Source organism: Candoia aspera, chromosome 7 (assembly GCF_035149785.1).
Source record: "Candoia aspera isolate rCanAsp1 chromosome 7, rCanAsp1.hap2, whole genome shotgun sequence".
Classification (NCBI taxonomy): domain Eukaryota; kingdom Metazoa; phylum Chordata; class Lepidosauria; order Squamata; family Boidae; genus Candoia; species Candoia aspera.
In genome coordinates, this window is record NC_086159.1 from 31,606,598 (window position 1) to 31,667,545 (window position 60,948).

Below are 60,948 nucleotides of genomic sequence, written 5' to 3' on the forward strand. Positions count from 1 at the left end.
CAAAAGAAGCTGTTTTCTGTTGAATCTGACCAATGCCCCATCTAGCTCTGTACTGTTTGTGTTGTTTGGCAGTGGCTTCCCAGGTTCTGAAGCAGGTATTCTTCCCATCCAATTCTGGAGCTCTTTATATGAAGCGTGTCTGCTCTGTTACGGAGTCATGGCCTTTCCCTATCACAGAGGGCATCACAGAAATTCTAAAAATGGAATAAAATTTGTAGCCAGTGCTATATAATCTACTATTTATTTCCCACAATTCTAAGTCAGCAAACATTAAATTAAAAATCAAAGTTCAGTCAGTAAAACTGAAGTTCCACACACTGAGAGTCTCCTTAGGGAGGATGTTTCATTGAACTGGAGCCACAATAGCAGAAGTCTACCAAAAACTCTTCTTGAGTTTACAAATGGTTAAAATCTGACCACAAATGGAGCACTACAGAAAAATTGTCCCTAAATTCATCCATAAAAAATTGTTTTCAGTCCTTTCAAATAGATTTTTGGCTATAGCAACCTGGATAAATTAACTGCCATATTCCAAGTTCTACAAAACATGGATGGGAGTATGTATATTTTGCAAACATATTTTGCAAAAAAACATTTTGCAGTATGTATAACTATTTTGTATATAACATAACTACTTAAATTAAGATACTTAATCAAAGAAGAAGTGTTTTGATCTTTTGTTCCTAGCTTAGGTAAATGTCAAGTCTCCTCTGAGTTGAGTACAATGTTGTTTTCTTAGCAATAGTATAGAAATGGTTTGCCAATGCTTTCTTTTGAGATATTTTTTGATTTCTTAGACTGGCTTAATCCAATGGTATTTAATCCTCTTCCATTAATTCAAAAAACAAAACAAAAAAGAACTGTATTTGGAGTCCCTCAAGACAGCCACAGAAGTAGTTGTATGAACTCCCCATAAAACATAATGAGACCAAACTAGTAGTTAATCAGAAAATGTTCGCTATGATTTTGGATTTACTTCCACAGACCTTAATATAGAGTTTGGGTTCACACATATACTACTGTAAGTTATAATGTGATTTATTTGATTTTTGACTTACTATATGATGTGAACTTAGCCATTCTGGACTGTAAAACACAGTTTATGATGTTTCATTATGTGTGATCCTAATCTATTATAGCTTATTCATTAAAGCATGGTTAATCAAACTGTGGCATAATATGAATAATATGAAGTATTAACCTAGACAATATTTGATTGATTGACCAAGACAGCCACTCAAACATAATAATGAGAGGGACAATTACTTTTTCTGTCCTTAAAATAGATGACAACCATAAAGTAAGATGACATCAGTAGTAATGATATGGGACTTACTATATCAATAAATACAACAAAATGATCATTTGGATTCTCTCTAGTTGTTTGGTAAGTTTTTTGGGTGCTGTTTTATACCACAATGCATTATATATAGCCAACTTGGCTAGTCCCAAAAAGCTAAGCAGAGTCAGACCCAATTAATATTTAATATATAATTAATTTTTGTTGTTTATTCATTTAGTCACTTCCGACTCTTTGTGACTTCATGGACCAGCCCATGCCAGATCTTCCTGTCGGTCGTCAACACCCCCAGCTCCCCCAGGGACGAGTCCATCACCTCTAGAATATCATCTATCCATCTTGCCCTTGGTCGGCCCCTCTTCCTTTTGCCTTCCACTCTCCCTAGCATCAGCATCTGTCCTAACAGCCAGGAACCACGCTGAGACAAGGAACAGGTCTCTAGTGTTTTATTGTTGCTACATAACAGGGAAATCCTAACAAACTGAAGAAGCGTGGGAAAAACCCAGACATATAAACCCCAAAGGTTAAGGCGGGCCCAATCAGTGTCTCTTGGAATGGCTACCTAATTCCTCAGTGCTACGCATGCGCTTTACAGCCTGGATGGGAGCCCCCTGCTCGCCATCCTTACTCATGACAGCATCTTCTCCAAGGTGTCCTGTCTTCTCATTATGTGGCCAAAGTATTTCAGTTTTGCCTTTAATACCATTCCCTCAAGTGAGCAGTCTGGCTTTATTTCCTGGAGTATGGACTGGTTTGATCTTCTTGCAGTCCAAGGCACTCTCAGAATTTTCCTCCAACACCACAGTTCAAAAGCATCGATCTTCCTTCTCTCAGCCTTCCTTATGGTCCAGCTCTCGCAGCCATATTCCCCTACGGGGAACACCATTGCTTTAACTATGCAGACCTTTGTTGTCAGTGTGATGTCTCTGCTCTTAACTATTTTATCGAGATTGGTCATTGCTCTTCTCCCAAGGATTAAGTGTCTTCTGATTTCCTGACTGCAGTCAGCATCTGCAGTAATCTTTGCACCTAGAAATACAAAGTCTTTCACTGCTTCTACATTTTCTCCCTCTATTTGCCAGTTATCAATCAAGCTGGTTGCCATAATCTTGGTTTTTTTGAGGTTTAGCTGCAAGCCAGCTTTTGCACTTTCTTCTTTCACCTTCATCATAAGGCTCCTCAGTTCCTCTTCGCTTTCAGCCATCAAAGTGGTATCATCTGCATATCTGAGATTGTTAATGTTTCTTCCAGTGATTTTAACTCCAGCCTTGGATTCCTCAAGCCCAGCTTGTCGCATGATGTGTTCTGCGTACAAGTTGAATAGGTAGGGTGAGAGTATACAGCCCTGCCGTACATCTTTCCCAATCTTAAACCAGTCCGTTGTTCCGTGGTCTGTTCTTACTGTTGCTACTTGGTCGTTATACAGATTCTTCAGGAGGCAGACAAGATGACTTGGTATCCCCATACCACTAAGAACTTGCCACAATTTGTTATGGTCCACACAGTCAAAGGCTTTAGAATAGTCAATCAAACAGAAATAGATGTTTTTCTGAAACTCCCTGGCTTTTTCCATTATCCAGCGGATATTGGCAATTTGGTCCCTAGTTCCTCTGCCTTTTCTAAACCCAGCTTGTACATCTGGCATTTCTCGCTCCATGAATTGCTGAAGTCTACCTTGCAGGATCTTGAGCATTGCCTTACTGGCATGTGAAATGAGTGCCACTGTTCAATAGTTTGAACATTCTTTAGTGTTTCCCTTTTTTGGTATGGGGATATAAGTTGATCTTTTTCCAATCTGATGGCCATTCTTGTGTTTTCCAAATTTGCTGGCATATAGCATGCATTACCTTGACAGCATCATCTTGCAAGATTTTGAACAGTTCAGCTGGGATGCCGTCATCTCCTGCTGCCTTGTTATTAGCAATGCTTCTTAAGGCCCATTCAACCTCACTCTTCAGGATGTCTGGCTCTAGCTCACTGACCACACCTTCAAAGCTATCCCCGATATTGTTATCCTTCCTATACAGGTCTTCTGTATATTCTTGCCAACTTTTCTTGATCTCTTCTTCTTCTGTTAGGTCCTTGCCATCTTTGTTTTTGATCATACCCATTTTTGCCTGGAATTTACCTCCAATGTTTCTAATTTTCTGGAAGAGGTCTCTTGTCCTTCCTATTCTATTGTCTTCTTCCACTTCCGCTCATTGCTTGTTTAAAAATAATTCCTTATCTCTTCTGGCTAACCTCTGGAATTTTGCATTTAATTGGGCATATCTCCCCCTATCACTGTTGCCTTTTGCTTTCCTTCTTTCTTGGGCTACTTCTAGTGTCTCAGCAGACAGCCATTTTGCCTTCTTGGTTTTCTCTTTCTTTGGGATGTATTTTGTTGCCGCCTCCTGAACAATGCTGCCAACTTCTGTCCAGAGTTCTTCCGGGACTCTATCTACTAAGTCCAGTCCCTTAAATCAATTCTTCACCTCCACTGCATATTCCTTAGGAATATTAGTGAGCTCATATCTAGCTGATCTGTGGGTCTTCCCTAATCTCTTTAGTCTGATCCTAAATTGTGCAAGAAGAAGTTCGTGATCTGAACTACAGTCAGCTCCAGGTCTTGTTTTTACTGACTGTATAGATGTCCGCCACCTTTGGCTGCAAAGGATGTAGTCAATCTGGTTTCGGTGTTGTCCATCTGGTGAAGTCCATGTATAAAGCCGTCTCTTAGGTTGTTGGAAGAGAGGGTTTGTTATGCAGAGTGAGTTGTCTTGGCAAAATTCTATTTGTCCTGCTTCATTTTGTTCTCCCAGGCCATGCTTACCTGTAATTCCAGGTGTCATTTGATATAATATATAATATAATTAATTAGTATTAGTTAATATTTGGATGGGAAACATCCAGAAATTGCCATGGTTAGCATCTAGATGATGAAAGCAGAAAACCATCCTGGAAGAAGGCAATGGCAAACTACTTCTGTATTGCTGCCTAGAAAACAACCTGGATATGCCCCTTTAATCACCAGGAGTTGAGATTGATTTATTGATATTTTTATTATATACTAGGATGACTCATAACTCCCACTCCTAGCTCTGACAAATAGCAAAAGTAGACAATTTCTCTATTTCACAACATTGCTACAAAACTGTACGTGTTTGCATAAATGGTACTCAATTCTTAAGATTTGTTTTTAACAGAGGCCTAGTCAGTGAAACACATTTGCATGATAAGGAGGCAGGCCTTTCATTTATTTCTGTTCAGAATTTCTTCCTTCTTTAGCTTAGCTTAACCACTGAGATGCTAGTGAGCCAGTAGGTTATGAATATCCTGAATCAAATGTAGCTTAAGTCTTAGCTGAAATGAATATGATGGTCTGGTCCTGAGCAGATTTTTGTGAAAGGGTGATTTTCAGCCTTTCCATAATATTGCAAGATATAATTGCATGATGTTTCTGAAAACTATGGTCAAAGCCATGACAAACTGATGATTGCAACAGAAGCAATGTTTCACTATAGTTATTCAGAAAAGAACTTTATGAGGACATTCTTAGTATAGCAGCAGTATCCTTTGTCAAATATAAAAAAGATGATAGTGCAATTGCATACATGTTTATTCTGAAGTAAGTCCCACTTTAGTTCAATATATTTAAGTGTGAACACTAATATATTCTAATATAATTGTAGAAATATAAAGTTACGTTATTGGAATGATACAGACTCAGAAACCTGATGTTCAATGGAAGAGGTTATCAGAGAATTCTTCAGTATTATGCTGATTCTCCCAGATATAAAATCAGAATGACCAGACACAGCATAACATCCCTAAGCATATTGCTTCTATATCTGCTCTTTTTAGAATTCCTGGGCATAAGAAACCTAATTGAAGAAGTTCTACAGCTCTTTAACATGCATCAGCATTATCTTGCCTACAATGGGAGAATAAATCTCAGCAATGGTGCTTTAATTCATGCATACTGGCTATTTTTCTATTGACGCAAAAGCTGGTAGTCTCACCAGGAAGTACAAGCAGTCACTGCTCATTAGACACAACAAATGTGTTAGGCTGTTTGGGCTGAGGAACAGTGACAAGCATAAAGTTGCACAGTGACTGTCATAAGAGATGTCTTGAATTCTGGGCTTTTCAAATCCCAGTCCCACTCTCTAACCACTGCACTGCACTGCACTGCAGATTATAATAATAAACACAATTCTTCACAGTGTAGTCCCTGGCAATAAACACAGCAAACTATACAAAGATCTGATGTTACTGTCCTATGTAGGCATGGTATATTCCAGAGGAGTTGTACAAACAGGAAAGCTTTGATTTTCACTCTATCTTAAGCTATTTCAACTTTTTTCTTCTTAGACTGTATATAGGAGCAATGACTTTGAGATACGAAGCTATTTGCCTTGATAACCTCTCTTGGGGATCTCAGACTGGACTTTTGACAAGGTCTATTTTTGCAGACTAATTCTGGCTTCCTATACCACCAAGAATAGTAGAATATTCCTGCTTATCAGTTTTACTTCTAGCATAGTAAAATTAGCTTTAAAATTCCATTTTGACACTGAATAGGCCCATTTATTTTTATAGAATTTATCATCTACATCATAACTACTGTAGTCTAAATTTGCTGAGAAAAGCCAAAGATCTGCCTACTTCCAATGCAGATCTTTGCATTTTTGAGCCAGTTGTGGGAGCATCAGGTATTCATGGCCATCTGCTATAGCCAATGTATGCACTATTATAAAATTGCCTTTTTCTCAATTTCTTTTCCCCAATTCAAATAAAGATATCAAAACTACAGAATTAGCTCTCACTTGATTACCACCATACTATTGTCACTATGTTAGGAAAGAAAATGCCTCATAGCAATATCGTGGTTTCCCTTATAATATTTTTTTCTTTGATGTTATACATGGGTCTGTATTGTAAATCAAGCCATAAAGGAAATACAGGTATAGAGAAAGGAAATATCCTATTATAGTCTCTGAAAACCTTCCATTGTCATTGTGGATATCAAAATCTAATTAAAACATTTTGATAATCTAGATTGTCTTGGAAACTAATTCATGGACAATTAGTAGATTATAATACAACTGGTTTTTTTGTATTAAAAAAAAACCTAATACAGGCATGAACAATGCCTAGAGTCTTTTGATATATCTAACACATTAAAGTATCACAATGATGTTTTCTTGTTATTGATCCAACCTTATTGGGAAAATTACATGCCACAGTGATGTAAATGTTGCTAGACTTAACTTTTGTGTTCCATTGTCTGATTAAAAATATGTAATCGGAGTGATTTATTAGTTGCTTGTTCGACTGGTTTGAAGTCCACCCCCTAGCATCAGTCAGTAACAGTTCCATCTTGTCTCAGTTTCAGCTTATTATCCCACATCCTGTCCTTTATAAGCTGAGACACGCAGAAGCCCTGGAGGCATCCAATGCTAACCTTGCAGAAAAGGGAATTATCACTTGGTATTGTCAGCATATCATTGGCATCTAGTACTAAATCTGCCAATGATCCCTCCAAGTGGCTTCATATAAATATTGAATAATGCATGAACACTCTTATGTTTAATTATACATGTCACTAATACACCAATACCTACATTCACATTATACAGTTTTTCAAGAACAATTTGAAGTGCTGGTTTTATTGAATAAAGCCCTATATAGTTTAACCTCTAGATACCTTCAGGACCACATCCTTCCAACTGAATTTGCCCACCCTGTATATTCAACGCAGGAGGCAATGCTTTGGATTACCCCACCAGAGGTGTGTGACCTGGAGATGTCTGGGCGGCCACTCCATCCCTATGGAATGGCTTCCCCACAAAAGTGCAGTCTCTGAATTTTGCTATCATTGAGAAAAGCAGAGAAAACTGTTTTATTTTGTAGGAATTGGAGTGTAAGGGCTGTTTCTATTACCCTTATTTTGATGGGGGAGAGGGGATAGGAGAGTGTATAAATGATGTATAAATAAATATTAATACATTAACTGGGGAGACAAATTAATCTTAATTAATATTATATAGAGAACCTATGTTTAGATAAACTGGTGATTTCATATTAATTCCTAATAGAAATAGCAGACTATGTTAGGCTTTTGCAGAAATACAAGGAAAATAGGGAAGACAGTTGTTTTAAATAGCCTGTACTTCTATTATACACTGTTTTGGAGAGACCAATGGCACAGAAGTATGTAGGACAGGAAACCTATAATCATTCAATCTAGGAACAGTACAAAATGTAGAACAAAAGTAGGCATTTCTCAAAAGACAGGCAAGTTCTATTAGAAACGGGCTGATGTTAAAATCTGTACAGGCTCAAAGTGTGAGTGAAAGGTCCCCTGTGCAAGCACCGAGTCATGTCTGACCCTTTGGGGGGACGCCGCTTTCGCAATGTTTTCTTGGCAGACTATAGTGGGGTGGTTTGCCATTGTCTTCCCCAGTTGTCACAGCTCAAAGCTCTTGAAAAAATATTGATGTGGGTCAATAAATAGCAACATGATAGCAAGCCAATTACAATTTGACACAGAGAGAGCATCACACAAAATATAAAAGATAGTAAATGTCCTGTTGAAGGAGACAATAGGGGTAGGGGTTGGAAGACAAGATTTCTTCAGTTAGGGGATAGTTCTTTGTTTTTAGGAAGGGTGCTTTGTTTGGAATTACCTTTTGGGGAAGGAGTTTGGTATTCTGGAGGAACCCAGACTGTGTGCTCTGTTAGCTTGAGGAAAAACTAAGCATAACTGAAGTATGTGATATTTGAAACTTTGAATATCATTAAGTGTATATGCTTTTTAAATAACATATGTGTAAAAATAAAAAAGCAAACACAAAGGAAATTTTAATTGTCCCTCAGTATTTAATGCAGAGGGCAGGTGCATTACACAATTCCAAATTCTATAAATTGCAATCTGAGACAGAATTTGATGGAATCACCTTTCTCTAAATTCTTCTATCACATAAGATCAGATTATGACCCAGTAATGAATCAAAGTCACCCATCTTGCTTGTGGCCCTCTTCTTCTCTTTCCTTCCACCTTTCCCAGCCTGATTTCTCATGGGGCTGGGTCTTTGCATAATATATCCAAAATATGATAATTCGAGCCTGATTATTTGGGCCTCAACTGAAAACTCTGGATTGATTTGGACTATGATCCATTTGTTTGTTTTCTGGCTATCCATGCTATGGTGAAGAGTCTTCTTCAACAGTAAAGTTGAAAAACATTGATATTCTTTCTATCCTGCTTCTTCAAAGACCACTTTCACTTCCATAGAGTGTCACAGGTAAAACTGCCGCCTGCAGAGTTTTGATCTTTGCAGGTTTAGGCACATTACTGCATCCAAATATATTTTTCAAGGCCTTCACTGCTACCCTATCAAGTACTAATCTTCAGCACATTTCTCAACTGCCATTACTGTTAATAGTTGATCCTAAAAGGGATAGGCTATCCACCACTTCAGTATCTTCACTGTCAAACTAAGACTTAGTTTGACCTTTTTAATATTTAATCTTAGTTCCATTTTTTCACTTTTTTGACTTTCATTACTAAAGCCTGCAGATCATTCACATTTTCAGCTATCAGAGTAGTATCATCAGCATAGTGAAGGCTACTGATGCTTCCTCCTCCAGTTTTAAAACTGCACTTATCTTCTTCCAATCCAGCTTCCCTCAATATATATTCGCCATATAATGAGGGTATACAGCCTTGTCTCACTCCTTTGCCAGCCTGGAGCCTGTCTGGTTCCCCATATTCTGCCTGGACTGAGGCTTCCCACAGTGGCCAGCCAGGTATAGCCATGAGCCTACAAGGATCAAGTTCAGAGAAAAACACAACCAAAGTTATCTCTGCTTCAGCTTTTAATACATGCGCTAAAGGGGCAGGATAGGAAGCAAGATGTTTTGTGACTGGAGAGTAGCCTTCACTCTAAATACATTTTTCAGCCACTACAGGTGTAGAAATGGACAGCTGATTTCAAGCAGCCTTCAATTATACAGTATTTGGGCCAGTTGTTGTCTTCCAGTCAAACTACTTCCCAGGTTGGTTGGAGGGGAGGCGGGGAACAAGTGTTGTATTGCATTTAGATAGCAAATAAAAATATGACTACTATTTAAGTTAGTCCCAAGAAAGGTACTACCCAGCTATGGATCTCTTTCATAGACCAACACTAACTGGGTTGCTTATCTGCTCAGAGATCTTCCTTCTCCTCCTTATAGAATCAACTTAGCCGATTACAAACTAGAACCGCAGCAGCACTACCGCGCGTCTTGCTGTTTCCCCAAGTAACCACGAGGCTTCCCCGGGACAGGCTCCCGCACAGCTGACCGGCCGCCACGCCTCCACTCCACCGGGGGCGGGCCTGCGCGCCAGGAGGTCACGGCCGCTACGGGGCGGCTCCGCCGTATTTGGCAAGGGACGAAAGAGAAGGACCGCCTCGGTCGGTGCCATTGGCCGGTAACATGGCGTTGAACAGGAACCACTCGGTCGGCGGCGGGGTTATCCCGCCCCACGGGGAAAGGTAACCGGAGGCGAGGCTGGATTTGGCGAGTAAGGGCCGGCGGCAAGAGTCGGGGGGTTGTGTATTCTCGGGGACCACGAGATACGTGTGGGGCGCTTATACCTGAGCAGCGAGACGGACGCCTGTAATGCGCAGCAGAGCGACCCTTCCCAGGGAAGCCGCCTGGTTCCCGCGGCCCCAAACGCTGCTCCGGAGCTCGAGAGCAGCTCGCATTTTTCCTTCGCCCGGAGAGGGAGTGTGACGTTTGCCCAATTGTTAAGAGGCTTCGGAGTGTTACCTGCGTCGCCCCATCCCCCACTAGTCTTGCTCCCCCCGGGATTTGAACTCCTGGTCGGGAGGCGCGGTGATAGTAAAGCGGCCCTTCACGGCTTGTTTTGTTCTGTTTTGTTTCTCTCTAACCCTAAACAGCCTACGCGGCGTTTAGTTCTACTTCCCCTCCGTGGAATAATCTGCGTACAGTAGTAGTGTTGTTGTTTTATGACGTGGGCCGCAATTATGACATACATACATTTTCCTCCCCTTGTTAGGCTTTGTTAGATACGAATTTAATCCAGTCTTCCCCAGTCTAGGCTGGTTGGGAATAATGGGTGTATTTGGAGGGCAAAGAGTTGAGGCTGCATCACTGAATACATGTTCTCTTTCCATCATTTTTTTTACATTTATATTTATATTTATATTTTATATATATATATATGTAAATAAATAAATGGTACAGCAGAGCTGTGATACTGACATAAGCCTGGAAGTAAATCCAATAAGAGTTAAATCAGGATCACATGATTTCTACATGATTTCTGCATGATTTCTACATGATCAGTGAAGTGCTACATTAAAAAGTTTGGTCTTGTTGTCAACATTCTTGAGCAGTAATAGGGCACCATTTTTTTTAAAAAAAAATCCTGAACAAGAAATGCTTGCTTTTTGAAGAAAGTGTTTAGAATTTTGTGCAATTTTTCTCCCATCGATTTTATTTATAGTACTACAATCAGATCAAATCTTTATTACAGTCAAAGACCAGCATAAGGAGGAAGGGGTACAGTCAGTTTAAAAAAGTTCTATAATTTCTGAGGATTTTCAGAGGCAGCTTTATGGACAGCTCATTGCAGTAGTCTAGTGGACATAAGTGCATGAGTTACTATTACAGGGGCCTCCACTCCTGATCAACATACTGATGATACCTGTCCCTGAACAGATAGAAGGCCCCTTTCAGCAGTTTCATGTAGGGGAGAGAAGACCAAACCCTGAAGTATGCCACAAGGGAGCACCCACTGGGCCAACCTGACCCATCACCAACAACTGGATTACCTACTCCAGAAGGAGCAGAACCACTGTAAAACAATGCCTACAACTCCCAAACCTGGCAGATGGTCCAGAAGAATACCGTGATTAATTGTATTGAATGCTGCTGAGCAGTCCAGGAGGGGTCCATTCTCTCTATCCAGGTCCCAGCCATAGGTCATCCACCAGAGAGATGAAATTGTTTCCATCTTGGCTTCTTCTAGATTTCTGACTGAAAGGGGGCCAGATAATCCATTTTTGCTAGGTGCTCTGTGACTGACACATACTTTCTTCCCCAAATCTTCATCGGGAGGGGGAGCTTGGAGACAGCAATAGTTATTCAATATGGCTGGGACCAGGAGGGCCTCCTGAGGAGGGAGCATCACCCATTCCCCAAAAGAGGCACTGACTGCCAGCTTGGACTCAGCTATCCACATAGCCATCCAAAGAAGCCAGAAGGAACATGGTTCTAAGCCAGAAGTGGCAGAGTTGCCAAATTCTTTCAGCTTCTTTAGAGTCCACAGACTGAAAGGAGTCCCAAATAATATTAAAAGACACTGACCCAATTACCACTTTAGACCCTACCTACAAAGAATCAAAAGTTACATGACTGAATGGCTCTATTGGCAGAATTTTGTGCAGAAAGGTCACGGCCTGATGGCAAGTCTTCCTGCCCATCTCTGTTCAACAGAGAGCAGGCCATCTAAACAATGCTATAATTTGTCAACAAGGGCAAAGACATTTTGATACTATGCCACTTTTCTTGTCATGGAGTAGGCCTGAACAAGGGCCCTTACCTATTTTCAGTCAGATTCACTGTTCATCTTCCTCCAGTGATGCTCCAGACATTACTTCTGATGCCTATATCTGGAGGTCCTCAGTAAACCAAAGAGTCTCCTGGTTTGGCTGATACAGGCTGCTGTGGGCACTCATATCAAATAATTCATCATGAACCGCTGTAGCTCTAAAGAATTCTAGTTTGTTTTTGGAGAATAAAAAAGAAAAACTATTCACATGGTCATCTTTAATATTCATAAGTATTTGACACATTTGGTAGGGTGCTGGGGGAGTATGGATATCTGCCTTATTAGCTATTGAAATAAGGATAGATAGTTGTGTTTCATTATAATCTGATTGTATGCAAGTCTGCCTGGTGTTCAGCAAGGATTGCTCTGAAATAAGTGCACAACTTTAAAGGTATAGATTTTCAAGCTAATCCAGGACTTGTTGAAACATGGCCTAATAAATAAGTCACAATTGGCTGAATTCATTGTACATTTTGGCCTACTTTGGTGGGCAGATCCAGTCATCATAGAAGTAAACATTTTGTATGCAGTGAAGGAAATCTCCTTGTCACAATCAAAATAGTTTGGCTCTGTATTTAACTATCAGTTCAGTCCACTCCCAATAAAGATGATTTGTGACAAAAGCTATTTTCCAAGCAGTGCTGTTGAGTGATCTGGAATACTTTTATGGAGATTTCATTTTCATACATATAGGTATAACTAAAGAATACAAAAGAGGCAGATCTTAAGGACTTAATACTAACAGCAGATAATAATAATAGATATTGCTAGGCTGGGAATAGAATAGTCACTAGTGTTGCTAACTGTAGTGTTTAAGTGAGAAACCTGTACTGCAGTTTGTACAAAGATGTTCTCCTGAACTACATTTTCTGGACTGAGCTTAGTAAACAGTCCTTAATACATTTTGCAAGTTGATTCTTCATCTGTATTGTCATTTTTAATAAACCTTATTATATGCTAATGCATCTATTGTATCTCCTTCCTTGAAGTATTCTCAAGCACTGTAAAGATGTGGAACTGACTTTCTCTGAGGTAACTGGCAATCCAGAAATTTTCAAAGGCACTAAGAAAGGGATGGTTTTTCTCACTCCTTTCCGGGTAAGTCCTGAGTGAAATTCAACCTTCCTAAGTGAAAAAACAAGGGGGAAAATTTCCCCAGTTAAGCTTCCAAAACAATGTGTTCAGTTTCTGAAAACACATTTTTAGGAATACATACAGTAATACGGGTTTTCTGCAAAAATCCTTCTCAATTTAGTGCTGTTACTTGACTCAGTTACCTGCAGCATCTTAAGTGAAGTTAGTGGTTAGGAGTCATTCCCCCCCCACCGCCCAATTTAAGTGTTTCGCAGTCTAGGGTCCTATCTAAAACAAGTCATGCTTTAATCGTTTACATGTTCTGATTGAAATCCAAATTGAACTACTAAATGCCTTCCATGTGGAAGTCTTTAAAATTACCTCTCAGTTGAAGCCACTGGAATAATTGTAGTGGTCTTTTGGAACCAGTAACACTGGTATAGTACCAACTGCATTCATTTTTAGAGAGTTTAATGTGGAGTCCTTGGTGCTCTCTGAGCCTTGTTTTCTTACAGACGTTTCATTGCCAGACTAGGCAACATCTTCAGTGCAAAGAGGGAGTGGGCCTTGCTCTCAGTTTATATACTATGGCTTGCCCTGCTTGTGTTGGTGGGGGTGTCGTTCTCTCCTTGGGAGTTCTTTGATTGGGCTGTTGTTTGCTGCTTGGTTGATTGCCTGAGTTAATAGGTCCTTGATTATGGTTGAGTCTGTCCATGTGTTGTGAGACCATAGTTTCAACTGGGAAACGGTGAGCATCCTAAACCAAACCAAGCTAAATCCAAAAACACCAGAGAATTCCTGGAAGCCTGGTACTCAGACAGAGCAGCCATCAACAGACACGTAGAGGTAAACAACATTTACATACCATTCAAAAGAGACAATAGAAAAGCCAAAAGACCAGTACACTCCCTTGCCAGCAATCAACACCCAGATATGCAAAAATCAACGCTAGGATTAACACCAGATGAATCATCAAACAGCACAATACACCCTAATCAAGGACCTATTAACTCAGGCAATCAACCAAGCAGCAAACAACAGCCCAATCAAAGAACTCCCAAGGAGAGAACAACACCCCCACCAACACAAGCAGGGCAAGCCACAGTATATAAACTGAGAGCAAGGCCCACTCCCTCTTTGCACTGAAGATGTTGCCTAGTCTGGCAATGAAACATCTGCAAGAAAACAACAAGGCTCAGAGAGCACCAAGGACTCCACAGTTCAACCCTGAGCTACAAATATTTGCTTTGGGAGTTTAATGGTTTCAGAGTAGACTATTCAAAGGACTGACTGCACTCATCTTGTGTGGATTTTAAGATGGCCTATGATATTTTGCTTGCAGGCCTGCTGTCAGGATCCATCAGGTTGACCGATACTAGAAATGAGTCCTTCTGGAAATGTCTACAGCTCAAAAAGAAAAATGAACACAGCTTCATCACTGTTTTTAAACTGATCTTTAAAATGTTTACTTTTTTGTGTGGATTAAAAGGATTATGAGTTGGGCTTTAAATCTTTTGTATATTATCTCAGAACCTGGCATACCATTTTCTTTTAGTTGGTCCGTGTATGAGATCTTCACTGAAGGCCTGCTCAAGCCAAGAAACAAAAGTTGTAAGAAGTATAGCTAGACCATGCTGAACAGCCTTCTAAAAGATACCTGTCTCAATTCATTATTTTACCCATTTAGGAAAAGGGTTTTAAGATGTGTTAGCTTTGGGGTAAAAAATTTTATGATTTCAGATTTAAATCTTAAGCTGATGATTTGATATGGATGTAGATTGTAATTATTATGTGTTTTCTGTGTTAGGTTTCTTGTGCTTTTCTTTAAAGACATAAATTTATTTTGCAGGTGATTTTTGTGTCAAAAAACAAAGATCCAATGATGTCCTTCATGATGCCATTCCACTTGGTGAAGAGATGCTCCATTGAACAGCCAGTATTTTCTGCCAATTACATCAAAGGAGTAATACAAGCAGAACCAGGAGGTGTGTATCATCAATTATCTAGGCAACTTATTATTTTTTACTTTCTTGAAGTAATCATATGTAAAATCAAACTTAAAGTATTCAGTTTGGATTTCTGTTGTAACTGAGGACTATACAACCACTGAAAATCTGTGACTATGTCTCTTTGTAGGGATATACCAATAATGGAGGTTTTTGGTACCTGAGTGTTATGTCCACTATCCTTCATTCAATACTCTATGAGAAATTTCACAATTCACTCTAACTTGATTTGGGGAAAAAAGTAAAACTGAATTTTATTTTGAAAACTTATTTTTAAAGACAATTATTTCAAATCAGATTTTTATTTATTTGCAAATTTTCTTATTTCCATATGGAAATAGAAAATTGCTCTTGTAGGAATTCCTGATTTACATTCTGGTTAAATTTTACATTCCCTAATTAAATCAGTGAAAATATTTGATAGAGTTTGGAGGAAGCTATCCACTTCTTATCTTGCCAGAAGAAATGCACTTTTCACATATTAGTGTTTTTAGGGGAAAATAATGAATAAGCATCTTTAGGTGGTTGTGAAAAGGTAAAAAGCAATGTATGTACTGTTCATACATTGAAATCTGTTCCCTTTTTGAAATCTGTGTGAGAAAGATGGGATATAAAGTGAAGTTAGGGTTATTGGGCCATCTTCCCCCCACCCCAAAGCTTTGGTAAAGACAGGATGAGGTTTTGGCCCTTTTTACTTGAGTTTAAAGAATTCTTTAATAACATAGTTAGGCTAATCCTACCAGAGGCTTAATACGCCTATTGAAAGTTGGTAGTGTATCTCTAGATTCAGTAATATGATGTTGAGGAACCTGGGGCTGCCCAAAATGAGCTAGTTTCCCAAAACTGGCATAGGGATACTCTATTATGGTACTATTTGTTGAAATTATTTCTGAACTTACCTTGTAAACGGTTCGTTGAATCAAATCATTTTCAATTTATCCCTGTTTGTGCCTTGACAACCTTTTGGGAAGCTGTCATAATTAAGACTTAACATAACTTTATTTTCTTAGGTGGCTGGGAAGGTCAGGCTTCATTTAAAATGAGCTTCTTCAGTGGAGGTGCTATAGAGTTTGGACAAATGATGTTCAAGCTTGCAAGTGATGGTAAGACTTTCTTCTTACTTCCCCCATCCCAGGCAGATAATTCCGTAGCTGATTTCTGCTTTTGATGGTAATAGTTGACAGATAATACCTGCTGATAGTTCTTCAGTCATGCTTAAACCCTAATGTATGGTCAGCCCTAAATACTGCTATTCCCACCTCTATTACATGTTTTTCATTCTTTCCAACCCAAAAGAATATTGGAGAAAAATTATGGAAAGAGACTTGGACTTTGTCTGTCTGTCTGTCTGTCTGTCTGTCAGCAGGATAACTTTCTGAATAGAATGGCTCCAGATTTGATATGGTGGAAGAAACAGGCAAAAAAAGACTTGAGTTCAAAAACAGGTTGGATTAGGTTGGCAGCTGTGGAGAAAAACATTATGGAAAAATATCACCCATTGTATCCCTTTGGCAGAGGCAAATGGGCACTGGGCAGTAACTTGGAATGCTGCCTGTTCCACTCTGAGCCCCCTCTCTCCTTCCAGTCACATGAACCCGAGGGGAGCATACACAGCCTGCCCTGTGCTTCCATGCATGTATTCAAACACATTTTGTTACCTCAAAGAAAATACAGACACTTCCACTGACCACTGCAGGTAAACAGCACAGAAGCTGTACTCTGCATGATTTCTGTAGTTTGCTTAATTTCATAATCAATCTTGCTTGTAGTGCATTTCCTGCAAAAACAGAATGAGCATCATGGGTGAACTCATCAGCTAATTTGCTTAAATTTCCTGTAATTTTAACTGATTTAAGACATAATTATTTAAACTCCAAGTTTCATATGCTGAATTTGGCTTATTAAATATACTATGTTTAGCCTCTAGGGGAGTACCAGCTCAGAATTTTGGCTATGGGTATGCACCACCACCTTTTCCTGGTGCTTATGTGCCTCCTCCGGGGACCTACGTGGTGTCACAGCCAGCTTCTGGAGCATATATTTATATTCCTGCACAAATGAATGGATATGGAGTTGCTCCACAGCCTATGGGATATCCATATGCACCTCCTCCAGGTGAATTTTTAACCATCTTTATTAAATACTGTTATTCAAAACTGAGATGTCTCCTTTTGTTATCTAAGATAAATGTTGTGGATTTTTATAATTCTTGTTCCTTTTTTTCCTCTTCACTTAGCCTATAACATATTTTAAAAAATCAAATGTCAGACCTATATAATATTTGTCTATAAAATGTATTATAGAACTATAAAATACATGACTATTTCATGTTGATGAAATGACTGAAGAAATTAGCCAGATCTGGAAAATATGAATAGCAACATTATAGTCACTGTGGAAAGGATCATGTTTAGAATGATTGAATATATTCATTGTGAATGGGATTACCTGTAATAAAGACAGAATTAAGGCTTGTCTCTGTGGCTCATAGCTTCAGGTGCTGGGTATGCTGTTCAGCACATCCATTCCCCACAAATGATTCTGCTGCTGTCCTATGTATTATATTATACTGCCAAGAGGAACAGTTGCAGGATCAGCACAAGCATACAGATTGCACAGTAGTCATCTCTCATTGAATGTGTAAATAGTTTGGAAAAGACTTCCTGGTTGATTTTTAAAGAAGGTGAATTGTAAGAAAAAATAGCCCATGTGAACTTGCACCAGCATAAATATATCTGTGATATGTTTGTACAAACATACATTTTCTTTCCATTTTCTTTCTTTAGGTGTATATCCACCACCTCCTGGGATGAACTCCATGTACATGGCCCCTCCTCCCCCATATCCTGGCCCTTCTGCTGCTGGCCCTTCAGCTCCCACTGAACCAGGACCTGCAGCTCCTAGGACCTGGACAGAGCCTGGAATGCCAGGTAAGAAGACAGGATTGCTTTCACTTAGAACTGGGTCAATTGCATTGTGCTCTTAGTTTTTATTTTCTGGTTTTTAAGTAAGTTATTTGAAGAGCAATTGTTTTAACCAAGTCATTTATTTTAATTAAGCAAATACCCTGTTCTTTGAAAAACCCCTGTCTTAAACATAAACTCTCAAGAGGAGTTGCAAAAGCCCCCAGTTCCATCTTTGTACTCAAAGACTCTGCAGGACTGTGCTACTGAAATTTGGTGTTAAGCCTCTGGTAGGCTTACTCATTCTTATTTGGGGTACTCCCCCCCACCCCCCAAAAGTTCCCCAGGTAGGAAATTCTGTCTCTATCCCTGTGTCATCAGTGCCATTCCATCTATGGTCATTAGCTGCCTAAAGAATATTGAGGAAAGAGTGTGGCCCCTGCTTGCAGAAATATGACCAGATTCTGTTTTAGAGATTACATATTCTATTTGATATGCTAATTGTTGAGGTACAGTTAGATGACAGTTCTTTATCTCAGTCTCTGATGGAACTGGGGGCTTTTGCAATTGTGGAATCTTCTCTCTTGCGTTCCCAAAATATAAGTAGTTAATGCATCTAAAAAACAATGAGTACCTAGCCTTGTCCAGATTCTTCCTTACTGAGGCTACAAATCTGCACTTTCATTTTATCTAGAAAATTATGGGAAGGCACTAGACAGCGTTTGTGAATGTGAATAGTGTTTGCATTTGTTTTAAAAGTTCTACCTGCCTTTTTTTTTTAATAATGTAGGTGGCAATAAATCAGCAGAGGCAACTTCCAGTGCATATTATAACCCAGCCAATCCTCATAATGTTTACATGCCTATGGTAAGAAATTGCTCTAGAATTTTATGTGGCAGAAGGTGGGGCCAAGGGAGTAGTAATTGTCCACCTTTTTTTAGGTGGACCATCTTTCCTGGGAAAAATAGAGGAATTTCTGAGAAATGAGTTCTGTTATGGACTAATCCTCTGTTGTGTTAATTCAGTTGTGACTAAACTACCCAATTGTCAGTTGTAATATTTGGTTCAACCACTGAATGAGAATAGATGTTCTGTAGCACAATGGAGGAGCAGGTTTGGCTTGTGGTTCTAAAAATTTTTGCCGTTCTGGCATTTAGCTAAATAAAATCTGCAGCTAATTGCACTGAATATAATTTTTTTACATTATAGTAAGAACACCTGGCATTTTTGCTTTCTACTGTACAAGCATAACACTTGGAAGCTTTGAATTCTAGAGAAAATGAGGACATACATATACATACACATACAGATACACACATACGTGTATTATTTATTCACTTTAGGATGTTCCTCTGCTTTTTTTTTTATGAAGCAGCTGTATCCATGTTTAACTGTTTCTATCCCATCCCTGTGATTATAGATAACATTGACTGATTATGTGCCATCAAGTAGTCGTTGACTCTTAACAGCCACATAGATAGATTTTCACCATGACAATCTGTCCCTAACCTGGTCTTCCAGGTCTTCCAATGGCACACCCATCACCACTGTAGCTGAGTCCATCCGCCTTGCTGCTGGCCGTCCTCTTCTCTTTCTTTCTACCTCTCCCAGCATTAGAGCCTTCTCCAGAGAGCTGGGTCTTCGCTTAACATTGGCTTACCGCATATTACTGAGTAGCACTGAACTTCTCTTATAAAGGTGTGAAGAACAAGAACCCTTGCGGCTGGAGGTCACTCATAGTTGTCCATCTTGATATAAGATAGATCACATAAGAAACTGCATTGAATGTCTTAATTTAATGTTGACTTAAATGTTAAGAACTCTGAGATATTTTAAAAGTGGGCAGAAATTATGAAAACAAATAAAACTCAAATGTTAAGTAGGAATATGCCAATTTAATACAATTTTTATTTTAGGATCAACCACCTCCTTATGCACCACCTGATGAAAAGAAGAACAACTAACAGGAGCCTAAGCACCACCTTCTCGTGTTTCTTGACTTTGAAGACTTTGCCATTGCTGCTGCCTCTTGCTTTTTTATATCTCTAGGCCATCCTGTGTCAGTAGCATGCATAGTATTGGATGATGTTACACCTGCTGTTAATCTTTCAGCATGGCAATACAAATGAGTGGTGACAGCAGTACCTTCCTAACTACGTGCTTTCTGTCCTGAGGCTAGGATAGGACTGCCATGACTGTTTTAGCCCTTAATTTGGAGGGAAAGGTGAGCTCTAAAATACATATAAAGCAGCTTCACTTACGCAGGGATGAAATATTCAAGCTTTACGTATAAACAAAACACTTTAATAATGTGACACAGATATTCATGAAGGAACATTCTGTTTTTCTGCATCTTGGTATGTTTAATACCATCAATAACTGCATGGTATTTCCATGCAGGTTATCATAACAGGGAATTTTCAGACACCTCAATACCTTTCCTGCAAAGTAGAAGGGAAGAAAGCTTTCCACTGATTTCAGAAATTGATAGCTTAAGAGGAAGGGAGGAAAGGGAGGAAATCAAAAGGTTAATCAATTCCTACCCTTTCTTCTCAGTATTTGTTGCTGCCTTCTGTTTTTTAGGTATCATGCCACATACAGCTGTGCTGTAAAGATATCTCTCCACTTTCTGCAGTATCACTTCTTTATCCTTTCTGAAGGGTGCCAGGTAGAGAGAGTCTTGCTATATTTACATCTGAAGGAATGCACAGCAGGTTTCTCTGCTTTTAATTTGGCTGTAGGTTCTGTGTCTCTAAAACGTCTCTGTCTGGTGTAAGAGTAGGGCCGTGAGTCTTATTCAAATTAGGCCAGGTTATCTGTCTACCCTGACCATATAGCGAAAAAAGGAATCTAAGGTTGAAACCATTCATACGAACTGGAACCAAAGATACGGCTTAATAACTAGCTGGATTTAAGAGGACTAAAATAAAATAAAATTAAGCAAAATATCTGGTCCAGAAATAAGAGCAATAAATAGGTGTTGATTATTCTAGGAACAGGACTCAAAACAGGACTTTGATCTCCTGGAAATAAGTTCATTTCTAACTAATAGCAACTAATATAGCACAGAATATTATATCTAAAAGGAAAATACTTTTTTCTGCCACAGAAAATGGGAATTAATAATTACGTTGGTAAAGTCCTGACGTGGATATTGACGCAATTTCTTTGTTAGGCTTCTATACAGATTTAGCTGAGCTACACCATTAAGAGAGAGCATCAGCCAGGGATAGTGAGGTGGCAAAATATTAAAATTCCATGCAAGAATAAGAAACCATGTTTGATTTACACAATTAAATGGTATTGGAAGAGGTGGCCTGAATTTGCATAAAGAAAAGTAAAAAAAATTTTGTCCACAAGTTACAAAGAAGCAACCAATATTCTGGGTTTTAAGCTGTTATTTAATGACTTTTCATATGTATATTCCTCTTGTATTTGTTCTTAAAAGAACTATTGTTCCACTAATGTAGTGGAGAATATAATTTGCATTTAGGAAATCTGTTCTTCCCTCCTTGATGCTAAGGCTATAATTCACAAAGGAAAACTCAAGACATACTGGTATGTGTCACGGATACTTGTCTATTTTCCCTTTAATAATTGAGCTTATTACTCTGTACAAAGTATGAAATAAACTTTTTTCTAATAAATGCTTTCATTCTGAACCCAAAGGCATGACTGTTTTCCATAACTAAATAGTTAACTCTGTTTATATTATTTTGGAATTGCACTTTAATACAGAAATATTGAAACCTTTGTATTTGTGTTTGTATTGTTGTGCTGATAACATGTAATTTGCGTCTGTCATTTGGTGTGGGCTGGGAGGGGATGTAGTTCCTTTCTTTAAAGAATGGTATGGAAAACTCTCTTAAACAATATCTATTTGAACGTTGTGTCCGGTAAGTTCTCCCTCAAGCTTGACTCCTGATGACTTGATGACTAGTTTAGTTGGTAACTTTGGTCTTACCTTCTTCAAAGACTTTTTTTTCTTTACATTTCAATCTGTCTACCATCCTAGTAGACTCCCATCCAAGAACTAGTCAGTTCTGACCCAGTTCAAATCAAATTCTTTATTACAGGTCAATGACCTCGGCTAAATAAAACTTACTAATAAAACCTACAAAGTAGGGCTACAAGATAGAGCATAAAAAATAAAGTGTACATGATAAAAAATGTACAATCATGTTTACACTGATTGTACAGCATTATACAAGTTTTACAAGCTGCAAAAATAAAATTTGCAAGTCCCAGTTAACTTTTTTAGACCAAGTAGACCTAGCTTCTTGTCCGGACTAATGTGCAACATTAAACTATCTCACTGAGGCAAGAAACAGAAACACCTGAGGTCATGCCATTCTGGATCCAAAAAAAAAAAAATCTTTAATTTTGAGAAGACATGGCATGCCAATCTTTTTACTTTTCTATTTCCTGTTTTGAATTAAAAATTAAGTGGCATGCTGTCCATGTTTTCTGCAGTAAAATAACCTAAATAATAGTTTCTATATAAACACTGTCATAGTACCAGAAGTGGATTATTGAGCAGTGGGGTGGATAAAACTGGGAAAACCTATTTTGGAAATATCCAGATGTGATAGACTATATTTTGGCTGGGAAATCTGGGATTTCTAATTCAGTTATATCAAAGGCATGTGATCTAGGAAGGCTGTACTAAATAAATCACAGAATTAGATGCTTTGGAACTTTATTCATATTCATTTTTTTAATGTCTTTTTAATCAAATCACTTCTGAAACAATATTCTTTATTCAAAAACTGATTTAAATATGTAAACATCTGCTGAAAAAAAAAAGCCCTAAGTGTGACTTAGAACAAAAAAATAAAAATTACAAAAATGCTGGAAAATTTAGTCACCAGTCAGACAAGCTACTATAGAAGAAATCCTAGAGCCCTAACAGGGCGTTTGCAATTATTTCAACTATTGAAATAGATGATACCATTACAAGCAAACACCTGTAGTGCAGGAGAAAGGAGGCCTAATTTGAAATTCAGTACATTAAAGACAATTACAGTTCAGTTTTGGAATCCAGGAAAGTTACATTTCAGTGAACTGTAGGAATTTCCTTATGCAAAATACGAGCTTATGCTTACGCTCATATATGAGCAACTGGCTTCTTGATTATCTCAATGCATCTGGCCATCATTAGCAGTCTAATCTACATAAACAAGAATACATGTATATTCTTATTTATGTAGATTGTGTTCTTCATATTCTTATTTATGTCTACTTAGAAGTACTGGACTGTAAACTAATGAACTAATAGCTTCTCAACTGTGTGTACAGTACTTGTGTAAAACTGCCAACCTACACAAGCCATTTTTTTCTTTGTTGAGGCACCACAAGTGTACCAATAGGGAGCGGTGGATCCTTAGTAGCTCACCAAGAAGTCATTCAACTACTGGCTGTCACAGATTAAAGGGGCGGAACTTCTTTGCTTTTGACTGCTGCTTTATGAAGGTGAAAGGCTGCCCTAGGTACACTGTTGGGTAGAGGTACCACATGACTACTCCTGAGGGATTAATCACCACTGTGAAGTTGGTAGTAATCTTCAGGTCGCTGATTATTTGACTGGTGTACACGTCCTGTGCCTAGCAAAAACAAAAGCAGATAAATGGATAAGTGATCATATGTGGATGTGAGGGCAATCTGGCTGTGACATCTGTCACCCCATTAATCGCCAGGGTTGATTTGGATGATGTGGGTGGCTAGGCGGGTGTCCCCTTCCTCCCTCACTGCTCCATGTGCATCCCTCCCAAAGCTGCCCGCTCTGTGGAAGAGGACGACCATCCCAGACAGGAGTGTACCGATCTCTGGTCAAGCGTATACGATAGCTGCGCTCCCCTGCTAGAACCTCCAAACAAGCTCAAGATAAACGAACATATGCGCATCCACTGTGGAACTATTGATATATTCTAGTAACTATTTCACAGCAATGTTTATCCCAGTGAAAAATACTAAAGCTTAAATGCAGTACAATTTGGATTCTAAAATACTAAATGATCCTGTTGCTCCTTTGCCACAAATGAATGGTAGTGGTATGGTGTGTGCATGTTTGTGTATGTTTATTTTGCTGTGTACAGTTTTATCACACCAGGAACTAACCTGATTATTAAGGAATTTTTTAAAAGCCAGGATATGGCCATATTAAATTCAATAACATGGGGGCAAATATAGGTAAGCAATACTGTGTAGAATTTGAGGTTTTCAGCTTGCCACCCCCTCCCCCCAAACGTTTTCAGAGAGGAAGACCATAAACTGGTGCTGCTTTACTTACTTCATAGACAGTGTTCTTTGTAAAATTGAGCTGTGCGAGGGAGGTTGTGTAGCGATATGGCATGTCTGTCCTCCGACTAAAGAAAACCAGAGCACTGGCTGAGTGGGAAAGGGGCCGCAGGAATACTTCAATTTGAGATTTGTCCTACAAAAGGAGATTGAAGAGCACATTCTTCTAAAAGAAATCTTCCCCAGGACGTAGATGGTAAACTGTGATGTCATCATACAGGAAAAGACACTTCTTCAACTGAGATTTCACAGTTCTGAAGCTCATACCCAGTCCAACCCAATTAATAGTGCTGTGGTTTGGACAAAAAAACAGCATGGGGAGCACCATGTACACAGGCTTCCCTACCCTTCTGCCTTCCAGATAAATTCTGGGAACAACAGTCACAATGGATCTGAAGTATGCCAGACTGCTGAAAGCTGATGTATCCTCTCCTAAGCTCCTTAGAAGAGAGGAGCATTATAAATGTAATGAATATCTTTGGCTTAAATTACTGATACTCCCACATAAAAGGATCAAAAGGCAGGAGTATATACTCTGAGTTCCAGGGATTCACATTATATGCTTCTCCAGACCTTGGCCTTCCTTACCTGAAGGATTCTGCGCCCTTGGATTCCCAGAGGATCTTGGTTAATTTTGATCATCAATTTGTTTTGTAGAATCTCCTTGGCACTTTCAGAAATAACACGGAGGTCTGTGGACATGAAAAGAGGAGCCGCCATAATTGTCCATAAGGCCATCTGGGACTTGGACTCTTCAAGGCTCAGACCAAAGTTTCCAATGATTAGCTGCAGGACAAAGGAGAGGTTAACACAGAGGTGGGTAATAACTCAAGGATGAAAGCAAAACGAAACACGAGCTGCGTATGGAAGGAAGAAAAAAAAACTCGTTAACAAAGATAACTGGGTAAGTTTGTTCAATGCCCTCTGACTGGGCTAATATTCTTCTAGAAAATAGTTTAGGAAATAATATCAGGGCTGAAAGAATTCCAATATCCCACTGGGCAAATACCAAAAGGACTATTAAGTCCAGCATCCTAGGAATGTCAGTTTTTGAACTTATAAAATTAGGTGCAAAAATGACTGAATTAATGTGGGTGGGAGGGGATAATGGTGTTGATTAAACTTTGGAAACTAAAAGAATCTGTACATTAGCAAAACAAGCTATATTTCCAATGGACTGCAGGGAAACTGAATCAGTACTATATATAGCCCTTTATCCTTTCAATGTAACATGTTTTTGCCAAAGTTAGCACTATATGCCTATTTGTATGAATTATTCTGGTAATGGAATTCAGGTTTTCTGTGATTTTTCTATTGTAGGTTATATGTCACTGAGATTAAAATAATTAAGAATGTAACACAAATGGCTTGTCTACTTATTTAAGTTATATACAAGAACTGAAGGCATAAGATGCAGAGAACAGATGAATTCCTGCCAACAGTCACCTTCATTAGCTTTTTCTAGCTTTAGAATTCCAAACAGACCTCTCTCATCCACTTAGCTTTCATATCATCCTCTTCTGTTCAGCATTACCATGTCAGGATCATTCCAATGGCCAGGGCCAGCTGCTGGCTGAAGTACATCCTGATTCTTTGAGAACCATTCCACAATAGAGAGGACACTCTCCCAAGAGTCTTGTATGTCATCGAAGTTTCTCCAAAGGTTACATATGTTTGCTAAAAGAGTGTAGTTCACCTAAAACAAAACAAAGACATGAAACAGAATAATTACAGTCAGATTGGCATGATTTATCTTTTGGAGATGAGCATCAATTTAGATCATTTTGACTACTCTGGATGTATTTAATATCTGGGGAAAATCTGTATGGGAAAGGGGAAAACTCAAGTTAAATAATTAGCTAAAATTATTTGGCTATCCAACTGAAGTTAACACAGTTGTGTCATCATAGCAAAGAGAGAAATGGATAGAACAGCTCAAGGGCTGTGTTAAGAGAATAACTGTACCAGTCGTGCTGATGAAGATTTTCAGTCATCCAGGTGGAATTGTCTGTAGGTTGAGTCATGGCAACTGGATTTCTTTCTTTTTGGTAGAAACGTTTCACTGCTTGACCAAGCCGCTTCTTCAATCTGGGCAAAGATTGGTGTGGGGACCCCATATGTGTCTTCCAGGGTGGCTGCATTGTCCCTACACCTGAATGGCTGTTAATTGTGCCATGGAGGTGTGGATTGCCTTTGGGATGTCTTACTCCTAGATCCTTTGTTTATCCCCAAGTGGATCATTAAGAGTCGCCTTCCTGGTGGTCTTAATCTTCCTGGGAACTGATGAAATAGCAGCAGAAATAGTGAAAAATGGGGGACAAGTTGTGTCTGAGGCCTCTGCCTCTACTGAGGGAAGGATTTTCCACTTTGGCATGAGTGGATTCTGCATGAGTGGATTCCTTAACCCTGAGGGAAGGATTTTCCACTAGTGGAAAATCCTTCCCTCAGTAGAGGCAGAGGCCACAGACACAACTTGTCCCCCATTTTTCACACTGCTATTTCATCAGTCCCCAGGAAGATTAAGACCACCAGGAAGGCAACTCATAATGATCCACTTGGGGATGAACAAAGGATCTAGGAGTAAGACATCCCAAAGGCAATCCACACCTCCATGGCACAATTAACAGCCATTCAGGTGTAGGGACAATGCAGCCACCCTGGAAGACATATATGGGGTCCCCACACCAATCTTTGCCCAGACTGAAGAAGCTGCTTGGACAAGCAGTGAAACGTTTCTACCAAAAAGAAAGAAATCCAGTTGCCATGACTCAACCTACAGACAACTGTACCATTCATAATTACAGCACTGTGATTGACAAAATATGTAACATCCAGTACCACTGTATCATTAAGTAACACTGTATGTAGTAGTAAGCTTGTTAATCAAAAATTACTGTTTCAGCCAACTAAAACATTATGGTTTTAGACCTCAATGGAAGATTCTAAACTTCAATGCAAGATTAAAGAAGCCCGCCTCCTGCAAATTAAATGGGTGTATTTGTGGTTCCCATGTCACACCAAATTGTTAAAATGCGATGCAGAACTTTAATTCAAAATTCTGAAGATGTTCTAGGGACAGAAGCTTTAAGATCAGCCCCACCCTTCCTCAAATACAATTCACCTCAGGTGGGAGTCCCCCTCGATAGGCTGGCCAGCTGCAGGAATAGGCAATGGGATGGCCTGTTGCATTCAGAGCCTTGGACATTTTAGGATAACCTTTTGAAAACAAGAATAGTTATCCATTTGAGTTAAATTCAGAATTTATTTAAACCAAATTATTGTTAGGTGGTTGATGCTTAATATAATTAATATCCTAAGTGTATATTTGACATCTTGTACAAATCCAATTAAAATGTCTTATTTTAGTAACTTTTGGTGCACTGACAGGTGAAGCAAAACAGAGGTTCTTGGCTTACCTTGGGCCTGTTCATGTGCTGATGAGTAGCAACCATCTAGTTTCAGCATATCCACTCCCCATTGTGCAAACGTTAAAGCATCTTGTTCAATCTGATTCAATGTAGTTCCTGGGTAACCTGCACAAGTGTGGGTGCCTAGATCACCATAAATGCCAAGTTTCAGGCCTCGTGAATGCACCTGCCAAAATATGTCATGACTTGTGAGATCAAAACAGAAGACCCATGAAGAATCTGTACAATGGAGGAAGCAGTGGACACACTTGTTATTGTTGGTGTTAGCAAGCATTTTTAAAAATCTTTTTTTAAATCACTTACTCAAAAGCTAATCCATCATCTCCTCCTCCTCATTTGCAGATTATTTTTTACAATTTATGGAACCCAATGTCTCAACAGTGTTGGTTTTAATTGAAATTGGATACTGTAAGGGTAGATATCCTAACAAGTACGGTATTAAATCTCATGAACAAACTTCCCAAGGACTGAACTCTTATTTTGCAGTATATAAATTTGTAAATGTTTCCACAAATGAAAGGATACAAATGTGAATTAGGTGGTGCACTGATATAGCAATATTTAGTATGTGGCAGCGTTTTTCCCCATTTTACATGAATACAGACATTTCTGCTCAGTGGCCTGTTCAAATTATGCTTCTGCCCATCAGTACATAAGTTGATGAGAGCCAGACAAAAAATTAAAATGTATGTCTCATTATTGCTTTTCACCCAATGGCCAACCCTTTTTTTTCCAATCTAGTGATCTCCAGATATGTTGGATTTAAATCCTATCATCCTTATTCAGCACAGCCATTCACTATGCTGGAAATGAGTTAGGAGTACTGAAGGCCAGAATATCTGGAGGGTACCAAGCTGGAAAAAGTTGGGTGACACAATACAGAACTTGATGAGCTTTTCAAAAATATCCATTGCCAAGGTCTATGTCTGAAAATATAGACTTTGAATTCAGCAGAATAATCTGGTGATCTAGATGCAGAGGTTCTTGCCCAGCAATATGACCCTCTGGATGTTGCTCACTGGATAACTTTGAGCAAAGATGCTTTCTCTCAGCCAAACCTACTCCACAAGTACAAGTCTGTGGCTACAAATTGGCCAGCTTTGAAGAAATAACCTATATCTTTTGCAGCAATTAAGAAGCAGGCCCTTGATCCTTTGGGAAACTCACAAAGTTTCTCTGGAGTGTCTCTACTGTTGACTAGGCAGTTGACCTTTTTTAAAATCACAGATGGATCATTTGATATCACTCTCACATCAGAAATATTCACTTACATAGTCTGCCAAAGCTTTGATCCCTCTGGGGAACCTCTCAGGATCTGGAATCAAATGTCCCATCATATCCCGCTTTTTTGCCATCCAGCAGTCATCAATATTCACATACTCATAGCCCAATTCCCTCCAGCCATCCATTGCCAGATGGTCCGCCATCTCCATGAAGAGAGTCTCACTGTTCCACAAATGAAAAAGCAAGAACAAAAAGCAAACTGACCAACTTGGAGCTATTTAGAGCCACTGGGAACTATCAAGCATAGAACGTACTGTACTGACAGTGTCAGGCTGCACCCTGCACTGATGTGTTCTGCCACATTTGTGCAACAGTTTACCTTCCACAATAGATAAAAGGGTTAATTTCTCTATCAGGTCCCCACTATCACTTTTTCATACTTACTATTTTTCTGCAATAACTTGGAAGTAAAATTAAAATAGAGTTTCCTACAGTATTATTATTCAGCAATGTCCTTCCTTATAGTCAGGATCCTTCTATTTTTTCTAAGAAATATGCCTTATTCAGCAAATGTCATTATGAGAATAAACTAAAAGCTTATAGGCTGGTATAGGTTGAACAGGAACCTTTTTATTGGTTCCTGTTCAACCCAACTACATGTTTGTATATTGGGGGACAAAGGTTGTTAATTAGCGATATCCTCTAATGTTTTCATTTTTATTTTTATGAATAATTTAGCAAAATTATTCAGTACTCCTCTCCCAGCCATGCTCAACAGGAAAATTAAATTATAGTTTGGCAACAACATTCAGAAGAGCATGAGGGGGAACATGCCCAAGCTTTCAGGGGAGGCAGATGCAGCCTTGGAGCTTCAGATTTTCCGTGTTTGATGCCATCCCTCATCTTGAATCTTGGGGTCCTGAAACTCAGGAACATATCTGGAAAAAGGTTGCATTTTGTGGTTTCCAAGGTTCTTCCACTTACCTGATACAATTATGGGGATCTTTCTTGCAATCAATATTACAACGAAAGCGTTCCCATGCAAGCCACCCCATTGGGGGTGTTCTCATCAGTCCATTCTCCAGAGCCAGGGAGAAGGCATAGGGCAGTAGAAAGAAGACAACACATTTCATGACCATGGATTGAGGGATGACTGCTGCAAAAGAAGCAGGGGGAAGGGGGAGAAAACATAATTAAATATTGCTTTCTACTATTTCCATCCTGTTCCAATGGCTCCTTCAGCCATATCTAATGAGATTAGATACTTACAAGCTTTTACCTCTCCCTGCTGCCTTTTCTCTTTCTTTCATAATGTGCAGCAGTGAAATGTGGAAGTCTTTTAGACAATTAGACAGTTACCTTTTTTGCCTGAACCTGGAAACTATGGTTATCATCTTCAGAACAACCCAGCATCTTAAATAACTAATACATGCATATCACCAAGATAAAATTGTGTGACAGTGTGTCATTAAGCTCTTGCTTTTTTTTCTCCTTGCCTTTGAGTGACTTTTGATTCCTGGTGACTTCCTGGACTAGTCCCTGCAGTTTTCTTGGCAAGATTTTTGGAAATGGCTTGCTATTACCTGCTTCCTCGGGTTGAGAGAGAGAGACTGGCTCAAGGTCCCCCACTGGCTTTTGCCTAAGGCAGGACTAGAACTCATGGTCTCCCAGTTTCTAGTCTGGTGCCTTAACCAATACACCAAATTGGCCCTTCCTTGCATATTATTTGTAGACAATTCACTGATTTTAACAGCACTATTGATATACCCCAAATTTATGTATTAAACAAATTTATAAAGCCACCCATTTACCAAAAGGGACTCTGGGCAGCAAACAAAATACAAACACAATAAAACAACCATTTAAGACAATAAACTAGACTGAGGCCCTGATAGATGCTTACATCCACCCACCAACCACCCCATGGCTGCTTTGTCTATATTTACTTTCTAAAAGCAGTGCCTCAGCCTGTACTGTTCCATTTCATACGACAATGCCACTGCTTGCCATCAGCACAATGCTCTCTCTTCTTTGGAGATCTTAACTATAATCCATATTCTCTTTATCACTCTTATTTATGATTTAAATATCTGAGAATGACCCACCCAAGTTGCAGAAGGAATTAGGCAAACTAGTATGACACCAATTGAAAAAGAAAGTGACTCTGGGATGAACATGGTATCACCTACCCTTCCCTGTTTAATGCCACACACACAAGTTCCCAGTGTTGCATTCTGGGACTCATGCTGCTGTCAGAGCAGGATCCTGAAGTACACAGTCACAGAAGCAAAATTACAGACACAGAGCTCCTAACCAGTATCTAGTACACCACACTTTCATAAAGAACATGCTGACTCGGCAGATTCAGTTGTCTTAAAACTAAGTACGCCTCTGTGGATTTCATGGAATGACACAGCCCAGCATTTTGAAGGGCATCAAGTAAGGAAGACTGGCTTGTGGCAGAGTAATTAGCATGTAGCAAACACCAGATTCAATATCTGACATCTGAAGTGAAAGAATCTCAGATAACAAGGCAGAGGAAATCTTTTGCCAGGTCTCTGGAGAGCTACTTTCAATCATGTATTTAGTTTTCTCTCAGATTAATCTTATGTACTCGGCATAAGGTAGCTTCATGTGAATAATTTAAACCTTTCTGTGATAAGCAGGTGCAGAATCCCAGGTGCACAGTGAGGCACAGGATCAATGCCTGGTTCTACTTCCAACCTGGCAAGAAGCAATTATATTGCAATTTTCTTGTCTGGGACCAGATAGAGTTGCAGCACCTAGCCAACATGGACCTGGTTAGTATCTGAATGGGAAACCATCACGAAATATTAAGGCAGTGGACTAATCTGGAAAGTCAAAAAAACAAAAGAATCCTGGAAGAAGGCAGTAGAAAACTACTTCCAAATTGTTGCCAAGAAATCTATCACCGTGGCCATGAAGTTACCAGGAGTCAAACTTGATAGAAGCTTTACCATTTTTGTTGTTTGGATATTACAGGAAACCAGTTTAATAAGGCACCAGATCAAAGTACCATGTAGCTTGTTAGTGCTAGATGTTGTAAACTAGCACTTTTAGTTTAATGTTTAAAAGTCCGTAAGATATTAAAAGCACGAATACTTTTCGAATGTGAAGCTGCAGTTGTTAATCAATTATTATTTCAAATTATTTCAGGAAACATCTATTGCAGACATACTAATAAAACCATACTTGTACTCCATTAGTTATCAGATCTAGACATGCTTCAAATATTAGGAAAGAACTGCACGTGAGCCTGAAAAAAGATGCACCTGCTTTAAAAAGCCAACCAATTGAAGTTATTGTAACTCATAAAGCAGCCACATTTTTTCAGGTTCATGAAGAAGCCTAGAGAAAGATAGACTGAATAGCAGAGAGGCACTATGTTTCTGCAAGCTTCAAAGCACTTCTTTAAATCATTGTTGAAAAATGCACATCCCTATTATCTATATGTATAAACAATTGCCTGCCAAGTCATTTAATAAACAATTCTTAATCAGATGTCATAGCAAATTGCTCTGTAAGTACAAGTGGTGCAGTCAAAAAACTGGAACTGCTATAATACAAATCCTCCCTTTGGGGGGAGATGGGCGGTGGAAAAATTTGTTAAGTAAATGAATAAAATAAATGTTCTCTATATACTGCGTATGCATTTTTCTGCATTACTAACCAGCATATTCTTAATACATCCTTTTTCTCTGCTTTCCCCTTTTAAATGTATTATTCAGAGCTTCACTCACCTTACCTTAAAAACCAAAAAACTTACATTCTTAGTCAACCTGGTGTATTTTCTATCCAAAGCAACTACACTACAGAATTAGATGTAGTCCAAAATTCTCTGCAGGTGGACTTTAAATAATACCTGTGTATCCCTGAATCTTGGAAACATACAGATAACAATCTATTTTAAAATGAATCAATACTGAAGACTTGGGTTATATGTTATATTTTATTCCGTGGCTGGTGCAAGCCAACTTCCGTATTTATAAAGAAACAGATTAGTCTTCCGGGTGCATCAAGGCAATGGGGAAATAATTGTGTAAATTAGATATTTCAATCATTTAATGAAATCCTACTTCATCTATGACACAGACTACCAAAATTAACTCAAATCTATAACTGTAATTGCAATCAATAGGTACTCTTGAACCAACTATTCGTTTTTCTGTGCATTTTCATATAGCGCAATTTTTGTTCAAAGGACAAAAAAAACTGTTCCCGCTCCCGACCATTACCAATGTTCACGTCAATCACCCATCCAAACTTCAACTCACATCAGAACACACTAACAGACATTAAGCCACAACCGGTACCAGCGACCACCGAAAGCCTGCGACGTCGATCGCTTTCTTGCACGGAGCAGCTAATCACGTGCTCGCTTCCTTCCACCGATCAGCTGACCCCTTGGATTGCATTCAAGAGTCGAGGAGCTGCTGATCGCAGCGCTCTGCCAACTCCACCACCGCCCTCGCTTGTTCCCAAAAGGAAACGAGGAAGCAGCCGCTGTGTTACAGATGTGCGCGAGCGTCGATTTTGCTCAGCCCTTTTCACCCGGTGCTAGAAGTAACTTGGAGAGTTCACGCACCTTTCCTCTCCAAGAGAGGTTTTCGACAGCCCAAGGATCAGAGTCCTGCCCTCTCTTTCAGGTCCCTTAGCAGAGATGCCAGTCCTGTTGTCATTCTAATGGGTGAAGGGACATTAGGAGAGTGCCTTGCCTCAAAGCAAAGTTTTAGGTGGAACCATTTGCTTGGATGTCTCAGCACAATATGGGACATTCTTCTGATGGCAGATTTGTAAGCTGAAGTGGTCCAAAGCTTATGAAGCAGTAAAAGTGGTTTCAGGCTGCTTCTATATGTCTCTGCTGAATAACCCAGCTTGGAACCAGATACAGCTTCCATCTGGAGTTGTGAATATTCACTGGTGACAGGTTATTTATTTATTTTATTTCCTACCCTGCCTTTATTATTTTTATAAATAGCTACAGAGCCTATGGGAGCCACTCTTCAGATCTACTCCACCACCCTCTCTCCCTTTCTCTTTCTAGTAATATCAGAAATGACAGGTGAGAACATAGAATGAAAAGATGCATAATTATCCTAGACTGGCCTAGGTGGTAACTAGGCACCATGAGATGTCTGCCTCAGGCAAGTGCAGGCTTCCTTCCACCTATTGTCTCTAAGATCACCAATTGTTCCCATCATTCCCAATTGGTATTCCAGCTCCAGCAGTGCTGGCTTTTTCTTTTTTCCAATATGGCAAAGTCAACAGTGGTGTGAAAGGCTTCAACTTAAACAAAGTGGCTGACAGCTTAATTGGGCCCTGCTTGTGTCCATGCATGGCTGGTCTACTCTGATAGTAATGCTGCTCAACTGCAGAATGTGTTTGAGTGAGCAGCAATCAGATGCTAGGCAAAGCCATGAGAGAATCAAAAGATTTCTTAAGACAGAGCTGAACACATCACATAGCTTATGTGGTACCCACAAAACTAGTCTGCTGCCTTCCGATGTTGTAGTGGACACTTTCTTCTTGCAAATCCTGTTTTAAGGCACTGGAAATTCAGTTGAATCAACTTCTCTATGGAATATGGGGAGGGGGCTGGGAGGGATCTCATCCTTTGCAGTGGAATTTCTTGGCCTAGCACAGATTGTCTTCTCTGTTTATAATGAAGAATTTATTTCAGATATTGGAGGGGAGGCCAGGAAGAAACAAAAAGAACAGTGCCTAATTTCAGTCCAGTTTGTTTCATCTCCACTTGCAAATCCCCTTGCTGCAGCAGTGTGTACGAAGGAATCTGTGCTTCTCTGCTTCTGAACAGGTACCCGATGCCTTTCTCTCATGAACCATCATTCTCGGACCCTAGAAGGTCGAGTTCATTAACATGTCTAACGTGTACCTTCCAGTGCCAGCCCATACTGGGATCGTTCTTCAAAGGTGCCACGGTCTCATGAGGCAGCTAAACCAGTCCGCCTCTGAGCAATTCTCTGCGAATCCCTGTTCGTTTGGGGACTTCCGTCTGGTTTGGATGTACACTTTGCCCCGCGATGCCCTCTCGTGGCCGAAAATGAAACTAACGTATTTAAAAGAACCCGGGGGATCTGTACGCGTAATACTGTAGGATGTAAGTACAGTTACAACGGAGAGTTACAGTAACTCCTCGCCTCTTTCAGGAGATACGTTGTGGTGGACAGAGAGTTACACTAGGGGGAGGTTAGACGGGGACTAGGGAAGCCTAAACTCAAATGCCCATTCAGTGACCAACCTCGCAGGGAGACTTGGAATCGCCACTGTCTCCCAACCGATCTCTCCGTGTTGTCGGGAAAATAAAATGGGAGAGGGAGGAACTGCATCCATGACCATATGCTCCTGGAGGAAAAGTGGAAGTACATAGAAAAATAAATATTAAAATACCATTTATGCATCAAATACAGGTCCTCCAAATAAAAACAACATTCTTCGGGTCGGGAGGAGAAAACTTCGGCCGACTTGGACGTCACCCACCCAACTTGTGCTAAATGAAAGGCGATACCGCCGCGCAGGGCAGAAAGACGATGGAGCAGCCTCTGCTTGCTGATATACGGCCTGCTTCTTTCCTACGTGGCTTTCAGGACCCCCAGAGAAGGGGGGGCTAAAAGGAGGGAAACCTGCCCTCGGGAAGCTGTTGGAAAATCTGGATTGCGAAAAAGCTCCCCCTGGATAGTCCCAGGATTTGCTTCTGCAATAATGATCCTACGCTCCGGGTTTTGCCCGAGGACACGGACACCATAACAAGGGAGTCCAGGCCAGAAAGGAAGAAGACACGCGGCTGCTGAAGAGAAGCGGGGAAGTTGACAAAGCCGAGGCTAACGTCGTTCGGGTAGCGGGGTGAACAAGGTACGATTATGGATAAATGTCGCTTCAGCTTTTTAGGATAGGCCTGTTCCTGAATTTAAAAATGTTTCCTCCTCACTCCACTTCCACGCATTCGGGAACTAGATAGCCTGCCTGTCCTTTGCGGCATTAAAAGTTTTCGAAAACGTTTTTCATGCTGAGAGAGAAAAGGAAAAAGGGAGGAAATTCAGAGGGTAACTTTTAGTCCCTGCCTGCTCCAGGTCCCCCTGAGATGGGAAGTGCTATTTTCTTTCCTTGACTTTGCTGGAGAAGCCATCTACTTGGCCTTCTCCAGGCACTTCGGAAATGTACTTCCCTGAAATGCAGGCTCCAAGTAATGGAGCAATGCTGGCTGGGGAATTTTGGGAGTTGAAGTCCATACAGCTTTAAGTCCCCAAGGTTGAGAAACACTGATTTGGACAGTACAAGTTGGAGAGGGTTGCTCTAGAGCCACTGGCTGAGTTCTCCCTCCTATCTTTATCTGGAGATGCCAGGAATTAAACCTGCAGCCTTTTGCTTGCAACAGAGTGGTACTTCCACTTGGAGCTGTCCCTCATTTGCATATAACTGTGGCACAAGCATGCCCCCAATTTATGCTGTGCCCTCACAAAGGTGCTTTCATCTGATTCCCAGTCCATATCTGAGGTGCCTTAGGAGGTCCTTACCTGGTCCATCATTAGTATCTTTTCCTGACACAGGTGGATATAATCCAACATGCTTCACCGATTGGTCCGTTGGTGGTGCAGTCAGGTGAGGTCAGCCTGGCATTTACTGGTCACTTTAGGCTGGTGCAGGCATCCCTCTCCCCTCTGATCCTTGGGCGTTGTCTTTCATGGCCATTCTGGTTTGGGCAGTAGGTGAGTCCAGTTCTTTCAGACTGGTTCTCCCAGGGTTCCAGAATCTGATCCATTTCAGAGAGCCAGTTTGGTCTAGTGGTTAAGGTACCAGGCTAGAATGCAAGAGACCGTGAGTTCTAGTCCTGCCTTAGGCATGAAAGCCAGCTGGGTGACTTTGGGCCAGTCACTCTCTCTCAGCCCAACTCACCTCACAGGGTTGTTGTTGTAGGGAAAATAGGAGGAGGAAGGAGTATTAGGTATGTTCCCCACCTTGAGTTATTTGTAAAAATAATAAAGGTGGGATAGAAAATAAATAAATAAATTTCCTAGCTGAGAGATTTGGATCAGTCTGAATAGCTGCTTAGCTTCTGATGAGGTTTTAGATAGTGGAATAATCTGAAAGTATATAGGGAAACCAGAAAGTCAACTTAATCAGGATCAACAATATCTTAACTTAGTATACCGGAATACCATATTTATGTAATAGCCTAAGAATGTTGCCTTTTTGTTAGCACATCTCTTCAGAGTGGGAAGCCATCCAGTGTTAAGGTGGCCTTGGGTATGTGTATGTGTGCTCATGCACATTTTAAGACTGAATTGTTAATTATCTATTTTGGCAAGAATGTTGGAATTCCATCTTCCATGCTTTTGAATAACTGAGATCAGTATCAAACAAAAATGAAGCTTAGCAAACCTGAGACTGAGAAATGATCAGAGAATTGAAGTCCAATCAACACTTTTGTTATATTCTCTTTCACAATCAATTTATATATTTCACAGATATTGCAGAGCTTTTTTTTTTAATGAATAAGTGTGGATCAGATGTTAGAACCCTTTCACTAAATAGGCATATAAGAGGCTAGAGTTTGGTGTTTCTACAGTCTTATGACTTTATAGATCCAATTCTTGTGGGAAGACATTACAGATATGGTTTTAATTTAAAAAAAGTCTGGGTTATACTAGTAATGCTTAATGAAATTAATAACAAGAATACAAATTGTTTTATGAAGTGGAAGCCCTTATTTCAAGAGCAATCTTTCAATAGAGCAAAAAATTTATTAAAAAAAAGACCACCCATTTCCTTTCCTTTTCTTTTTTTTACTTGATTATTTTGTTAACTTCCCAGCTATTTTTTCCATGATGGAACTGTAGTTCAGCCTGAGATACTCTGTAAGCCAGGCATTGTCACAGTGATTTTGTGTCCTGTGAATGTATATTACTTCCAATAGTGTGGGGTTTTTTTAGCTTTTTAATAAGCCTTTATTTTTATAAATAACTCAAGGCAGTGAACATACCTAATACTCCTTCTTCCTCCTATTTTCCCCACAACAGCAACCCTGTGAGGTGAGTTGGGCTGAGAGAGGGTGACCAGCCCAAAGTCACCCTGCTGGCTTTCATGCCTAAGGTGGGACTACAACTCATAGTGTCCTGGTTTCTAGCCTGGTACCTTAACCACTAGTGGATAGACATTTTAATTTTAAGAAATAGATAGGGAACTGAAGGACTTCCAGATGTTGCTGAATACATTTCCTAGTACCCAGGTATGCTGGCTAGAGCTGATGTGGGATGTAGTTCAAAGTAATTTGGAGAGTCAGTGATTCCACACTTCTCATTCAGAAATATGATTCAGAGAATGTAATATTTTCCAAATGTATTTGGGAGCAGGATTCAGGGCTTGAGTGTCAACATAGCTGACCAATCCTGTACATATCATTTTCATATGGAAATATCCTAGGTGGCTTTTTAAATTAATTAATTAACTAGATTTATAAGGTCACCCAACTCAAACAATGTAACTCTGGGCAGTGTACAACAGAAAAAAAACCAGGAAAAAAAACCAAATAACATAAAGCAAACATTATATAGATATTAAATACAAGATATAAAATGGCGACCAAGCCCAATAATAAAAACAACCAAAAGGGGACCCTGCTGAACTGGACCCAAATGCCTGGGGAAAAAGCCAGGTCTTAACAGCTTTCCTAAAAGGGAAACTGGGAGGGAGACGGTTGCAGAGCGCAGGGGGAAACCACCAAAAAGGCATGCTTCCTAGGTTCTATAAGATGGCGAAGTTTAAAAGAGGGAACTTGGAGTAAGTCTTCCCAATGGGAACTGGGGGGGACAGGCAGATGTTTGTGGGAGAAGCCAGTCCCACAAATAACCTGGTTCTGTGCCATGTAGGACTTTAAAAGTTATAACCAGCACCTTGAATCACATCCAGAAGCTTATTGGGAGCCAGTGCAGCTCACAAAATAGCAGTTTTACATGGGTGTAATGGGCTGTGCACATAACTTACCGCGCTGCTGCATTCTCAACTGAGCTTCCAGATTATCTTCAAGGCAGCCCCATACAGAGTGTGTTACAGTAGTCCTATCAGGAGGTGACTAAGGCATGAATGACCATGAGAAGGGCTTCCTGGTCCAGGAATAGGCACAACCCACATTTGCAGGAGCTGAATCCAGAAGAACTCCCAGATTGCGTACCAAATCTGAACGTGCCCATGCCACCCCATCCAGAACCAAAGATGGAAACACTCCAATTCCTGGATCTGTGGGACCCAAAACTCATAACGAAAATCATTTTACAGTGCAGGTAGCAATCTGTTTGCAAATGAATGAAATCTGTAACCAACCTACAGAGATCAGTAAGAACTTTTCATTTTATTAAACAATGACGCAATGAGAGAATGCCTTCTTTTGATTATTTTAGCACCAGAGACTTATATGGTTTAGCTCTATAAAGTTTGTTACTGTATAAATATCCACAGTAAGATCTTTATAAAGGAGGGTTAGATTGCAGTCAGGAGCATCCACTGTGAAAGGGTGTGTGTCAAAAGTCAAACTGGTGGGCATGACCACATGATTGAAGACCTGCCTCATTTTAATTTGTATCACGTGTGTGGTGCACATAAAAAGGGACAGGGCTTTGATTGCATGGTTCTGGCTGCCATCTCCATGTAGTCACCCTAATTGGCAATCAATATTGTATAGCACTGGTGTATATGTGTATGTATAGTGTTATATTCAAATTTATCTGGATTAATAGTATGCTTCATGTGTTAATTCAGTAGATTTTCTCTCTCTCTGTTCTCCCAGATAGATTACTACAATGAAACTCAATGAACGTAGTGTGGCACATTATGCCACATGTGACTCTCCAGCGGATCATACTGGCTTTCTGTGCAAGCGCATGGAGCGCCACCACCACCACCACCACATCACCTCTTATCAGCGCCGCTGGTTCATTCTCAAGGGCAACTTGCTGTTCTATTTTGAAGAGCGGGAGAGCCGTGACCCCCTGGGTCTCATTGTATTAGAGGGCTGCACTGTGGAGCTGTGTGAAGCTGCTGAGGAATTTGCTTTTGCCATCCGCTTTGATGGCAGTGGTGGCAAGTCTTATGTGTTGGTTGCTGACTGCCAAGCTACCATGGAGGCTTGGGTGAAGGCACTTTCACGGGCCAGCTTTGATTATATGAGGCTAGTGGTTAAGGAACTAGAGAAACAGCTGGAGGAGGCCCAGAGGAGCTTAGCTGCTAGCCATAAATCACCAAAGAAGTTGTCTTCTGGCCGCAAAAGGCATTTATCAAGTCCCACAATGATATCCATCCAAGAGCATCCTGTCATGTTGGAGAATGGTTACTCCACATGGGACAATAGTTGTACTCTTGCAGAAATGGCATATTCTGACCTCAATGGAGGATTTCTGAAGCCCCCACCTTTACTTCCTCGTCGAAAACTGACAGGCAGTGCTGTAGGTGGAGCATTTTCGGCTGGGTTTGCTCCTGCCATGCAGGAAAGTCCTGTATCTCCAGAGACTGCCTGCTTCTCAAAGTTGCATAATTGGTACGGTCAGGAAATTGCAGAGGTGAGAAGAGAGTGGATAGAAAGGAAGAAGACAGTAGAGATAGGAACACATTGAAGAAAATATATTATGTAGAACTGGGAGAAATGGATATTAGGTAAGTTTCTGCAGAACTCGGGTCACTTGCAGGGTTTTCTCCGAACCTATAAAATCTAAGAAACATCCATTATTGTATCTCTCAAAATGGATGATTAAATAAAAGTCTGTTTTCTATTATTTATTGCCACTACACATTATTGCCAGGGATTCTAGGGAAAAAACCATATTCCTAATTATGCACCATTCAGAATTCAAGAAGATATTTCTAAGAAACTGCTATATAGCTCAAAAGAGTGTTGCAGGCCTTTATTTCAGAAAAGCTACTTCTTGATGCAAGAGAAAGATCCATGTGTCATTTCCTTTTTTTATGCTCCATATAATACTATTAATGATCTATATATTGCAACTATTTTGATAGATGCTGGAGCAGTATAGTAGTGAGTTGCCTTGACTATTCATTAGAAAAACAAAACATACAATTTATATATCAGATTTTAATATCAGGCACTTCATATACAGGTAGTCCCCAGCTTATGATCACAATTGGGACTTGAACTTCCATTGCTAAGTGAGGCGGTTATTAAGTGAGTCACACCTGATTTTACGACCTTTTTTGCCATGTTTGTTAAGCGAATCCGACTTACCTCATTGACTTTGCTTGTTGGAAGCTGGCTGGGAAGGTAGCAAATGGCAATCCCGTGGCCCTGAAATGCTGCAACTGTTGTAAGTGCAAGCCGGTTGCCAAGGGATATTGCGATGGTCATAAGTGCAAGGAACAGTTGTAAGTCACTTTTGTCAGCGCCATTGTAACTTCAAATGGTGGCTAAACAAATGGTCATAAGTTGAGGACCTACCTGTACTTTATATTTTCATGAAGTAAGGCCTCATGCAGATTAGAACAAAGCTGTGAATACTTGCTTCCCTAAGACCATCTCAAGAATTTAGTCAAAATACGATTTTCATTCATGAACTTCCCAGCTCATATTCTCAAATGCAACACTGGACAGCCCTAATAAAATATAGGGACAGTATATGATGCATATCTATACCTTAGGTATGCCTTTAGCTGACCTTACCTGTGCTTTTTCTATCTTTTAGAGCTTAATCTTCATATACTAACACAAAAGGTAGAATAAGCACAAGTAAGATCAGTACTAGTAATGGCCATCAATTATATATTTAGTTTATTGGGCAGTTGCAATATTCTAATTAAGATTATTATTTCACAAAGAAAGAATTAAGATAAAAGAAAGTTGCCATGATACATACTAGTAAAATTAAGTTAGTGGGACTGTATGAATTACACTGTAATTTATGTACATCTGATTCCAGAAATGATTTTTCTTCCAGTAGTTTTGATCCCAACTGGTAATATTGTTATGAGTAGTAAAAAAAAAACCTGCTAAATTCTGTAATAAAGCTCATAATCCTTATAACATTCTGGTAATGTTATATTACATATATATTGCATGTTATTTTAAATAAAATATGTTATGGATTGCATTTTACCCAAAATAGGAAAGTACAATATTATTTCATAACTATTTGTAGCTCAAACTTAATAATGATTATTTTTTTAAAAAACTGTACACTTACTTTATAGCTTCCAGAAGGGAAGCTGTGTTAATTTCTTGCAGCAAAGCCAAAGAAGAGTGTGTTACCTTAGAAACAAATGTATTAATTGCACAGATTTTCATGAATCATGTTTTACTTTATTTACAAAAAAATATGAATTAATAAATTGTTGGTTTTTAAATCAGGAGACTGTTTTTACTTTAGAGTTGAAAGGTTTATCAAAATTGTAAACTACTAAAAGAAGAAGAAAAGGTCAAAAGTCTGGCCCGTAAGATGAGAGGCCATCACTGCCTCTTGCTGTTGTTCCCCAGCAATGGGCATCTGGAAGTAGCATACAGATGATCATGTGGCAGTCCCTGATAACTATATCTTCCAAAGTCTTATCTTTGGAGGCCATCACATTTTGTAGTAATTCCCAAAATTACAGTTTTATTTATTTTTATTATTTATATATTTGGTGAAATTATCTGTTGCTGTTATCTTGTTGCTTGGAACTGAGGGTACTTCCACATGCACTGTTTGTTCTGTTCTGATCAGTTCAGCCTCTGCATATTCCCATGCCATCATTTGAGCTTGATGGTTGAGTTGATTTGTCTCCAGCTCAGCTACAGCATAAGAGGAATTGCTGTAAAGGCTTCTTTACAATAGGAATGTTGGAGCTCTTGGGAAGGCAGTTCCTCCATTGGCAGGAACTCCTGCCTTCCCTTGCTTCTGGGTACTCCCTCCTCCCCATAGAGGTTCAGCAGCTGTATTACAGAGCTAGGATTTCACCAATCCTTTACACAGAAGAAAAGGGCTTTGCTGGCTTCATACCTCCCACTCGCAATGACTGCTCAAATTTAGTACAGAACATGAACCCAGCATGTGGAATGAGGAGCATTGGTTGAATGCCCAATTTCAGAGCCTTCTATTGGTCAGATACAGGATGCTTTCAGCAAAGTTGGCAGCAAGATAGATTCTGAAACTTTTTAAGGCTTTGGGGAATGAAACAGGGTAGAAATGCATCTTGAGGAATTAGAAGGAGCATTTGAATTAGCTGACTTTTCCTTTGCAGTATTGGGGTTAATTGGGGATGGATCTGGCCAGAAGCTGCAAAGAAAAGAATTCCAGAAAAGAATCCCACCATGAATGCCAGTGCAAAAGGGGTCCAGAACTTTGCTGAGTCCTCCATTCTTAGCTCACCTCCATCTTCCTTACTGATTATTGTAAGAAAGAATTCCAGAAGCCTCACTCTTCATGTTTTTCCTGCCCTATTTACATATTACAGAGTATGACCTTGGGAGGGCAAAGGAAAGAACGTTTACCAAGGCAACAATCAGAAGAACGTGGCTTGAGTCCAGACCAAGAAATTGGTCATACAGATGCCCTAATTCACATGAAGATGCAAGAGAGGGAAGGGAAGCACATTCACACTTGAAGATTCTGTTACTGTAGTTGTTCTAATAAAAGCAGCTTTAGGCCCACACGGTGTCTGTTTCTTAGCCGGATCTACCTTCTAGAACTCACAGACTGAGAAACCAGGGCTGTCCAGGTTACAAGACTCCAACGTATCACGGGAGGACAGCAAAGAGACATAAAGAAAAGACACACTCCGTTACTAAACTATTGGATTCTTCTACCAGTTTTTATTGGCAACTCTCACTGACGCTCCAGAAGAATTTAAACATGCCGTCTAAACGGAAACTAAAAAGAACTAATTCAAACATTTCTGATATCTACGATTTAAATAACCTCTTTCCGCTTTTTGAATGCTCACCACTGACATCACGCGAGGCTTGAAAAAGCACCGCCCATTCTTCTGCTAGTTCCGGTGTATCGAGAAAGTGCCCAGTTCCTAGGGGAGGAGCTGCCCTGAGGAGATGGCTTCGCGGTTATGGTCAACGGCTGGGTCTTGGGCAAGGTCGCGACCCGTCGAGAACAAGAAGGCGCCCTTAGCAACCTTTTTATCCTCACGAAATATAACCGTCACTCGGACTGGCGCTATCCTGCCTAAGCCTGTCAAAGTGAGTGTGAAAGGTAGCCATGGCTTGTAAAGGAGAAACGGGTAGGAACCAAACCAAGCAATCGCTTAGCAAGGATGGGGTTAATTGGCAGGTTTTGTCAGCCAATCGCGTGTAGATTATTTGGAAGGGCGAATTATTTTAGTGTTTGATCGTTGCCCAGCGATGAGTAGTTGCTCGGGTCGGACGCGGAGACAGCACGTTGTTAAAGGGCGAGAACTCCGTTTCGTGGATAGTAAGCAGCTCGTCCCTCTTCCTCTCTGTGACACCCATCCCCCGACAGGAGAAGCTTTTTTAGAAAGCCGAACTCGTCGGCCATTGTCATGCCTCTCCGCTGTTAGTCAGCATAAGGAAGGGAAAATATTACTGGAGGAACTTGCCCTTCGCACTTAATCTTGTTATGTTATGATTGATGTGAATGCTTTTTGTTAATTTGATTGGGCAATTATGCAGCAGGCCGGCTAATCTTTAGGGATCCCTGTATCACGTTGCATTCCATTCTTCCTCCCACCCCCGAAAACACCGTAAGCCAGGCCGCAGTTATTTTAGAAACTCAGTGGCAGCTTCATCTGACAATGGTTAGATTCGAGGAGGAACGATGGAGAAAGGACACAAAAGTCCTGCGTGAGCTGAGAACCAAAGGGCTAGCTGGTTATAAAAACTGATGGAAATTGAGGTAATCTAAATGCGGATACAATTGTGTTCTGTGGTATCTGCACTCTTTATTTGAAACAACTAGATTTCATGCCTACTATAGGAAACATCTTGAGGATGTATTTTATTAACCATCTTTATTTTTCTAGTGGTGTTGGATACTTCTTATCCAGACTATAGTTGCCTCATGATTTCTTTTATTTGAAGGTAGTTTTCAAAACAGGTTGCACCTGAAAATACAGTAAGGCAGTAGTTAAATTTATTGAGGCACCTGTGTGATGATTCTTTTATTCTTTACATCAGTTCTAGTTATACTCTGGCAGCTATAAATCTGTTTATGTGTATTTGTATAATATGTGCCAAGAGTTATTAACCAGCTTTTCATTAATCCCTGTAGATGCCATTTGGTCTTCTCCGGGTGTTTGCCATTGTAATTCCATTTCTTTATGTCGGGACACAAATCAGCAAAAGTTTTGCAGCCTTGCTTGAAGAACATGATATCTTTGTACCAGAGGATGACGATGATGATGACTAATAGGTACAGTTATAGCTGCCCAACCCTTTTCAGTGTTACAGCCGCATGTACCCTGTGAGTGGTATGTTGGGAGGTGGTTTGAGGAAGTGATTAAAAAAACAGTTGGGCTAGGACAAAAAAATGGTAGCTCCAAGTAAAAATTAAATTTGAATGAATTGAAATTTAATTAAACTTAACTGTTAATTTCTCCCTTCTGTCATATTAGTGGCAACTTTTGAAAGTGCATATGGTAGCCTTTCTCAACTTTTTGACTGTGGAGGAACCCTTCAAATATTTTTCAGGCCTCAGGGAACCCTTGCACATTCAGGCTCAGATATAAGCCAGAAGTTACAAAATTATTATATTTGTTTCATGGGTAGGCCTGTACATATTAAGTGTTCTTAAACTGAAAATACTGAAACTTACCTCTTTAATGTGAAGTTGCCTGAATTTGAAGTAATTTTTTAAATTGTGATCTCCCAGGAAACCCCTAGTGACCTCTCGTGGAACCCTGGCAGAGAAACCCTGGCATATAGCAATGAGAGAGATGCCTGTGGCTCTGGGACTATTGGTTGTACATCCCTGTTTAAATAGAAATGTAACTGAAACCCCTGTGGGTTGGTTGACTGAAGTAGGGAAGATCATACCATGAAGTTGTGGCATTAAGATTTCATAAAAATTGCATAAACATCTTGCTATAATATGTCATTCTACAATGTTCTTAAATATGCCATTTCCAAAGCAGTTGTGCAGATTTCGGATTTGTAGGGGGTGGTTTCTTTAGTATAACTTTGACGTTCACTAACCAGAGGCAGATATAAAATAGCCAGTCAGTCAGTTGTATAGTAGGAATTAAAAACGAGATTGTATGTGGTCAACCAAGGTATTAGTAGTGAGTTCAAATACCAAATTCCCTCTCACTTAACAAAATCTATTTTTGTTCTTCCCCCATGTATTTTTTTTAACAATGTAATTTGTATGTTTAGGATGAAGAAATTTGATTATTATGATTTCACAATTGAGAGTTAGAAGCCCCTTGCTACCAACTTCGAACAACTTTTGCCCAAACATGCTCTAAAGAACACTTGCAGCTTCAAATTGGGAGAAAACCCCATCAATTTCCATCTTTTCCATCTCTACCCCATTTTTTCATTATCATAGCATGAATGGTCCCTGTTCTGTTGATACCTTCCTTTCTTTTTCCTGTTATCTTCTATATCCAGCTCTGCAGCAAGACTGAAGTAAGCATGTACAAATTATACTTTATCTACCTTTAGTTATGTATGCTAGTAGTTTTCTCCTTTGTATAATTATAGCATGATGGAAATTGATACACCACAATTTTGTTGATACTTTGCACTCAATTCTGTAAGGCTAGTAGAAGCATGTTTTGTTAAATACTTGCCAAAAACACATTAAATTTGATTAAATACTATATGTGATGGTGTAACAATATTGTATTTATGATGTGCATATGAATCTTTTCATTTGAACTTATGTATTCTTTAATTTATTTCCTGATCCATAGCAGGTGCATACAATTTTTTTCTGGCTGAAGAAGCACTTAAAAAATGTCAGGACAATAATTATTCCCTTTTGTCATTTAAAGACTGAGTTGCAAATTTTAAAAGTGTTCTCTGGATTGTGCTCAAGCCTCTTGTCCCAAGCTTCAAATTGTATACACACCTGCTCTGAAGAATGCAGAACCAGTACTGCAATCACAAAAATAGTTCCACAGTGTGAAATAATTTCCTATTTCTTACAGGTTTACAAAGTGGCAGCAAGAGGAACAAAGCCATAATAAACTGTTCTGATATCTATGTTTAATCACCACTCCTCTCTGATGTCTAAAGAACATATTTTGGGGCAGCTGGACTTCCCATTGTACCAGGGATTGTTCTGTGCATGTGTAAACAAGGATGCTTAAATGATGTATCTATTTAAGAATACATACATACATATATATCTTCATTCAACAACCACTGCATGCTTACATCTATTTCTGAATGCACTGGATCCCTAATTAATATGGAGAATTCCTCTGGATAGTAAATGAAAACTTACAGATCAAGGCTTGTGTGTTTCTTTTATATATTAAGCTGCCATCCTTCCCACAATTTTTGGGATGTATGTCTTATTGAATTGTGATTTATTTCTGAATATGTTTTGGATTGTGCTATCCATCTTTTGATACTACTTAAACGTCAGTTTTCTCTCTTTGAAGGGAAGGAAAGCACAAGCCTATAGAAAAGTACATAAAGGAACTTCTCAAACTTGATTATTTGATTCAACTGAATCAGCTATATAATATTTAACAGCTACCAATGTAAATAGACATTTTAATGGAACTTTGAGGAAGGTTTAAGTAAAATTTGGTGAAAGGAAACTGCTTAGACATCTATTGTATAAGTATTAGGTTTTTCCAGTTATCTGGCTTTATATTATATTATTTTCTCATGCAGCTGAAGTATCTTAGAAAAATGGTAGGATTAGAATGTATAATGGAGGTATTATGTACAGTTGCTAAATTTCTAACAGCTGTAATAAGCCACTTCCAACTCTGTTGCCAACATTTAAGCTGTGTGTGTTTATATTCCAGAATTTGGGAATATTTCTACAATTTTGAAGCACTGAACACATGAAAACTGTAGTGTACCTGCTAAAATAAATGTTTAAAAATTCAGCAGACTCCTAAGAATGTAATATTTTGAATTTCATTTTGTTCCTTTTTCTCCCAAATAGAATCTGTTCTGCATATACATCCAATAGAACCTCACCATACAATAAAAAGAAATTTAGTGTTTCTCTTTAGATTGCAGTGTTATATATTATTTCAGATATTAATTGCAACAGAAGTGCTACAACACACTCAAATTATATTGAAGAAGGCTTTGCGAAACGAATCAAAGATGAAATACCAGCACAAAACATCCAGAATCAGTATAAATAATGCATGCCTGCACGCGAATACTTTCCTGCTGAAAAGTTGTAAGATCCAGGCATTTATTTGGAACAGAAAATAGAGTCATAGTTCTGTAAAAGTTGATTTAGCTCAAGGATCATGGCCTGCGTAGAACTTGGATAGGAAATCCGTGGGTTGTGGTGTTTCTGTCTCATGAAAAAATCTCATTATATGGGTCTTTTGTTTCCACACATTAATTGTTTCTTGGAATTCCATTTTTCCCTATACCAAGCATAAAAAAACAATCATTGTTTAAATTATCAATATGGCAGGTAGTATTTCCTGTCAAATCGGAGTTTTAAGAACAAAATTATCAAATATTAGCAATAACTGAATTTTTAAAAAACAACCACGCGTTTATATCCAGCAGAATGTCACGATAGTGGTGGTTAATCTATGGCTTTCTATCTAATCTCAAAGCCCTCTTTAGGAAATCAGACTTTTGCTAGGAAATCTGTTCTATCATGGCAACCCTCTGATAGGAAAAAGAGGATGTGAGCAGGAAGTTCCATTTCTGCCTCTGGTTCTACTGCTCCCTTTCTTCAGTGCTATCCACCCTGTAGTGCCTGACATGAATCTTGGAAAAAAACTCCTTCATAGAAAAAGAAAAAAACAGCTGTGCAGTCCTGATTCCTAGCAAGAGCCTAGCATGACTCTATGCTGCTATTAGCTCAGTACTTCTGAAGGTAGGCTCTGAGCATGATATTGCCAAAAAGGGTCTGGATTCTATCTACGATACCTTCATGAAGGATGCTTGGGAAGAGAAGGGATAACATCTTACAAAAACTGGGAAGGAAGCATTTGACAGAAACCTCACTGGTCTCATCAGGAGGGCATTAAAATGGAGGGAAAGAGGCAAAAGCCCAGAACCAAATATGCAGCCAAGGACAGGGGCCAAGAAAACAGAACACAAAGAGGGAAGCAGGATGCCAAGAAGGGATTCAGAGGTTTGCAAGAACTACAAAAGAGATGGCAGTAGATATGCCACTGGAAACCTCAATGTTTTTATACTAAAGTATAGCATATGGGAAATAAACTGGGAGAACAAGAGATCTGTCTTCAGGAAGACAAATATGCAGTGATAGACACCACTGAAACATGGCAGAATGTGGACTTCCAGTGGGGACACGGACTGAACAGCGCTGGGGTGGCTAGGGCTTCACACCGGAGGGCTGGGGCACTTGGGTTTGGCACTGCACCATAGGGCTGGAGTGGCTGGGGCTTCACACTGTGGTGGCTAGGGCTTTGTGTTGCAGTGCAGGGGCGGCTGGCCGCAGCACAGTGCTTGAGGCAACACTCCTTGGCAGCAATAGCAGAGCCAGGGCTGCAGTAGAGGCTCATGGCTGGCAGCAGCAGCAGGCTGAGACTGCTGAAGGCTCCAGGCCTCTAATTCAGTCCCAGCTCTGCTGGCGCCACCACTGCCACCAAGGAGTACCGCTCTGCACAGCAGCCAAAAGGGAAGAGATGGGGGGAGACAGGTGGGGGAGTTGAAGAAGAGGCAGTCCCTTACTTGGAAGAACCAAGGCTCGAGGCTGGGAGGGACAAAGCTGGGAATGGCTTGGATCAGGGACCTCACTTAATAACCCATGAACCTTGCTTAATGGGGACTGCTAGGATTGCTGTTGCTAAGCGATGCAGTCATGTGACATCGTGCTTTATGGCTGCATTGCTTAGTGTTGGAAATTCTGGTCCCAATTACCGTCGTTAACCGAGGACTACTTATAATGAAGGATTTCCATTATCCTGACATGTAATGGGAATCTAACTCTGCCAAGTCAGAAGTCCAACAAATTCTTATCCTCTCTCTTGACAATTTCATTTGTCAGAAGGTGGTAGAAATTACAAGGGGGTCTGATATCCTGGACCCAATCCTCACTAACAAGGAGGAATTGGTTGAAGAAGTAAAAGTGATTGGTGCATTGAGGAAAAGTGATTGTATTTTCCAGAGGAGGATAGACCTGAAAGCTGGCTATCAGAAGAGTGAATTTTGATAAACTCTGAAGGAAAATAGATTAGACTCAATGGCTACAAATCTTTAAAGTGACCAGGAAAGGTGGGAAATTCAGTGAAACAAGATACTGAAGGTAGAATCACAAAAATCCCCACAGGGAGAAATGAGAGAAATCTAAACAGGCCAGCACTGATACATTGAGTGTTTTATAAAATGTTGAAGATAAAAAGGGACACATATAGGAAATTGAAAGAGGAAATATAAAGGAGAATAGAAGGTAGTCTCACACTGTCAGGAAAGCTAAAGCTTAACAAAAAGCTAAAGCTTGTGATAGATTACAGAAATAATAAAAAATGTTCATATATGTTAGAAATGAAAGGAAGCTGAAGAGAATGTACTGTATGCCCATTGTGAGAAGCTAATGGTGAATTGTTAATGGGTGATGATGAAAAGACATCTGTCTTCTTTTGGAAAGGAAATGCAGCCCTAGCTGACCATAGTTATGCTTCTGGGGAAGGAGGGAACTGCAGCTTAGGATGGACAAAAAGAGTTAAGAGAAGATTTAGCTAATTTAATTGAATATATGGCTCCAAGACCAGATGGATTACATCCAGGATACTGAAGGAAGTAATGGAGGTGATGGCTCTCAATAATCTTTGGGAACTCCTGGAGGATTGGTGAAGTTCCAAAAAATTGGAAGAGAGCAAATATCATCCCTATCCCCAAAAGGGGAAGGAGGAAGACCTGGGAAACTTCAGACCTGGCAGCTTGAAATCTATATTGGGTAGCTGGTCTTTGACCAGATTATCAAGCAGCACGTTTCTAGGATAGGCAAGCTACAATTAATAGGAGCCAGTACGGGATTGTCACAAACCAATTGTGCTAGCGTAATCTTAGTTGCTTCTTTGATACAGTTACTTGCTTAGTAGATCATGGGAATGCTATACGCATTACCAAATATGTTTTAGCATTCAAGGAAGAAAACTCAGTCAAAAATGGCTGATACAAATGAGAGGTATTTCATGATGTCTGTTACAATTTCTCACTCTATTTTCCATTTTCATAAAGATTTGACAAAAATCTCTGACAGTTTTCCAGGGACGGTCGGAGTACACCATGCTGTCACCACTCCTATTTATACTAGTCATGAATACCATCACACAAGACCTGCAGCAAAATGCACCCCGGATCATACTCTACACTGATGATGTCATGCTTGCTTCTACTACTAGGAATGAACTGCAGTGGCAAGTACAGGCATGGAATGACCGCCTCAGCCATTTTGGATTCCACCTGAACATAAAGAAAACTGAGTACTGAGAGACTGTAGCCACCCATGGGACACTCCAAATAAATGGAGAAAACTTAAAGAAGGTGGATATCTTTCAGTACCTTCGTTCCCATCTCCAAGGTGACAGTGGCATCAGCAGTGATGTGTGAGTGAGGGTGAATGTGGCCTGGTTGTGCTGGCGAGAACTCACTGGTGTGCTTTGTGACAAACAAATTCCAACCCGTCTCAAATCTAAGAACTATAAGACGATCACTCGCCCTGTGGCACTGTATGGAACTGAGTGTTGGGTAGCCACAAAGGGTACAGAGAGCTGCCTCCATATCATGGAAGTGCGTATGCTCTGTTGGACATTGGGCATCTCCCTGCTCGATCATATCACAAATGATGCCATCTGACAACAACTAGCCGTGTCATTAATTACAGAGCAGATGAGAGAAAGCCAGCTTTGTTGGTATAGACATGACCTTAGAGCAGAACCTTCCACTGTCGCCAAAGTAGTTTACTATCTTAAAATTGATGGCCGGTGGTCACGTGGGCAACCAAAACAGAGATGGCAAGACACCATCAATAAGGACATGCAAATTGAGGGTCTGCGCCCTGAGGATGTGGACGATCCGGCAAAGTGCCATTTCAGGATCTGAAAAGCAGACCCCCCGATAACGGGAAAATGCTGGGAAGAAGATAGAGATTTAACAAAAAGGGGAAATAATTATCTCCATAACATCTCTAATCCTACATCTGCTATGAACTTAGAACAAGTATTATTTGTCTTACCTTAATAACAAGCAAATCAATAATTCTGGGGTCTGTGACATGAGCATTTCTCATAAACATCTCTCGCACCTTATCACGCCCCTGTTTCACTGTGATGTCCAGCTGGTACATATGCACTAGGCCAGAAGCAAAATAATGATACTGAATGAAAAACAATCCTATGTGCATGGACATCTTAAACTTTATCACCACTTCTGATGAAACTAACTTACACTGGTTGTTTTACTGAAATTTGTGGGACATATGATAAAAAAAAATAGTAGAAAAAGATCTTTTGAGCTTCAGGAAAATCAGAAGCTGCTATCAAGTACAAGATTATTCTGATTTTACCATGTATAACTGGTACTCCAAGCTATCAGTGCACTGAAACTAGTTATTCTCCACAGATAATTCTTTCCCAATGCTATCTAACAACCACCGCCCCAGTATTAAATACTATACTACATAACCTCATATCGAAATACATTCTACAGGTGTTTAAAAAATCCACTTAGAGAGAGAGAGAGAGCGTGCGTGAGCACAGTTACTTTCATTTACTAAGAAGCAAAAATTAAGTATTAATTGAGGTAATGCAATACAATACAAAATCTTAAAACTATGAGGCAGGGTTTTTTTAATATTTGGGATTCTCAAGTAAAGTTATCTTGAGCATCAGTTTGATCAAAACTTGGAACTACAATTTACAATGGAAGAAAAATTGGGATTTTTTTAAAATAAAAGGTACAAAAATATCAGTCATACATTTGAAACTCTTGTAGCCTTCTAAGTCTACATGCACAACTATTTTGCATGTGTTGTTTCTGCAAACAAATGTCCTATACAATATGCTAATATGCAGTTAATATTTACACATTTATTTCTGGTTCATGAGTTCCAATCAGTTTCAGGCTACTGAATACACTGAATATGTAACTTCAACAGTGACAATGAATATAAAGATGGGAATGAATATGAGTGAACCCTAGGAACCAGAGAAGATGGGACAAGAATATGGAAAAACGACATTAATTCGAAGTTTGAATTATACACATGCCTTGAACCCTTATATCAAATGCACACAATCATGTATGTAGATACATCAGTAATTAATGTTGTCTGGATGGTCATCTATCAGGAATGGTGTAGTGAATCCTGCAGAGTGCAGGGGGTTGGACTAGATGACCTCTTATATGACCTTTTATGTCCCTTCCAACTCTATGAACTTAATTCCAAGTAACTAGCTCCTGCTTATTTATGCGTGTAGTCATCATGGCCTCTTAGAATGCCCATTATATTCAAAGCACTCCCGTGAAAATGGGAAAGTATCCCTTTATGACCTTCGGGCCGGAGAAGCCAGAAGGAAAGACAAGAGACAACCCAGGTCCACGATGCTCCCTTTCAAGGCAGCCAAGCTAAACGCCTCCTGTCCCTACGACCTTGACGCGAAGATCGCGAACTTAATCACGGCCACTCACCAGTATTTGGGATTTCGCGGTACCAGGTTCTATATAATTCTCTCACGTGCCGTTTGGCTTCAGCCAAATCCCGACTGAAGATTGGTTTTACTACGGCTCCGGCAGCCGCGGCTGCCACTTTCCCTGCCTCAGCGGCCGCCATCTTTCTTATCCAACTAAACTAACTCCGCCCCCATTGTTTCCCTCGCAGAGTAGGAGGGTGTTAATTAACTATGTTTCTATTGGCTAAAAGTTATGACACTAACCTAAAGCTGGCTAACGATTGGCTAATTGTTAGTTTTATGAGTGGAAGAGAGGGCTACCCACTTACCCATGCTGACGAACAGCGTTGAGAGAATTTAAGCTCAACAGTGTACGGCAAGCTCAGTCTTGGCTCTCCTAATACCTAAACCAGAAGTTGAGTAACCCAAGCTGCAGGAATATAAACAGTTGAGATGCACCATACTGATCTTATGGTTCTGCAAAAAAAAAAAAAAAAGGGAGAGCTTTATGTGGGGTGGAAGCACTGTGGTATGCACAAAGAGATATGAGGGATTTATTGACTTCTCCAATTAATGGCTTAACAGTTTCAGTATGATAACTGATTAAACTAAGAAACCTTGAAACATTTCTTAAACATTTGCTTAGCCCAAGCAAACACAAAAAACACAAAAAGGCAAACTACTAGGACTAAGATAACAATGAAAATGATTTTTTTTTTAGGTATCAAATTTATCACCGCCCATCTCCCAAAAGGAACTCTGGGCGGTTTACAATAAAACATAAATAAAAATATAGAACTGTAAAACACTATAATACACAGTAAAATAAATATAATAAAAACCCCGATGGCTGAAAGTTCTCTGTGATTTGCAAGCAGAGCAGGGTCCTTCTAATGAACTAACCATCCCCAGGAATGACTACTCTCTCTCCCGCCCCAGGCATAATTACAGAACCAGGTCTTTAGTTGTTTCCTAAAGTCCAGGAGGGAGGGAGCCAATCTCACTTCTGGGGGAAGAATATTCCAAAGGGCAGGGGCTGTTGCAGAGAAGGCCCGCCTCCTGGACCCCGCCAGATGGAATTCTCTTGCAGACAGGGTCCACAGCATGCCCTCTCTGCACGACCAGGTGGGACGGGTTGATGTGATGGGGAGGAGATGGTCCCTTAGGTAACCTGGACCCATGCCATGTAGGGCTTTAAAGGTGATAACCAACACCTTGAATTGGACCCGGAAGCATACTGGCAACCAATGTGCTGATCTTGGGAAACCCAAGATCACCTGCGCGGCTGCATTTTGCACCAGCTGCAGCTTCCAGATACTCTTCAAGGGTAGCCCCATGTAGAGCGCATTCCAGTAGTCTATATGGGAGATAACCAGGGCATGAGTGACTGTTCGAAGGGCCTCTCGCTCCAGGAAGGGGCGTAACTGGTGCACAACATGAAGTTGCACAAAGGCCCTCCTAGCCACGGCTGCCACCTGCTCTTTGAGCAGGAGCCATGAGTCCAGAAGGACCCCCAAGTTACACACTGGGTCTGTCTGGGGCAGTGCAATCCCATCCAGAACTAAAGATGACAATTTCCCAGAAATCATGGAGCCATTAATCCATAGCCACTCTGCCTTCCCCGGGTTCAGCTGCAACCTGTTGTCCCCCATCCAGGCCCCTACAGCCCCCAGGCACTCGGAAAGGGTGGCCACAGCATCACTTACTTCACCCGGGATGGACATGTATAATTGGGTATCATCCGCATATTGATGATACCTCACCCGTAGTGACGGATGATCTCACCCAGTGGTTTCATGTAGATGTTAAAAAGGAGCAGAGAGAGTACCGAGCCCTGCGGCACCCCACAAAGGAGGGGCCGCAGGCCGGATCTCTCGCTCCCTATCAACACCGACTGGGACCAACCCTGGAGGAAGGAGGTGAACCAGCACAGAACCACGCCGCCCACCCCCAACTCCCTAAGTTGGTCCAGAAGGATACCATGGTCGATGGTATTGAAAGCCGCTGAGAGGTCAAGAAGAGCAAGGATGGATGCACTGCCTCCATCCCGCTCCCGCCAGAGGTTATCCATAAGTGCGACCAATGCCGTTTCCATCCCATAACCGGGCCTGAAACCTGACTGAAAGGGGTCTAGATAATCTGTTTCATCCAGAATCCTCCCCTAAAATAGAATTAACCCATCTGGTTGTGATTCCTATCTGGTTTACTTGGTGAGGCCAGCATCAATCTTGCAACTCTGAAAGTACAATTCTCTCCCGTCTCCTTTACAGCCCAAGAAACTTGGGTCTCTTCTGAACCTCTTGCCCCACCCACTATCCAGTTGCAGGCTATGCTGGCTCTTATCTGACTGTTTCCTTGGCAGTGTCTCTTTGCCCAGCCTCCCAAAGTCTTTCCCACATACCACTGCACATATCCAAAGTCAGTTCAGTACAATTTGTGGGAATATGAGGTTTGGTGATACTTAATTTTAAAAAGGCAGGTGTAAAAGAAAATTCTAGTTAGCATTTGTTTCATTCTGTTGTAAATTATTTTCCCGAATTGTTGGCTTTACAACATTATCACCAATTTTTAAAAAAATCCAACCTGTTTACAAGTAGTCCTCACTTACCAACCACTCATTCAGCGACCATTCATAGTTACGACAGCTCTGAATAAGGAGACTTACAACTAGTCCTCAAAGTCGGCTTCTGACAAGGAAAGTAAATAGGGAAGCCAGCAGGAATTCCCCGATCACGGTCACGTGATGTCACATTTAATTACTGCAGGTGATTCTCTAATGACCACAGCTGGAACTGCCATTGTAAGTCAGGTGCGCTCACATGATTTTTCATTTTATGCCCGCATCACTTTAGCGATGGAGTTGCTGGTCCCAATTGCCATGCTACTTGAGAATACTGAAGCCAATGAGACTTTTCTGACTATTCCAAAGAGAGGATCTTGAAAGATTTCATCTTTGTTTTATTACAGGTATATTTAATAAAAATACAAATTATTATCTCTCCACTGAATTTTTGGAGGGTACATCTACCCTCAGGAAAATAAATATTTAATATCGAAGCAAAGGGCAATAACTCTGGACTTAGAACCAGCAATTTTTAAATAGCTGCAGGTAATTTTCTATGTGGATCAGTACAATCAGAGATATGTCGGTATACCATCGGAAGATGAGACCCCCAGGTCGGAAGGTGGTCAAAATGCTACTGGGGAGGAACAGAGGATGAGTTCAACTAGCCCCAGACGTCATGACGCAGCTAGCTCAAAGCCGAAAGGACGGCTAGCGGCCGATGGTGCTGGTGGTGAACGGCAAATCCGATGTTCTAAGGATCAACACACCATTGGAACCCGGAATGTAAGATCTATGAGCCAGGGCAAATTGGATGTGGTTATTGGTGAGCTGTCAAGATTAAAGATAGACATTCTGGGCGTCAGTGAACTGAAATGGACTGGAATGGGCCACTTCACATCAAATGACCACCAGATCTACTACTGTGGACAAGAGGACCACAGAAGAAATGGAGTAGCCTTCATAATTAATAGTAAAGTGGCTAAAGCAGTGCTTGGATACAATCCAAAAAACAATAGAATGATCTCAATTCGAATTCAGGGCAAGCCATCTAACATCACAGTGATCCAAATATACGCCCCAACCACAAATGCTGAAGAAGCTGAAGTAGAGCAGTTCTATGAGGATCTGCAGCACCTACTGGACAACACGCCTAAAAGAGACGTTATTTTCATCACAGGAGACTGGAATGCTAAGGTGGGCAGTCAAATGACACCTGGAATTACAGGTAAGTATGGCCTGGGAGAACAAAACAAAGCAGGACATAGGCTGATAGAATTTTGCCAAGACAACTCACTCTGCATAACAAACACTCTCTTCCAACAACCTAAGAGACGGCTTTATACATGGACTTCACCAGATGGACAACACCGAAATCAGATTGACTACATCCTTTGCAGCCAAAGGTGGCGGACATCTATACAGTCGGTAAAAACAAGGCCTGGAGCTGACTGTAGTTCAGATCATGAACTTCTTCTTGCACAATTTAGGATCAGACTAAAGAGATTAGGGAAGACCCACAGATCAGCTAGATATGAGCTCACTAATATTCCTAAGGAATATGCAGTGGAGGTGAAGAATAGATTTAAGGGACTGGACTTAGTAGATAGGGTCCCAGAAGAACTCTGGACAGAAGCTCGCAGCATTGTTCAGGAAACGGCAACAAAATACATCCCAAAGAAAGAGAAAACCAAGAAGGCAAAATGGCTGTCTGCTGAGACACTAGAAGTAGCCCAAGAAAGAAGGAAAGCAAAAGGCAGCAGTGATAGGGGGAGATATGCCCAATTAAATGCAAAATTCCAGAGGTTAGCCAGAAGAGATAAGGAATTATTTTTAAACAAGCAATGCACGGAAGTGGAAGAAGACAATAGAATAGGAAGGACAAGAGACCTCTTCCAGAAAATTAGAAACATTGGAGGTAAATTCCAGGCCAAAATGGGTATGATCAAAAACAAAGATGGCAAGGACCTAACAGAAGAAGAAGAGATCAAGAAAAGGTGGCAAGAATATATGGAAGACCTGTATAGGAAGGATAACAATATCGGGGATAGCTTTGACGGTGTGGTCAGTGAGCTAGAGCCAGACATCCTGAAGAGTGAGGTTGAGTGGGCCTTAAGAAGCATTGCTAATAACAAGGCAGCAGGAGATGACGGCATCCCAGCTGAACTGTTCAAAATCTTGCAAGATGATGCTGTCAAGGTAATGCATGCTATATGCCAGCAAATTTGGAAAACACAAGAATGGCCATCAGATTGGAAAAAATCAACTTATATCCCCATACCAAAAAAGGGAAACACGAAAGAATGTTCAAACTATTGAACAGTGGCACTCATTTCACATGCCAGTAAGGTAATGCTCAAGATCCTGCAAGGTAGACTTCAGCAGTTCATGGAGCGAGAATTGCCAGATGTACAGGCTGGGTTTAGAAAAGGCAGAGGAACTAGAGACCAAATTGCCAATATCCGCTGGATAATGGAAAAAGCCAGGGAGTTTCAGAAAAACATCTATTTCTGTTTGATTGACTATTCTAAAGCCTTTGACTGTGTGGACCATAACAAATTGTGGCAAGTTCTTAGTGGTATGGGGATACCAAGTCATCTTGTATGCCTCCTGAAGAATCTGTATAACGACCAAGCAGCAACAGTAAGGACAGACCACAGAACAACGGACTGGTTTAAGATTGGGAAAGGAGTATGGCAGGGCTGTATACTCTCACCCTACCTATTCAACTTGTATGCAGAACACATCATGTGACAAGCTGGCCTTGAGGAATCCAAGGCTGGAGTTAAAATCACTGGAAGAAACATTAACAATCTCAGATATGCAGATGATACCACTTTGATGGTTGAAAGTGAAGAGGAACTGAGGAGCCTTATGATGAAGGTGAAAGAAGAAAGTGCAAAAGCTGGCTTGCAGCTAAACCTCAAAAAAACCAAGATTATGGCAACCAGCTTGGTTGATAACTGGCAAATAGAGGGAGAAAATGTAGAAGCAGTGAAAGACTTTGTATTCCTAGGTGCAAAGATTACTGCAGATGCTGACTGCAGTCAGGAAATCAGAAGATGCTTAATCCTTGGGAGAAGAGCAATGACAAATCTCGATAAAATAGTTAAGAGCAGAGACATCACACTGACAACAAAGGTCCGCATAGTTAAAGCAATGGTGTTCCCCATAGTGACATATGGCTGCGAGAGCTGGACCATAAGGAAGGCTGAGAGAAGGAAGATAGATGCTTTTGAACTGTGGTGTTGGAGGAAAATTCTGAGAGTGCCTTGGACTGCAAGAAGATCAAACCGGTCCATCCTCCAGGAAATAAAGCCAGACTGCTCACTTGAGGGAATGATATTAAAGGCAAAACTGAAATACTTTGGCCACATAATGAGAAGACAGGACACCCTGGAGAAGATGCTGATGCTAGGGAGAGTGGAGGGCAAAAGGAAGAGGGGCCGACCAAGGGCAAGGTGGATGGATGATATTCTAGAGGTGACGGACTTGTCCCTGGGGGAGCTGGGGGTGTTGACGACCAACAGGAGGCTCTGGCGTGGGCTGGTCCATGAAGTCACGAAGAGTCGGAAGGGCTTCATTGAGCATTTGGTTGCTGACATGGCTGGTGGTTGGAAGCTGCCTGGTTCCTATTGGCTATTGTAGGCTGCTGTGGGTACATGTCCTCCCCTTTTATCACTAGGCAGTGCCCTGTATGACTGGAGCGACGGGAGATCAGACATCTGGCTTCCACAGCGACATCTACTACATAATTCCTGATCAATGTTTTTAATAACACTTATCAGACTGGCTCCTTATAAACCAGGAGAAGATTGGCCCTGTGCTGCCAGAGCTATATATTCTATCACCATTGGGTACATTATAGGTTTTCCACCGCTTCTGCCAACAAGGGGGGTTTTGTGGCTGTATTTTTTAATTTTGATTATCTCTGAGAACTCACGCAAAAGTGCTACAACTATCACCCAAATCAGGCTGCAGTTTCCATGGGTGCTTATGAAGCATACACACTCTTAGCATCTACTACACATTTGTCAGGCAACTTAATAGAAAGCTAAATCCACCATTCTATGCACCTGTTTAATTCACTCCACTTACCTCACGTTAGGAAGAAAAAGACTGGTCGGGGCTTTTCCATTGTTTAGTGAGAGGGGAAACAAACTCATTCACTTGGCCTCTTTAAGTAAGGACAGCACCATCTGCTACCCTTTTTACTGTGGCAGAATGCAGATCAATAATGGAGGCAGCACATTTTTCTCCCAGCTCAAGGGTGCCAGTTTTTAAGCAGAACCTATAGTATATATGGCTGGTATTGGTATGGCATTTGGTATTACTGTCATTGTACCATTGTGGGATACTGTCTTTTAACAACATTCATTTATCATATCCATAGATGTGTTAATAGAAGCACATAAAAGGCTAGCTTACATTAAGAGTGACATTTATTGGACAGAAGCTAACTGATCTGCAATCTGTTCTATTCCCTTTCACAACTCTGGAAAATGCATTGGGTTGGTGTCAGACTCCACAATCAAATGATTGATGAATCATCTGATCGTGTTCATCTGCCATAATGAGTCAACACGTGTCAAGAACCAGCTGGGAGAGGGAACACCAAAGAGTGTGAAACTATTCTGTTCGGGCTAAGGGGGGAAGTCAAGGTCGTACCATCAGAGACATCTGTGCTTGGCATGCCTGGCCGTTGGAATTAGGTGGGAAGATAAGTGGGGAGCGGGGTGTCTGCTAACTTTTAATTAGGTAGTTTAG

The 60,948-nt window shown here is 40.3% G+C and overlaps 5 protein-coding genes and 1 long non-coding RNA gene across 10 annotated transcripts; 3 read left to right on the forward strand and 3 right to left on the reverse strand.

Annotated features, from left to right (window-relative positions):
* Positions 1–9,668: 9,668 nt before the first annotated feature.
* Positions 9,669–21,642, forward strand: WBP2NL (WBP2 N-terminal like). Its single transcript, XM_063308413.1, has 8 exons — positions 9,669–9,822; positions 12,896–13,004; positions 14,830–14,965; positions 15,997–16,089; positions 16,907–17,101; positions 17,773–17,916; positions 18,680–18,756; positions 19,806–21,642. Exons 1-8 carry the CDS (start codon positions 9,764–9,766, stop codon positions 19,851–19,853), a joined length of 861 nt encoding a protein of 286 aa, XP_063164483.1. The 5' UTR covers positions 9,669–9,763; the 3' UTR covers positions 19,854–21,642.
* On the reverse strand, positions 12,967–17,773 carry LOC134500925 (uncharacterized). Its single transcript, XR_010068304.1, has 3 exons — positions 17,435–17,773; positions 16,645–16,763; positions 12,967–13,031 (listed from the first exon to the last, which is right to left on the reverse strand). It is a non-coding gene; the product is annotated as an uncharacterized LOC134500925 (long non-coding RNA).
* On the reverse strand, positions 20,679–33,344 carry NAGA (alpha-N-acetylgalactosaminidase). Of its 4 annotated transcripts, none has more exons than XM_063308409.1 (9): positions 33,144–33,344; positions 29,823–29,991; positions 28,886–29,060; positions 27,603–27,780; positions 27,308–27,402; positions 25,721–25,882; positions 24,775–24,972; positions 24,179–24,322; positions 23,095–23,492 (listed from the first exon to the last, which is right to left on the reverse strand). In XM_063308409.1, the coding sequence occupies exons 2-9, from the start codon at positions 29,975–29,977 to the stop codon at positions 23,310–23,312; spliced, it is 1,290 nt and encodes a 429-aa protein (XP_063164479.1). In that variant the 5' UTR covers positions 29,978–29,991; positions 33,144–33,344; the 3' UTR covers positions 23,095–23,309. The 4 variants fall into 4 exon arrangements, with proteins under 4 accessions (XP_063164480.1, XP_063164482.1, XP_063164479.1 ...); XM_063308408.1 differs by having other exon boundaries at positions 29,823–29,994; positions 33,089–33,344; XM_063308410.1 differs by lacking the exons at positions 23,095–23,492; positions 33,144–33,344 and adding an exon at positions 20,679–20,709 and having other exon boundaries at positions 29,823–30,247.
* Positions 33,345–34,954: 1,610 nt separating this feature from the next.
* PHETA2 (PH domain containing endocytic trafficking adaptor 2) lies at positions 34,955–42,217 on the forward strand. The gene is made up of 2 exons (XM_063308414.1): positions 34,955–35,729; positions 39,658–42,217. The coding sequence occupies exon 2, from the start codon at positions 39,671–39,673 to the stop codon at positions 40,478–40,480; it is 810 nt and encodes a 269-aa protein (XP_063164484.1). The 5' UTR covers positions 34,955–35,729; positions 39,658–39,670; the 3' UTR covers positions 40,481–42,217.
* A 1,621-nt stretch (positions 42,218–43,838) lies between these two features.
* Positions 43,839–47,888, forward strand: SMDT1 (single-pass membrane protein with aspartate rich tail 1). Of its 2 annotated transcripts, none has more exons than XM_063308417.1 (3): positions 43,839–44,040; positions 45,089–45,229; positions 45,432–45,492. In XM_063308417.1, the coding sequence occupies exons 1-2, from the start codon at positions 43,897–43,899 to the stop codon at positions 45,224–45,226; spliced, it is 282 nt and encodes a 93-aa protein (XP_063164487.1). In that variant the 5' UTR covers positions 43,839–43,896; the 3' UTR covers positions 45,227–45,229; positions 45,432–45,492. The 2 variants fall into 2 exon arrangements, with proteins under 2 accessions (XP_063164487.1, XP_063164486.1); XM_063308416.1 differs by lacking the exon at positions 45,432–45,492 and adding an exon at positions 46,971–47,888 and having other exon boundaries at positions 43,841–44,040.
* Positions 47,889–48,184: 296 nt separating this feature from the next.
* Positions 48,185–53,796, reverse strand: NDUFA6 (NADH:ubiquinone oxidoreductase subunit A6). Its single transcript, XM_063308415.1, has 3 exons — positions 53,638–53,796; positions 52,184–52,299; positions 48,185–48,389 (listed from the first exon to the last, which is right to left on the reverse strand). Exons 1-3 carry the CDS (start codon positions 53,777–53,779, stop codon positions 48,258–48,260), a joined length of 390 nt encoding a protein of 129 aa, XP_063164485.1. The 5' UTR covers positions 53,780–53,796; the 3' UTR covers positions 48,185–48,257.
* Between the last annotated feature and the right edge of the window lie 7,152 nt (positions 53,797–60,948).

What these genes read in the sequence shown, in the direction of transcription:
- NAGA (XM_063308409.1), bottom strand. Translation starts at nt 29,977, where the DNA reads ATGGTCATGAAATGTGTTGTCTTCTTTCTACTGCCCTATGCCTTCTCC. An exon ending in TCAAAGCTTTGGCAGACTAT is followed by an intron (nt 27,781 to 28,885) that starts GTAAGTGAATAT and finishes ATATTTTGGCAG; the next exon opens with GTGCATTCACGAGGCCTGAA. An exon ending in GAGGGGGACTCCCACCTGAG is followed by an intron (nt 25,883 to 27,307) that starts GTGAATTGTATT and finishes GTTTTGTTTTAG; the next exon opens with GTGAACTACACTCTTTTAGC.
- SMDT1 (XM_063308417.1), top strand. Translation starts at nt 43,897, where the DNA reads ATGGCTTCGCGGTTATGGTCAACGGCTGGGTCTTGGGCAAGGTCGCGA. An exon ending in TCCTGCCTAAGCCTGTCAAA is followed by an intron (nt 44,041 to 45,088) that starts GTGAGTGTGAAA and finishes TAATCCCTGTAG; the next exon opens with ATGCCATTTGGTCTTCTCCG.
- NDUFA6 (XM_063308415.1), bottom strand. Translation starts at nt 53,779, where the DNA reads ATGGCGGCCGCTGAGGCAGGGAAAGTGGCAGCCGCGGCTGCCGGAGCC. An exon ending in CCGCGAAATCCCAAATACTG is followed by an intron (nt 52,300 to 53,637) that starts GTGAGTGGCCGT and finishes CTTCTGGCCTAG; the next exon opens with TGCATATGTACCAGCTGGAC. An exon ending in TTGATTTGCTTGTTATTAAG is followed by an intron (nt 48,390 to 52,183) that starts GTAAGACAAATA and finishes TGCTTGGTATAG; the next exon opens with GGAAAAATGGAATTCCAAGA.
- WBP2NL (XM_063308413.1), top strand. Translation starts at nt 9,764, where the DNA reads ATGGCGTTGAACAGGAACCACTCGGTCGGCGGCGGGGTTATCCCGCCC. An exon ending in GTTCAAGCTTGCAAGTGATG is followed by an intron (nt 16,090 to 16,906) that starts GTAAGACTTTCT and finishes TACTATGTTTAG; the next exon opens with CCTCTAGGGGAGTACCAGCT. An exon ending in ATAATGTTTACATGCCTATG is followed by an intron (nt 18,757 to 19,805) that starts GTAAGAAATTGC and finishes TTTTTATTTTAG; the next exon opens with GATCAACCACCTCCTTATGC.
- PHETA2 (XM_063308414.1), top strand. Translation starts at nt 39,671, where the DNA reads ATGAAACTCAATGAACGTAGTGTGGCACATTATGCCACATGTGACTCT.